General features: G+C 49.2%; 4 non-coding genes across 4 annotated transcripts; 3 read left to right on the forward strand and 1 right to left on the reverse strand.

The window, feature by feature from the left end:
• Positions 1-36,588: 36,588 nt before the first annotated feature.
• On the forward strand, positions 36,589-36,659 carry TRNAG-GCC (transfer RNA glycine (anticodon GCC)). Its single transcript has one exon. It is a non-coding gene; the product is annotated as a tRNA-Gly (tRNA).
• A 3,361-nt stretch (positions 36,660-40,020) lies between these two features.
• Positions 40,021-40,094, forward strand: TRNAN-GUU (transfer RNA asparagine (anticodon GUU)). Its single transcript has one exon. It is a non-coding gene; the product is annotated as a tRNA-Asn (tRNA).
• A 6,150-nt stretch (positions 40,095-46,244) lies between these two features.
• On the reverse strand, positions 46,245-46,326 carry TRNAS-GCU (transfer RNA serine (anticodon GCU)). Its single transcript has one exon. It is a non-coding gene; the product is annotated as a tRNA-Ser (tRNA).
• A 638-nt stretch (positions 46,327-46,964) lies between these two features.
• On the forward strand, positions 46,965-47,036 carry TRNAP-CGG (transfer RNA proline (anticodon CGG)). The gene has a single exon. It is a non-coding gene; the product is annotated as a tRNA-Pro (tRNA).
• The last annotated feature ends 25,053 nt before the right edge of the window (positions 47,037-72,089 follow it).

The raw sequence follows: 72,089 nt of genomic DNA on the forward strand, positions 1-72,089 counted from the left end.
TTCCAAATCCTGAAAGAGCTGAGTAAGAAGGAAGGAAAGGCTGATATTCTGATTGAGTGTGAGACCTTTCAGGGTTATTTCCTGGAAAAAGTAGCAACCATCCTGTCCGATATCAAGAAGGACAACCCAGTCTCCTATACCGAACTTCCTCCACACCCTCCATCCCCTGTCCTCACTAGTTTCCCTGAAATCGACTCCACCACTCTGAGACAACTTGTATTATCCACCAAATCAGGCTCCCCCGCCGATCCCTGCCCACCTGACATCCTTCGGCTGGCAATACCGCTCCTAGAAGATCAAATTTTAGACCTTCTAAATACCTCATTAGCCACTGGAACTTTACCATCTTCCTTCAAAGAGGCACGCGTCAGACCCCTGTTAAAGAAGCCCGGAGCAGATCCTACTAACCTGAAGAACTACAGGCCAATCTCCCAGCTGCCATTTCTGTCAAAGGTACTAGAACAGCATGTATTAAAATCGCTGTCATCCCTCCTGGAATCTCACCATCTTCTCCAGGAGCGGCAAGCTGGCTTTCGTGCCCACCATAGCACAGAACTAGTAATGCTGTCGGTACTAGATGAGCTAAGATGCATGGCTGACGGTAAAAAGCCAAGCGCCCTGATTTTATTAGATCTCTCAGCGGCGTTTGATACCGTCAGCCATGCATTGCTCCTGGACAGACTGGCTAGGTGTGGGATAGGAGAGCAAGCCCTTAAATGGTTAACAGCTTTTTTGACAGGAAGGACGCAGAAGATCCAGTTGGCAGACCAGGTCTCAGATGTGGGCATGCTGGCCCGTGGAGTCCCGCAGGGATCGTCACTCTCTCCGCTTTTATTTAACATGTACTTACAACCATTGATTGAATCCCTGGCAAATATGAATTGTAAAGTATTTAACTACGCCGACGATACTCAGCTGTTGCTGAGTATCGATAATACTCCATCGGCTCAGTCCCTGGCCCAAGACATTCTACGATTTACAGTGAATTGGATGTCGTCCAATTTGCTGAAAATCAATCCAGATAAGACGGAAGTGCTTGTAGTTTCCACCTCAACTTCCCCCTGGAATGATTTGTTTTGGCCACAAGAGTTAGGGCCTACCCCAAAGCCTTGCCCCAGTGTTAAGAGCCTCGGCATGAAAATCGACCAGGAACTCTCGATGGTCAACCAAGTATCCACCGTAGTTGGCTCCTGTACCAACCTGATCAGACAACTACGTAAACTCGCCCCCTTGCTCTCGAGAAATATGCTGCAAACCATCGTATCAGCCACCATAGTGTCTAGAATAGACTATGGCAACGCGCTGTACCTCGGCCTCCCAAAGAGTTCCATCAATCGTCTTCAGGTTATCCTGAATGATGCAGCACGCTTGATCTTTGGATTGCCGAGGAGGTCTCATGCCTCCCCTCTGCTCTATAGGCTACACTGGCTGCCTATAGCGCAGAGAGTCGAATTCAAGAGTATGTGTATCTGTCACAAAGCAGTCCACGGACAGGCGCCAGCTTATGTAAAAGAAAGGCTCAAGCTATACGAACCAAAGCGCGCCCTGCGATCGTCCGGATCTTTTCTGTTATCCTGCCCACGCTTCAAGCTAACAACTAAAGGAGGCAGATCTTTTTCAGTTCAGGCCCCCACCACCTGGAATAAGTTACCAGAGGCGCTTCGCAGAGAACCTAACCTCCTCCTCTTCAGGAAGTCCCTGAAAACCTTACTCTTCAAGGACGCTTTTCCATCTCAACAATCGGCTATTTAGATCAGACACCCACGTACTTTCATTCCATCTTTGTTGCTGTACTTGGTCAGTAGCGCTTTGAGACCTGTCGGTGATTTGGCGCGATACAAAACACAGTTACAATTACAATTACAATTACAATTACTATTTAGTGAAATGCGGTAGACGTAGGTACGACTTTGGGCAGGGTGGTCTCACAGGAGGAAAAATCCCTGCAGTGGCAGGCGCAGTTCCCCCACCCCCCCCTAGTCTACCTGGGGGATGTTGGTGATTCGTGGCAACTCACCTGCTGGAAATGAAACCAGTCCGAGTGTGTTAGTCGGGGTGATTTAAGTGTGGTTAAGATTGCTGATCCTCGAGAAGAACATTATGTCACTGAGCCCATGTGAGGTTGGTAACTGATTCGTAAAAGTCAGTGGCGGATGCACCACTGGCCGGTCACTACAGGCAGCAGGGGCGGTGGGTGAGATTTTAAAGTGGTGGGGCGCAAAGTGATTTGCATACAGCACCGTAGCGAGTGAGTGCAGCGAGCGAGCCCGAACCCCAACAGCGGGGTTTGGGGGGTTACCCCCCCCAAGAAAATTTTGGAAAAAAAGAAGAAAAATCGTGCATTTTCAAGCAAATTTGAGAAAGCAGGAAGGTTAATAAAGCAATTGTGAAAGTGCAGTTATGCTTATTCAGTATAATCACAGAATGACCATGCAAGGTTCTACAGCATATTCTAAAGCAGAACAAAACAAAACGCCCACTCTCCGACTTTTCCCACTTTCACTGAGCTATGATGGACTCTCTGCCCTCTTGCACTCTATGGCACCCATGCCCTGTGCACCGTCTACCACTGCGTCACACTCCCCCATGCGCATACCACTCGGTTTGTACTTGTAACCCCATCTTAGAGCCTTCATCCGCTTTTTTTGTTGTTGCAGTTTTTATATAGCGCGAACTCGACCAGAAGGTATTGCAGCGCTTTACATGAACACCAATAACAATACACATCATTTTCGATAAACACGGGGAGATTAAGTAATTTGCCCAGAATCACAGGTTGTTGAGCCGAAGCCGAGACCCAAACCTGATTCCCCAGCTCCAAGGTCGGTAGGACATCCTGTCCCGTCACTCCCTCTGTGCCCTCGCTCATTCTATATCTGCCAGGTGCAATATCACACAATCTATGACCTTAAGTTAACCCCTTCTGTCCCAGCACCTTGTCTGCCCCCACCAAAGCTGTGCCCGTCTCCCCCATGCTTTAATGACCCCGGTCCGCACGCTAGGAACTTTGAAAAATCCGAGTGTCTAGCACTTGGGCTTGATGTCAATACCCTCCTCTTGAACTTCATGGTCTGGTGCAGCTCATACTTCTCACTGATGACACCACCCCTGCCAGCTCTCCACAAGCTTTAGATTTAAAGCTACAAAAAATATTAGGTGTAATCCATTGACACAGTATTGCCGTATTCCTTACCAATCCACTTCATCACATAACTGTTACCACAAAACATTTCTGCACACCTCTAGTCTCCAATCTGCTAACGTTATAACAACCATTCAGTGGCACTGAGTGACCCTTTGCTCTTTTATGCGGAGCACCTCAAAGTGAAACTCATACGTGCTGCCTGGTATTGATTCACTTATCAGGCTGTCTGCGCCCATCCTATTCCAGGTGACATTGGCACACACTCCACATCGGCGCGGAGAGGCGGATCGGGGGGGAGGTGGATTGATGGGTGAAATAGCGAGTAAATGCATTTCAGTGGATGGGTGATTATATTGGTTTTGTGAATGGGTTTATGCGTAGATGGATGAGTGGGTACATGAGTGAGTGATTCGATAGGCGAATAAGCAGATAGGTGGATTAGTGGATCGAAGGATGGGTGAATGGGCTGATGGGTGGCTTAGTAGATGCCAGAGTGGATAAATGGAAGGGTTTATACATGGGTTGATAAATCAGTAACTGGGTGGATGAATGAGGTGAGTGGATGATTGAAATGGTGAGTGACTGTGCAGATTAACACCTGCATCAGACTTCTCACAAAGCTTTATCACAAGATCTTATACTTGTGTTCCGCAGCAGGAGAGCAGCAGGGTCAGTGGAGCCAAATCATATGGTGAACCCCCAAATCACAGCAGCCTAAATTTGTAAATGTTATGCCGGGTCACTCCTGGTAAGGAACTTTACTCTGCCTGTTGTTGCTTTGCAGAAGCAGTGCTGCACATTGTGGCTGAAGTAGCAGGGGCCAGTGATCTTTAAGCTAAGCACAACTGTGGTTGAAAGATAACACCAGTAAATCGCCAAAAGTTGTGGATTTCCTGTACTATTACCAATACTTTAAATTATACATGTAGACAATCCCTAGAGTACGTTTATATATTACAGTTTCTATACAAAATGCAACAGTTTTCCTCTTTGTAAAATCCATTAGCCAAAGACTTGGTAGATATGTGGCTCTCAGTGAATCACTTCAATGCCTAATGCATGGAAAGATGTACTGCTAGATAACAGGTTGCATGTGAGCTGAACAAACCGATTGAGAAGGTATGTAAATACTACAAGTTACACTTTTGGGGTTGTCCTTAATGGGCAATTGGCCACCTTTTTACCCCTGTCCTGAAAACATCCACATTCCTTGTAAATGCATTCCAGTAGTACAGCTGCCATACTAGGACATTTCCTGGAACTAAGGTCCTTCTGTTGGTGTATAAGTCTGCAGATTCAGATTTTATCATTATAAGGATCCATCTAATATTGTCAGGCAAATAGATTTTTTCGGTGCACAAAATAGCCGTTAGTCTCAGCCAGAATCGAAGATCAATGTATGCTTCCCCAGGCAATAATATGTGAATGCTCCAATACTCCATCCGATTCACTGGAATTCTCATAGAGCACATAAGAAATATGTTCGTTTATCAGATGGTTCTAAATTTGGGCTAACTACCTCGACTCTGTGCTAGGTTGTTAGATCCGCAGAGAAGCTTTTAATTATTCAATTTTTGTCAGTACTTGGAAGTACATGATCCTCCTTGCATCGTCCAGTGTGTACTCTTTTTTTTATATGATCAACGCTTGGCCTTCAGCCGCCGCCCAATTGGAGATGTCCCTTCTCCAGGCCTCAAACTGTCTCCCTGTACTAGATTTCAATGTCATTGACACCTGTCTCTTCACTAGCGCCATGACTAAATCTATGAATTTGTTCCCTACTTTTCATCTTGGGAGGTATGGGAACAGGCCCAACAAGCACACTTCGATGGAATTGTCCACTACTCTCTCCAAGGTGGTGCCTATCTGTGTTGTCACTACACCCCAAAACAGACGCAAGAACTCACAGTCCCAGACCATGTGTATACAGTCTGCGTCTCGGAAGGTACACCTCGGGCAATTACGCATCTCTGCTCCATGAATAGTCTGAAGCCTGTGCAGGGTCATGTAGGTCATATTGACAAAATTAAGCTGGGTATACTTCAGTTGCTGTACCGACTTAGGCCATGCCAGCACTTTTCCACAGTCTTGATCAGTGAATTCTTTGTTTAAGGCCTGTTCCCACTTAGATCTAATCTTGGTTAAGGGCATCAAAGTGGTCTCTATCAGTGCCTTAAAAAACCAATTTACTTGGAGTCCAGCTGTGCCTAAGGTGAGCAAGGCATGTAGGAGTCGGAGTATGTGTCACCAGTTCTTCACGACCTCTGCCCCATAACATTCCAAAGGTGCATATCCGAGTTTCATATTGTATGAACTGGCCCACGGAGAGGCCATTTGTTTCTACTAAGTCCTCAAAGGGGATCAGGGCGTTCTCACTATAGCAGTCTCCTACTGTCTCTATCCCCACCTCCGTCCAAGCAAGCAGATGCTCCGGCCCAAATATCAAGCATGGAACTTTATGAGGCAGGCTCACCAGTGGGAGGATCAGCGTGTATCTGGGGGTTTCCATCATTTTGGACATGCATCGTCGTTTCCATCATCTCAGGGCTGCAGTCTGCAACAGAGGCAGGAAGGGGTCACCGTTGTGTAGTCCAGTATCTTTGCTAACAAAAATGTGTGATGTAAGCCGGGCACAGACAGAAACGCCCCCTCCGTATTCACTCCCTCCAATCATTGCGCTAGCCATTGCAGTTGGGAGGCTAATTGATACAATTCTAAATTCGGGACTTCCAGGCCCCCTTCCCTCACGGACGCTGCGCTGCAGTGTTTTCAGGGAAACCCTCTTCTTTCCTACTCCCGACATGAAATCTCTCACAAGTGAGTTTAGATGAGTAAACCATCTGTTTCCACACATCAAGGGGCATGATTGTTGCCCTCTGACCTTCCCCCCCCTGTTTGACCCTCAAGCCCCAGCCGTGAATAGAATGTATATGTTATAGACGTCATTAAAAATCATAGTGTGTCGCCGAGAATGCAAAATGGCATATTTTTCACAAACTGCCAGCCTCAATTTAGCACAGAAGATCCACTCAAAAGTATACACATATACCTGTTATAATAACATTTTCAAAAATCCACAATATTAAATAAACGTGAACTGGTATGTAAACAGCCAGAGAACATTTTCATAAAATCAATGTTTTTATTCAAAGCCAAAACACACAAAAATGCAGGCCAATAACAGTCTCGTTAATTCTCTCCTAAATTTCAAAATTCTGGGCTAGCTAGCACAAAAAGTTAATCGTTCTCCGCTTCATACTCTCAAAACTGGAAGAGCAACGAGAAATTACGGAGGCATATTTACTGTCAATTTCTTACATTACCTCAGACTTTTCTCGCATCTTCCATCCATGTGACCAGCATCCTGGAAGCCAGCCGCCTTCTGCTGTTTGCGTTCAGTTTAAGGCCAAGTTGAAGTCAACAGTAGTACACGGTGTCTTCCAAAGGTGAAAAAGAACAGCTTCTGAAATAAAGGGTGTATGGAGCGAGACTTTCCACGTCAATTCCATTTTTAATCACATCATCTCCGAAGAAGATACTGGACTAGTTATATAAAGTGTGTAAGAGGCAGAGCTTTCCCCAGTAGAAAATCGACGCAGTAGCACAGGTTTCTGCTAGTTACTTTGGGGCCCTCCGACCACGCGATTATCTTCCTTGTCAGACAGGATCAGGATGTCCCACCCCCACCACGCGCGGCATCCACTGATGGATGCTGCGTGGTGGACCAGCCAATCCTGGCGCTGCATGCAGCGCCAGGATTGGCTAGGGGGTCACATTTGCTGCTCGCCCTGTCGCCCTTTGGAAACACGGGCTGTGGCAGCAAACAAGCACCCCTGGGTCCCGCTGGGGAACTTACAGTGCGCATGCTTGAGAAAGTTTCCAACTTTCCCAAGCATCCGCACTGTAAGTTCCCCAGCGGGACTGTCACTGCGCACTACGGTCTGCTGCAGCCTGAGTGTGGACTGTCACTCAAGCTGCAGCAGGCCACCCCCCCTGCGCAATTCCCGCCGGCGGCTTTTATTTAGAAGACTGAAGACATACTAGGATAGATAATAGGATTGCGGCCGCGATGCGGGTCCATGGTGGCTGGTGGGGCTACGCCCCTATGCCCCAATGGACGCACCGCTGCTGACAGGCAGTGAGAACACCGACAGGAAGTGGATTAACTGATCTTAGCAGTGAGTTTGCAGTCAGGTCACTGCCAGTGGAAAACACTCGTCACTAAACCTATCGACAAGCGGCCACCTTGCAGTGTAATAAAAATATATTTTTGTGAATCTGTCCCTGAGTGGAAGTGATGTCCCTGAGCTCCAATGTTCTCATTGGTCGTGTGACCTAAAAGCCAGTGTGTGACCTGTCATTGAGAGGCAGTTATGCAAATGTCCCTGTCGCCCAGAGCCATCGATCACACTCGCCCTGTGGCTGAGGGGCAACAGTGATACTGCAGGAGGCCCACGGTCCCTGCAGGGGACCCCATAGGAGGGCAAACCCCGTAGTAGGGCGCAGGTAACCGCGGGCCTGCCAGGGGGAGGGACAGGGGGCGGGGTGGGACAAGGGTAGGCCACCCCCCCCCTTTTCAAGCTGATAAGGGGAGCACTTCCGCCCGGGCGCCCTCTTTGTTCTGCCCTCCTTCACCGACGGTCGTCTCAGGCTGTCCTCGCCAGCCCCAGACACAGGCCCTAGCCCCCCTGCCCCCTCACTTCCCCCCCACGACGCGGACGCGAGGCCCGCAATTTCACTCTCCAGCAGAGGTAAGGGATCATTTACGCCTCCCCCCTGAGCCCCGTCCTCGGTATATCCGAGTCGACAGGGCTCCGTGGTTTTACCACGGGGGAGTCCTCTGATCCAAGTTTGTTGTTGTGGGGTCTCGAGGCGTCTTCGTGCGTGGGTAAAGGCGGCGAGAATGGCGCCATTGGGAGGGGATTGTTTGTGTAACAGGGGCGACAAGTTGAAAGGCGAGGCAGTGGCGGGGACCGTCGTGTGGGTCCGCCGCCACTGGCCACTTTAAATTATATTTAGCAAACAAGGTGTGCGTCTTTGGACGACACGCGCCTAGTCGTAGTTGACTGTAGGGCGATGTTTTAGTTGCCGGGATCGGCGGGTGGGCCGCAATGTGCTCACCGTGTGGGCACTCCGCCGCCACCTAATAGATATGGTGGTGTTGAGGCGCGCGATCAGTCACAATGTTTTATCCGCTGTGTGGGGCCCGCCGCCGCCATCAACTTCAAATATGGTGGTTTGAGGCGCGCGACCAGTCACAATGGTTATCCGCCGTCTAAGTCCCGCCGCCGCCCTCAAGCCATCAACGTTAATATAGTGGTGTTGATGCGCGCGACCACAATGGTTTGAGTGGCCTCGATCAATTATACGCGATTTTCAATGCATGAGTCAACGTGTGGGTCCGACGCCACTGGCTGCAAATACATGGTTGCTGCAGCCGCAAAATTTAAACATGGCGGTGTTAATGCGCGCGACCAGTCGGAAGGATAGGGCGATTTTCAATGACTGATCACCGTGTGGGTTCGCCGCCACTGGGTGAAAATAAAATGTTTTTGCTACCGCCGCCAAATTTGTCGACTTGATCAACCGGGGCGATTTACATATGCGCTGATCTCCGTGTGGGGTCCGCCGCCACCGGCTGCAATTGAGGGGCCAGCATCGTCGGGCAGTCACGGGCGGCGAGGCAACCCCCCCCTGGGCGTGCCGTCCGAGAAGGGGCAACCCCCCCCCTCCCTTTAGCAGCGTGGTCGGGGCAAGCAGTAGCGCTGCAGTGCGCTTTGCCAAGCGGGGGTTGTGTGCATGGGCTGGTACAGGTCCTGCTACTGCTGCCGGAGGACGGAGATGTCGACTCGAGACATCAGGGTTTAAAGGCAGCTTCGTCGGTGGGCGGGCTGCTTCGTCGGTTGGGGGATGCAGGGCTAGGGTGTGCGCCACCAAGTATTTCTAGCCCTCGATGGTCACACATCCGGCACAGGCACTAGCAATTTTATAGTGCACGAGAGGTATGTGTGCAATGAGTATAGTTATGTGGGTTAAATGATTGAAGGGAGCAGTAGCGAATACGTTAGGTTCAAAGGTCAAGAGGACAGTGGAGGTTACTGTCTGTGACTGCCCCCCCCATGCAGCAGAAATGCCGGTTGTAAGTCGCTGCGCTGGGGAAACAAGCCATGCCACGAAAGATGATGTGCTCTGAGGGATGGGATGTAATGTTTTAAAAAAGGTGTATTTGATGTTACATGTCAATTTTGCGTGTCTCCCTATTTCAGGCAACTAAAGATAGCGACGTAATTCGACGGGAGCACGCCCCCCCCCCCCATCTCAAGCGGAAGGTAAGAGCTGCAGGTGGGGTTGGCCATTGAAGGGGTAGGGATAACACATCCGAAGGGGCCGGTGTTCATTGTCTGGTCCTTTTGGTTAGGGGTGACGGGGTCCGGGCCGGGGACTGGTGCGTTAGGCCTGGTCCCACAGGGGCCAGCTACCGTAAAAACGGGGTAGGGCTAATGCAATCGTGTTTATTCAACATATACAGGGCTGTGGTACCCGACAGGCATCGCGGCGTCGTATCAAGGAACAGCGTGGCCCCCCCCCCTCTCTCGGTTTCAACAGTCCAGAAACGTAGTAAGTATTAACAGGATGATGAGAATGCAATTGGAGTGAGCTGGAGGATACATGTGGGGGATAGGTCCAAGTAGTCACGACATTTTTCTTGCAGGAAGTGGCCTGACAATGGCAGAAATAAGAGCAGATGGTGTAGGACCAGGCACGGCCGTGACAGAAGCTCAAGCGGCGCACGCGGCGATCTTCCTGCAGCTAGTCGAGACAAACGGTGTGGCATGGGCTACCAATTTATTGAAGGGCAGCACGGCGAACTCATGTGTGAACAATGACATTATTGCAGTCGAAGATGAGGACACTAGTAGTGCTGGACACGTTAGAGCGTCCAAAAGAGTTAAGGTGCCCACAAACAAAGACTTTCCGCCACCTCCAAAAAAGAAGGGCACCGTTACTACCGCAGCCGCAGTGGTGCATGACGTCCCACGCACTTCGGACTTGCCGGACAGGGTCCAGGAGTTTCCTGGCCCATCAATGGTACCTGCTAACAGGCACCCGGCTGTGGAATACGCTACCAGAAGCGATCTGGGTAAGATGATGTCCACATTGGAAATATTCATGAAAGAGATGAGGGAAAGTGTGATGCCGGGTCCCAGCGGGGGGGCACGACTATCCAATGTGTGGGGAGCCGGTGCCGGTGACAATGGCACATTGGGAGATACTGGGAGAGGGCAGGAGGGTACAGACTTGACAAGCATTCCACCCGCACCTCCGGGGACCGGTTCAGCACCCCCTGTTGTCCCCCCGGCACCACAGCCACCAAGCCCGCTAGCCCCATCTCCAGTGGCGCCAGCACCCTCGTCCAACATAGCGCAGCCGGTGCCCACGCCACCAGCACCTTCCCCAGCCTTACCAGGCGAGGAAGACATGCAATTCGACGCCCCCTTACTATCAGGCCGCTCTTGCTTATCTTGGGAGGTCCCGCAGGCAGCAAAGGAATTAATTTGGAGGCGAGAATTTATAGACATTTTCTCTTTACTGATGCTGGGTCAGCAAGGGGCAGATGCACGCAAGGCGGGTGTGAAGGATGATGAAAAGAAAGTGAGATTCCAGCCATGGCCAGAGAAGAGCATCGATAACTGGTTGCAGGCCTTCGCTATACTGTCCTCGGTCATTATGGAGAGGTTTAGCGACCAAGGCCCAGGGCTGGTATTGTATGGGAGGCTCATCCACAACGAAGCAAAAAAGTGGGGAGGTGTAGGCTGGTTAGAATACGATAGAGAGTTCAGGAAGAAAATGTCCAGATCGCCCAAGATGCGTTGGGACCATAAAGAGGTGCAGCTATGGATGGACCATATGGGGTCCAGGGCGCTCCAAGGGGTCATGACAAACAGCAAGGTGCAGGATAGCGTAACAGTGCATAGTAACAAAAGCAGCCCCGCGGCACAGCCGGACCAGAGGACGCCGCCCTTTCGAGGGGGCTATAAGGGGAGAGGTCAAAAAAGGGGAAGCGGGAAGCAGTCTCAAGGGGCATCTCCAGGTTCATGCAGGTTATTCAACGGTGGACACTGCCACTGGGGGAGTTCCTGCAGATTCACGCATACGTGCAGTAATTGCGGAGGGCAGCACCAGGCGGGAGCATGTAGGTCTAACAAAGCACAAAGGCAAGGTAGCTATCACGGTGGTAGGGGCGGGTCGTGGCAGAACAAGTAACCCACTAGCAGCCCTATCGAGCTCAAACTCCACCCCCCTGACCACCCCCCCCCCCCAGCATCCTGAGAATTAACAAATTATCCCCTGCCTGTACTTCCCCTGAGTTGCTGCCAGATCTGCCAGAGTTGGGCACAGTGAAGGGGCCCTCACCGATTAAGCTGGAACGATTGGTGCCATTGCTGAACAAATACCCCAACAAAATTGATGGGAGATTGCTCCTTGGGGGTTTTGCGGAGGGCTTCATCATCCCATACATAGGAGCTCCTGCCGCTAGAGATGCAGATAATTTGAAATCGGCTAGGGACAATCCAGAAGTAGTGAGAGCCAAAGTGGGTAAGGAACTCGAGCTGGGGAGGGTTGCTGGTCCATTCCCACTACCGCCATTAGACAACTTTGTGGTATCTCCGCTGGGGATAGTACCTAAGAAAGAGCCTGGATCATTTAGGCTGATCCACCACTTGTCATACCCGGAGGGAGAGTCAGTGAATCACAATCTGGAAGAAGGGGTCTGCTCTGTCTCGTATTGTTCATTTGATGTGGCCATTGACCTCGTGCGCAGAGCCGGGAAAGGGGCATGGTTAGCAAAAGCGAATATTGAGTCTGCTTTCCGACTCCTGCCAGTGCACCCCAGCAGCCAGAACCTACTGGGTTTCAGGCTGGGCAACGAGTACTATTACGACAGATGTATGCCCATGGGGTGCTCCATTTCCTGCGCTTTCTTTGAAGCCTTCAGCACATTTTTACAATGGGTTCTACAAGGCGTGGAGGGTGTCCTAGGCGTCACCCATTACCTGGATGACTTCCTGTTTGTAGGCAAGGCAGAGTCAGACGAGTGTGCAGAGGCATTGAAAAAATTTCAAGTTATGACTAAGTATCTGGGAGTTCCACTGGCTCCCGGGAAGACCGTGGGTCCAGCGCAGGCTTTAGTCTTCTTAGGGATAGAAATTGACACATTAACAGGTGAGGCCAGGCTCCCAGCGGACAAGGTCATTGAATTAGCGGCCCAGATCAAACAGGTGCTAGGGCAAGACAAGGTGTCATTGGACGACATCCAAAGCCTACATGGGAGATTAAGCTTCGCTACAAAAGTGATACCAGCGGGCAGGGCTTTCGCGCGCAGGTTGGCCAGGGCAGCAGCGAAGATCAGGCGCAAACACCACCAAGTGAGGTTGAGCTTTGGGGTTAAGGAAGACCTAAAGGTGTGGGGCGACTTCCTCGAGCATTTCAATGGATCAGTGATATGGAGGGATCCCTGGACCAGCAGCCAGGAACTGACGTTGTTTACTGACGCGTCAGGCAGGGACGGCTTTGGGGCAATTCTAGACAGAGATTGGTGCGCGGCAGGATGGCCCAATGCTTGGAGGAAGAAAAAGATTACCTCTAACATAACAGTTCTGGAACTATTCCCGATTGTGGTGGCTTTCCACCTTTGGCCTGCCTTACTGTCTGCGAAAAGAGTGGTCCTATGGTCTGACAACATGGCGGTAGTCCAAGCCATCAATACCCAGTCGGCCTCTTGTGCACTTGTGTTATGTTTACTAAGGGAATTGGTAAAGGTGTGTTTATACAACAATGTGGAATGCAAAGCTAAGCACATCCCGGGAGTTCTAAACACGGCTGCTGATGCACTTTCCCGTTTCCATTGGCAGCGGTTTCGAGAGGCGTGGCCAAGGACGAGGGAAGAGATGACGCCTTTCCCGGCTCGGCTATGGCACCTGCTGCGGTGGCGTTGCGCATCAGAGAACTAGGCGAGATGTCAGTGGCACCTAGAACGATGAGGAGATACCAAACTTGTGTGAAGACATTCTGCGAGGTCATGGGCCCTTGGGAGCGGGAGGAGTCTAGACAGGTTGGGAAAGTGCAGGCATTCATGGTCTGGGCGAGGGATGAAGGGAAGAGTCACTCCTGGATAGCGGGGCATTTGTCTGCCATCGGGCACCATGCTCGTTTGGAGGGTCAGAAGGACCCCACGACAGCATGCACAACCAGGGCGGCACTCAAAGGTTGGGCGAGAGTGATGCCCCGAGTGGCTGACCAGAGGGCCCCCATTGATTATGACACACTGAAGAACATGATAGATGCCTTACCTACAGTCACACACTCCGCTTACGAGTCAGCACTCTTTGCTGCAACCTTCAGCTTAGCATTCTTTGGAGCCTTTAGGATTGGGGAACTAGTGGCCAGGTCCAAAAAAGAGCATAACACCAGGGCCATATCGGCTAAGGATGTCCGCACAACTGCGGAGTCAGTTGAGATCTTTCTTCATTCATCAAAGACAGACCAGTCGGGGAAGGGTAGGAACATCACATTACAGCGATTGGGCAATGACAGTTACTGCCCGATGGCCCTTCTGGCCACCTTCCTGCCCCTTCGCCCACAGACAGACGGCCTGCTACTTATCCACTCTGATGGTTCCCCGGTCACCAAGTACCAGGTGGAGCATGTGATGCAGGGGTGCCTATTCTTGGCAGGATACACCATAGAAGGGGCCAAGTTTAGCACACACTCCTTTAGGATAGGCGCAGCCACAACGGCTTTCAGGGCAGGCCTCCCTGCAGAAACTATAAAAAAAAGTGGGTCTTTGGGAATCCAACTGCTACAGGAGGTATGTCAGACCTCTGAACATTGTACTCCCGGTGAGCACACAGTTGGTTAACGACGTGTAAATAATATATATAGCAACTAGTCATGACATGAGTAATATGGTGGTTCGTTTCAGTAAGCCACGAGGTGTGTGTTGTTTGCAGTGCTTTTAATGTGTCAATAAAAAACATTTGTCAACATACTGTGTTTTATTACAGGGTCAGAGGTATGGGTGATGGGGCACTCCTACGTCACGAGACTGGCGAGATGGGTGAATGCCAACACATGGAAGCACGGGCTTAACAACACCAACATATCATGGTTCGGCTTCCCTGGGATGCACTGGGCCGCACTGATAGGGACGCTGCGTAGATTACTGAAGGAACACAGGCAGAAGCCAAGCATCCTGGTGGTGCACCTGGGGGGGAACGACCTGGTGTCATTAGGCAAAAGGTGTTTGTTAGATATAATGCGGAAGGATTTAAGCATCCTGAGCAGTGAATTGGGGCAGTGCAACATATACTGGTCAGAAATTTCCCCAAGACCGCTTTGGCACGGCGCAATATCGCAGGAGGCATTAGAAGTCACCCGCAGGCGCGTCAACGCAGCGATGCGCAAATTCAGCGAACAGAGAGGCATAGGTTTCATCAGGCATGGCCTGCTGCATGCCAAATCCATTGGATGCTGGGAATCTGATGGGGTGCACTTGTCCAAAGTTGGGATGGCAATTTTCCTACTGGACTTGGGGGAGGCGCTAGAAATAGCCGGATGCAGACAAAAACCTAACTAAGAGGCTAGGTGGTGGGGGCTCTGGGCGCAGCGGGTGCCACGCCCAGGGCTGTGGAAAAAGTACTAGGCGACCCCCATGCAGGACAGGCGCAGGAACAGGACCTGAAGCCACAGTGCGAGAGGCACAATAATGAGTCATACATAAGCCGAGGGGCCCTTCTTGGGGACTTGGTTCTACGGCACCCCGTTAGTCCTTAGGGCGGTTGTAAGCCTGAGCAACCGGGGGTTTGCTAATAACGCCCCTCCTGACTGGGCAAGGTGTGAGTTAACTCTCCCTGGTCCAGAGGGGGTGGGGCAGGTGGACGATAGGTCCGTCGGGGGGAGGCTTGCCTCCCAGGTTCGACACATGGCCAGGGCCACTAGTGTCTGCTTCATTGGCTCCACTTCAGGCGCCCTGCAACAAGGGGTTGCGGGGTGGGGGGTCGCCTGTCAGTTAACCCGCTCTGTTATTTGTACTACAAATAAACCTGCAACTTTTTATTCCCAACATACTTGTCTGTGTATCATTTGGGCGGTGAGGGTTGTGGGACAAGGGTACCGATGCCACTACTATGCGGGAGGCCCGCGGTCCCTGCAGGGGACCCCATAGGAGGGCAAACCCCGTAGTAGGGCACAGGTAACCGCGGGCCTGCCAGGGGGAGGGACAGAGGGCGGGGTGGGACAAGGGTAGGCCACCCCCCCCCCTTTTCAAGCTGATAAGGGGAGCACTTCTGCCCGGGCGCCCTCTTTGTTCTGCCCTCCTTCACCGACGGTCATCTCAGGCTGTCCTCGCCAGCCCCAGACACAGGCCCTAGCCCCCCTGCCCCCTCACTTCCCCCCCACGACGCGGACGCGAGGCCCGCAATTTCACTCCCCTCCCTACCACTCACCCGCTGAAAGGGGGGAAGTGAGGAGGGGGGATTACTAATGATGTTGTTGTTTTTCAGGTTGCAGGAGGAGTTACAAGACGACCCCCATGCAGGACAGGCGCAGGAACAGGACCTGAAGCCCCAGTGCGAGAGGCACAATAATGAGTCATACATAAGCCGAGGGGCCCTTCTTGGGGGCTTGGTTCTACGGCACCCCGTTAGTCCTTAGGGCGGTTGTAAGCCTGAGCAACCGGGGGTTTGCTAATAACGCCCCTCCTGACTGGGCAAGGTGTGAGTTAACTCTCCCTGGTCCAGAGGGGGTGGGGCAGGTGGACGATAGGTCCATCGGGGGGAGGCTTGCCTCCCAGGTTCGACACATGGCCAGGGCCACTAGTGTCTGCTTCATTGGCTCCACTTCAGGCGCCCTGCAACAAGGGGTTGCGGGGTGGGGGGTCGCCTGTCAGTTAACCTGCTCTGTTATTTGTACTAAAAATAAACCTGCAACTTTTTATTCCCAACATACTTGTCTGTGTATCATTTGGGCGGTGAGGGTTGTGGGACAAGGGTACCGATGCCACTACTATGATCTTGTTGCTAAAAGACAGCAACGGTGCTCACCCTCTCGGAGACACAGAAATTAAGCAGATTGTACATAAGTGTGAGCAAAATCATAACCCAGAATAACTTTTGCACAGCACGTCTCGTACACATCTGTGAAAATTAGACATTAACGTTCACTTCTATCGGCTCGTTGGTCTAGGGGTATGATTCTCGCTTCGGGTGCGAGAGGTCCCGGGTTCCAATCCCAGATGAGCCCTTTTTAATTGATTACCCTTTTCTTTTTGATTATTTTTATATTGATTTCAGTCCTTTATATTATTTTTTATATTGATTTGAACCCTTTCCGATCACATTTGTAAACAACCCTCACTCCTACTCTGCATAAAAACGCGTTTTACATTCTACAGCGGAGTTCATTTTCTTATGAATTACACAGTTATAAATAAGACGGTGGGTAAAGTGCATGGTTTCCGTGAGTTGTGAAATTATGTTAAGGAATATATTTACTTTTTTTGTGTATTAGCCATTATTTATCTGTTTAATTACTGGGCAACGACAGTAATAAGCACTTCCTACCCAAGCGGTAAACTGGTTTGTGACTTGCTTCTTTCTTTAGTTCAAAGCACTGAAAACATTAGTTTGAGTCCATAATATTGATTATTTTGTACTATCCGAAAGGAGAGGCATCCACGGATTTGTGCAGTTAATGAAAACAGGTCATGGTCTTTAAAATTACTACTTAACTTTTCAGGATAACATGAGCTCAATGCAGAGGAACCACCGTGAATGGCAGAGCTGTGTAAACAAGGATTGTTTATTTTCGAAAGAGGCAGAGTGAAGCACTTCTGTAAATACAAGTTTGAAAACTACCCAATGGAGTCAGACTGTACTCGCCATAACGCAGAATTTCCTAGTTAAGAACGCCTGACTTGGTTAAGGCATGGGGGTGAATATTACAAACAGGTGCTCCTGAGAAGGGGTGTACATGCAATTGATGCAGCAGGTGCAGTGATACCAGGGCCCATTCACCCCTGATTATTGCTGTATTTTATAATTCCAAAAACATCTAAGGGGTCCTTTTCCATCCTTGCGCTCGGGTCCATGATACATTGGCTACACTAGTGCTTGAGAGGAGACGTCCGCAGGCTGGCATAGAAAGCAGCGAAAGTGAGGTGCCCTCCAACCCCCGAGTACCATGAACTAGTAGCTCACCCAGTCTGGGCTATTTGTCTGTATTCTGGGATTTGTAGTCTGTAGTGTAGCGGTCTAGTCCTTGGCGGGCGCGTGATGACGCGACACGCAAGGACGTGACCGCGGGAAGTTGTGCGCATGCGCGAGCAGCATAATGCGCATGTGCGGAGCGGATCGGAGCACGATCCATGTAAGACGCCCGGCGCTCTTTCTGCCTAACGAGTTAAATAAAGAATTAAGTTTCACCAAGCAATTACTGAGTCTGCCTCATGCTTCAGGTGATGTAAACGACATCACAGTGGCGACGAGGGCGGGATTTCCCACAAGAAGCACAAGCTCCTTCACAGAAGAATGAAAAGGCATACAGAGGAGCAGCAGACATTGGAAGAAGACTGTATTGCACCAGTCAAAGAAAAAGGGTGAAGAAGCACAGTGGCAGAGAGTTGCAGGAAGAGCGTGGCAGATGCGCAAGGAAGTGAGACGCCCCCCACCACGTGCATCAGGGCCAGGAACTGAGGCGAACAAGGAAAGGAAGCAGGGTAAGAGAGTAGATACACCCCACTGAGGCCCTGGCGGAACGGGGAGAGAGAAGAGAAGGGGGAGAAGGAGAACCCTGAACCAACACGGCACAAGGCGGGAACACAAGCGCGCCAGGGAGCCCTAGAAATCAAGGAGGGGAACCGGAGGAACAGGCCAGGATGAGCACACAAGCATCTTTCCTTACGGCGCCGATTCCGTTTCTGCCCAAACGAGGTGAACCCCAGATGAAATGGGAAGACTGGAGGGAATACTTCAAGAACTATCTAGAACCTTTAGAAGATGAAAATGGGGAACACTTTCCCAGCGTGAGGAGAAGAAGGATACTCTTAAATAATCTGGGTCCAGAAGGGATAAGAGATTTCACAAACCTACTGCCCACGCCTAGACCAGCGGCCGATGATGACGTTTTCAGGCATGCCCTAGAAGATCTAGATAATCACTACCGGCCTGCGGTGTGCGTCTCCATTGATCGTTTTAACTTCCAGCAGAGGAAGCAAGAAGCGGGAGAATCCATTGACGACTACGTCGCTGCGTTGAGAAGGTTGGCGATTACATGCGAGTATGGGACACTACAAGACGACTTCATAAAGGAACAAATCGTGATGCACACCACCAATAAGACGGTACAGGATAAGTTATGGGCGCATGGAGAGGCGACGCTAAAGGAGGTAATAGCGATGGTAAAAAAAGCGGAACTGTCGAAGCGATGCGCCGACGCAGCAAAAAGGGAGAACACCCAGAGAATCATGGTGAACAAAGTGGATGATGCAGAGCATTCAGGACGAAACAGATTGACGCCTGGGGACAATAAAGGAACCAACAGATGGTCGGGAAAGTCAGATCAAACATGAAAACAGTCCACGGATAGCAGAGCCAAGTGTTACAGGTGTGGAAGTGCGAACCATGCGGCTCAAGATAAACATTGCCCAGCATTGTGGGCGAGATGCATGTTCTGTGGCCTAATAGGTCACTATGAGAAGGTATGTCGCAGGAAGGGGAAGAAGATGGTCGTGAAGTACGTGACACAGGACCGGCCAGAAGGAGAAGAGGAGGAACCTGAAGAAGAAGACCTGGTGTTGTGCATTGAGGAGCAAGTGCTGGGAATAGAAAACAAGCGCTCGAGTAAACCACGGGCCGACATGACGATAGGAGGAGTGAAGCTCAGGTTTGCGATAGACTCAGGATCCCCATACACCATAGTTCAAAGATCTGTATGGGAGGAAGAGTTCAGACCCAGCCTAGGCCCGACTTGGAACCGCCAGATATTCGGCCGGTATCGTACACAGAAACCCCAATCCCCATGGTGGGCTACAGGATCCTGAAATTCGAATTCAGGGGAAGAACGGCAAACTGCCAACTGTACGTGGCAGAGAAGGGCCCATCAGTGTTGGGATGGAGAGATCAAGGAGATCTAGGGATCAAACTAGACCCGGGAGGCAGCGAGCAAGTGTTGCTGACGGATTGTGAATGCTGGCCAAATCCGGAGAAAGTGAAAAGAGAATTCCCAAAGGTATTTGGAGGAAAAGTCGGCAAGCTTGAGAAATTCACGCACAAAATCTTGCTCAAAGAAAACTCACGCCCAGTGGCCCACAATGTTCGGAACGTGCCCATAGCGGCGAGGGAAGCTTTGCAGCAAGAACTACGCAGACTGGAAGAACAAGGGATAATTGAGCCAATTGATAGTTTGGAATGGTTATCGCCCTTAGTCGTGATACGAAAACCCAAAGGCAAGGTGCGCTCGTGTGTGGACCTGCGGGAGCTAAATAAATGCCTGATAGTGGAGAATTTTCCGTTACCCAGGATTGAAGAGATGCTGGCTAGAACGAGGGGAGTGAAGTGGTTCTCCACCATCGACCTCGCATCCGCCTATCATCAAATAGACTTGCACCCATCTAGCCGAAAATTCACGTCCTTCATAACACCGTTTGGATGTTATCAATTTCGCAGAATGCCCTTCGGGCTGGCATCGGCTGCAGCGGTATTCCAAAAGCTGATGCACCGTCTGTTCAAGGATGTAGATGGCATGCAATATTTCCAGGACGACATCTTGGTGATGGGAATGGACCGAGAAGACCACGACAAGAAACTGAACAAAGTACTGGGCGTGCTGCAGGAGAAGGGCCTGACAGCTGAATGGAATAAATGTCGACTGGGAATGACATCAATCACCTACCTGGGTCATGAAATCGGAGGACATGGGATCACCCTTAAGATAGAGAACGTGAAGGCAATCTGTGATGCCAGAGCCTCTGTTAGCAAGGAGGAGGTGAGATCCTTCCTAGGGATGGCTGAATACTATAGTAAATTCGTTCAGCACTTTGCAACAAAAAAACATCAATTGAGACAGCTCATAAGAAACAAGACGGTGTTCCATTGGGATGAAGAAGCACAGAGAGAATTCGAAGTGTTAAAGAAGAACATAAGCCAGGCGATGCCTTTGCATGGATATGATCCTCTTGGACAGACCACACTGACCACTGATGCCAGCGAAAAAGGGCTAGGGGCAGTTCTTGCACAAGAGAGAGAAGATGGCACTGTGGAGACTCTTAGCTTCGCATCCAGAGCGTTATCCCCTACAGAACAAAAGTTTAGTGTGATTGAGAAAAAGATGCTGGCGGTGGAATGGGCCATGGGGAAGTTTAGGCAGTTCCTGTGGGGCACGAGATTTCATCTGCAAAGGGACCACAAACCGCTGGTCAAGGTACTCACCTCGAGCGGGCATGCAACTGCCACCCCAAGCATAGCCAAAATGACGCTGAAGCTGCTGGAATATAGTGGAGTGACGTGGAGTACATACCGGGGACACGCAACAAGGTGGCTGACTACCTTAGTCGAGCCTCGGCTATGGAGGAGGCGCCAAATTTGGCATTGGAGAATGAAGAGATGATAGCCGTGATGGAAGATTCTGAAAGAGTAATCAGCAAGCAAGAATGGGCGCAGGCGTATGAGGAGGATGAAGACATGAAGGAGGTCAAAGAATGCGTGCTCGGTGGTTGGCCAGAGAAGAGGAGGATGAAGGAAGTTCTCCGGAAATTCTACGAAGTAAGGGATGAACTGTCGATGAGCGACTCCGGAATCTTCGTATACCGAGGTGACAAAGTGGTGCCTCCTACGAACTGATCCCGCTCCTGCTGCGCCAGCTACATGAAGGACATCTTGGCATCGTAAAAACCAAAATGCGATGGAAGCAAACGTATTGGTGGCCGGGACTTGACAGTCAAGAGGAAAGGCACGTGAGGGACTGTGACCAGTGCCAAGGAGCAGACAAGATATTGAAGCCATTGAGACCTGCATTGGGATGATTCGACCAACCGTGCAACCCATGGGAGGATGTATCGGTTGACATTCTGGGACCCGTGTTGGATAACCAAGGTATGCCGAAATACTTGTGTGTTTTGGTGGACAAGTATTCTAAGTGGCCAGAAATACACGTGCAGGAAGAGATGGACACTGACACAATCATCAAGTTTCTCACCTCAGTGTTCCTGAGAGAAGGAATTCCGAGGACGATCCTCAGTGACAATGGTCCGCAGTTCACATCGGAGAAGTGGAACAAGTACGCAGAAAGGAATGGAATCAAAGTGAAACAGACATCAGTGTACCACCCGTCGAGCAATGGACAGGTGGAGAGATTTAATAGAGTCCTCATGGGGTCCATACAAGCTGCCATCATGAAGGGAAAGGATTGGGAGAAGGAAGTCCAAAGCATGTTGTGGGCATATAGGATTACCCCCACCTCTACAGGGTACAGCCCCTTCCAGATCCTAAGGGGCAGGCACTAAGCATGGGCGGATTTTGCGGATCCACGATTCACGGATTTGCGTATTCACGGATCGTGGATCCGCAAAATCCGCGTATTTGCGGATTAACGGATTTGCGGATTTGGGGCGGGGCTTCTATGCGAGTGCACATGCCTCTTGTGTGTATAAAAGGTCAGAGACCGATCAGAGCAGCGGATGAAGATACAGAAGCTCCTGGCCACAGGAACAGCACGAGGATTGCGCTCGTGAAAGTCAAGGATGCAAAGGCCTCTGTCCAGCATCACAGCTGATTAGCGATGGTATATTTGGGAAGAGGGCACAGCTGCCCAGCCTTGACAACGCTCACAATTGTTTTTTGGGCCGATGAATGAGTCACTGAATTTAAGCTTCAACTAGGGCACATGCTTAAATGATATCTGTAAGTGCTTCCGGTTGAGGTTTAATTTTTGTGCCAGGACCATCGTGCCAGAATGAACCCTGCCCTTCATATTTATTCAAGAAGACGCCACCGTTTTGTGCCATACCTCGTTGGGTAAATGTATAGTGCTTTCACTACACTACAGCTGCCTTAAGTGCCAGAGAGTTGTCTACAGCGAGCAGGTGTGTGTTACTATGCAATCGCGCCGAAGGGCGCAGTGGTCCCTTGAGTGAGCTATAAAAGCTCCTGGCCACAGGAACAGCACGAGGATTGCGCTCGTGAAAGTCAAGGATGCAAAGGCCTCTGTCCAGCATCACAGCCGATTTTCGATGGTATATTTGGGAAGAGGGCACAGCTGCCTGGCCTGTTAACTATTTTACGATGGCGCCGGCAAGCTGCCAGCGCCATCCTAAAATAGTTACTAAATTAGCTTCAACAGGAAGCTCGAATAGATAAAAGAAAGCAGATGCACGAGCGCCTGCTTTCTTTTATCTATTAGTGCTTCCTGTTGAAGCTAATTTAGTAACTATTTTAGGATGGCGCTGGCAGCTTGCCGGCGCCATCGTAAAATTGTTACAACAACAGGCCAGCAAGGCTTGAACTTTTGCCCTCGGAATCCGCCGCTCGCGGATTTGCGAATTCGCGGTAAATTCACGAGAGTTCGCGGATCGCGGATTTACCGAAAATTCGCAAAATCCACGAGCATAACGGATTTTGCGCTCATGCTTAGCAGGCACCCATTCACGAAGGACAATGTGGTCTGGAGAGAGAAGACCGTCACCAGCAAGTGGTCACCTGCTGTAGTCCAGCACAATCTCGAAAGAGCCCAAGCAATTAGTGAGTCTGCCTCATGCTTCAGGTGATGTAAACGACATCACATAGTCCTCTTTCATCTCATTATAACATCAGAACTACAAGCTCCAAAATGCACAGAAAAAAACTAGTACTGTTCAGGCACGACTTGAGGCCTGCACTACTGACTCTGGGCTGGATAAACTGCAATCTGCATGTACATGCCAGGGTGTGCCCTTGCGTCTATGCTGGAGTGTCTGTCTATGCGTGACTGCACGTCTGAGCTTGTGATAGTATGTGTGTATGTGTAAATGTGTGTGAATATCTTCGTAGTTGCATCTTAGAGTGAATATGTGTATGAATTAGGGTGGGCAGGGCTGGTTCTAGCACTGGTGGTGCCCAGTGCAACATCTTTTTGGTGCCCCCACCCCCTCCACCATGGTTTCCTTCACTACCTCCCAGCAGCAGTGCCCCATGTCTTTCCATAGCCCCTCCCTGATATACATTTCATTTTAGTTATAGTTCAACTCATCGTTCCCTCACACTCAGTTCTGTGCGCTGCATGGTATGTGCACATTCTTTGCAGCACCCACATTAACCCTCTGTGCTACTTTATGTCGAGTCTCACTGCCACTAGACACAACTCGGATCTCTCTCCAGCAGGAACATTAATCACCAGAGTTATCCTGACATTTTTATGGTTACCTGAAAACTTTTTGACACAGAAGGAACTCTACAGTATGTGCCATAAGATTTTTAAGTTTTTTTTAACACGGCCCCCCCCTCCACCCACAACACAGATCAGAGCCTGGTGTGGTTGCACCTGTCACAACGCCCTAAAGCCGCCCCTGAGGGTAGGCAACTTTAATGCATTTCATTGCCAGACACTTTGCGTGCACGGAGACACCAGACGATATTTATTGGGTAGTGGAGAGGGAGGTGGCAAGGTTGGCTTGATAAAGGATGGCCTTCAAAATCGACATTATCAGTAAACCTACTATTCCAAGCAGCCAACCTATCGGTTAAACACTGACCTTCCGGAGACGTGGATACCCCCACACTGTGGAGGAGAATTCTGAAATAGGGGCTGGTGCGCCTAGAGACCACAGTCTTGTGGAAGAAGAAATTCAAGGCGCTAAATTGCCTACAGGTAAGAGATTGATTAGATCCCAAAGTCTTGCCCTTGCTTCCAATTGTTAATGGCAAACTGCCCATGACTTGAGTCTAGATTTGTTCCCAAAATGTTTCCGCACGAAATGCCTTATGGATGAGCCCAACGGGGCAATGTCTTATACTAACGGACAGAGCTGAATATCTGATTAGGATTTCCAAGGCATCTCAGAGAAAGGGGTATCCTGAGACCCTTGGTCTGCATCTTTCACCTGGTTAGTCCTTTTTTTGGGGGGGGGGGACTTAGAATTCTGGTAGCCCTGTGTTACTCTTTTCACCTGACCAATTCATTTTCCTATGCAGTTTCCTCCTTACTCCAGTCCGTTCCTCACAATGCCACACATTCAGTTAATTTCCAATGGCTCTACTCACCACTTCCTGACTGTTGGTGCTGTCTTTTCTCTCTAGTGAACTTCCTCGAAGACCACTTCCTCCTGATCAACCAGACAATTTGCTGCCCACGGAAGTCCAGAATAACATGTTGGGCTCCAGTATCCTTAGTGTCCATAATAGTCACCCACTCGTCTACCCATCTTCTCACCCATCCATTTATCTTTCCACCCTCCCTTCCATTTATTCCTTCATTCTCCCATCCTTTCACACACATCCATCTATTCTTTCATCTACCCATTCTTTCACTCACTTATCCATGCATCCTTTCACTCACCCATTCTTTCACCCACCCAACCATCCGTTGACCCACTCGTCCATTAATCCTTTTTACCCACCCAGCCATGCATGTATTATTTCTCCCACTCTACCATCCTTTCACCCACCAAGCTTTCACCCCACTCAGCAATCCTACCTTTTTACCCACCCATCCTTTCAACTAACTCATCCATCCACGTATGCATCTATCCTTTTTTCACTTTTTATATCAGGCCCTTGTTTTCTTCTTTTTAGTGTTAATGTTGAGCTTTTAGATTAAGTTGCAGATAGAGGAGCCCATAAAGAACCCCACGCTTGTGCTAGCTGCTGTTAGCTTGCAGGGGAGAGGGGCAGGAGGACCTTCATGATTGATGCCCCTGGATTCAGATTTGTAGCCTTTGAAGAAACTGACTTGTTTATCTGTTGTGGTTCCCCAAATTCATTCCTGATCACTTTACAAACGCTGTATCCCACTTCTAGTACACTAGCTTGATGTAATCTGATGTATAGACTGTAACTCCAAGCGTTGGTGGCATAGTGGTGTGTGGAATTTTAGTCTATGAACTAAACATCATCTGCGCCATCTTGTCCATTTCTCAGACTCACGTATGACAGACTCACGTATGAACATACACGACAGCCATTTTAGGTACCATGATCTCCCTGTTCACAATCGATCGTCAGCACACTTCCCTGACCCTGCAAGCCTCCCCCATGCACTCTGGCTGACCCCGCATCCACATGCGTAAGTCATGAACCCTCCTCTTCCAACATGACTCTGTCTCTAGGAATTACACCCCGCGCCTGACCAACACCTCCTTCCGATTATCCACGCTGATCACACTGATCCTTTCCTTCCATGAATACCTCTCCTTTGATGACCCCTTCCTCTGAGCCCGATTGTCTGTACGAACCGCTGGTCATCCCTTGGCCTGAGGGTACAGTTTATTGCCCACTACTGCATGCACTCAACCCTTTTCAAAGGAGCTACTATTGATCATGACCTCCCCATCCCTTGAGATTCGATCAGGCGCACACATTCCAAAGGAATTGGCGAAACACTCAGCTGCGTGATAGCCCCCTCCTGTTGTATGGGGGGTGAGGACCTCTACTGTTGTCATGTGTTGGAGTGGGCCGGAACTGGGGGGGTGCCGGGGATGTCATCCTCATACTTCACAATGTCTTTGTTGTAATAAAGAATGGTCACATGTCATAAACCAGTGTATAAAAGACCAGGTCGCAGAGAGGCTATCAGAGAGCACCTCGAGACGATACCTTGTTGTCCGATCTGATGTGTTCTGCTCCGTCGGAATAAAACGTGTTTCCTGTCTTCCTGTCTCCAGCGCCTGCCTCTGTGTTTGATAATCTTTGTGAGGTATTAGAGGCGTTTAACGCCGGGCAAAATTACTGAAGAGACATCGATTAAATCGCCTGACCATTTTTGCTGATCTTCTTCAATTGGCGTCCCAACGTGTGGGGCCCATCAGTGACACGTGGATCCGGTGGGAGAGGTCCCAACGACAGAGTGAACGACTGCAACGATCGGAAGAGCTCCTGTCCGATAGACCCTCGTCTGACAGCCGATCATCTGAACTTCACTGGTTCCGAGCAGACCTCTCCCCGAGTGATCTTCGGTCCTGACTGGGAACCATCAGGAGTGCCACGGTAGCAGCAGAGAGTAGAGGACGATCGGGCGCTGGAATCGGAAGACGAGAAACTGTCCATACGGTCCGGGTAAGGTCGTGTAACACGACAAACTAAGAAATATTTGATTGTTTGATTGAAAATACTAGTATTACTCTTCGAATTGTTGGTTCTCTTGGAGATTCTCTGTCTGCAAACTGAGAGGGATAAAAGTATTCTCTCTTCCTTTGCATGCAGCGAAGGGTAGGTAACGCAGGCTTTTGCCCCCGTTGTAATCCGTCGTGCCTATCTTTTCTCCCCCACTGATTGATTGTTTGCCCGAACATTGTTTGTTCGAGGATTGTTTTTCTCAAGAATTCTCTGTCTACAAACAGGGAAGGGTAAAAAGTATTCTGTCCTCCTTTGCGGATAGTGAAGAATAGGTAGTGCAGGCTTTTGCCCCCGTTGTAACCCGTCGCGCCTATTTCTTTCTCGCCACTGATTGTTTGATTGAACGAACATTAATTGTTCGATATTGGTTCTCTCTTTGGGTATTCCCTATTTGCGAATACTGTAGAATAGAAATATTCTGTCTAGTCTTCGCGAAGTAGTGAAGGATAGGTAGTGCAGGCTTTTGTCCCCGTTGTAACCCGTCATGCCTATCTTCTCCCCATTGGTCAGTAGTTGGATCAACCCGGACCGTTTATTAGAGATGAACCATCCAGCTCCATTGGAAGGCACCCCTAATAAGGACATGTTCACTAAACAAGGACTAGTCGCCATAGCTTATAGTAAGCTATGGCATAAATATACGAAAAGGGACCCCAAAAATCAGTGGCCACTGATAGGTTCCTTTGATGATCATAAAATAAAAGCACTAGAAGCAGCTGTCAGAATAAATAAGGCAACACCGACTATGCTCGATAGTATCGGCATGTGGCGCAAAGAAGCAGAGCAACGAAGAAAAAGAGAAGAAACAAAAATAGGGAAAGAATTACGAAAGGCAGCCCACCTGGCAGCGAAGGAACTAGATGAAGAGATAAAAAGGAGAGAGGAAGTTAGACAAACGCAAGAATCAGGGTCGACAGGCCAATGCCCTGTTAGGACCCCCTCTACGCTCTACCCAGAGACGCCCTCCAAACAACGGGCAAACGACGAGTTACTGCTAGGTCCTCCGATCATCTACATGCCCCCTCCTTATGCCCCCTGCCAGCCACTGGCACAGCACCTACCAGTCCTGAGCACGGGCGAGGGTGACTCTAGCGCTAGTGCCCCGGCCCTTACGGCCTTCGCACCGGCCACATTGGTAACAACATCAGATGAACTTGAGACTGGCAAGCAGCTAACGGCAAGACCGAATAGGTTGAGCAAAGATGAGCGGGATGGGATTGATAAGATAGCAAAGACACTGGTAGAACGGAAAGAGAGCGAAGAATATGCAATGGATATGTACAATTCACATGCTGGTAGCCACAAACGGCATTTCATTTTACGGTTCAGCTTCCACACTCTGAACGCATATGAGGATAGGTATCAAACTAAGGGTCCTGCTAAGCTGACGACTCTATATAGAAGGATCGATGTTGGAGATGGGACCGAGCATGACGTGACGGACCTCTTCATGCAAACGCTTGAGGTCTTCCGCCACATCACTGAACAGAAACCAGAGGTTAAACTCACTGTCTCAGTCCCGGATGAGCCCCCATTAGAAGTAGCCAACACTATGATGCCTATCAGAGAAGCCGCCCCCTACTGGGTTCCCCCAAGAGGTCAGGGAACAAACGACGATATTAACCACGCAGATGCAAAAGGGAGGGTTGTGTACAACTGGGTTTATCAACCATGGGATCGACAAGATATTTTAACCTTTAGGCAAACCCTGCCCGATTTAAGAAAGAACCCGACAGCCTTTTATACCGAACTAAGTACAGCCTTGGGCTCAACCATAATGACTCTAGCGGACATTGATTTGTTTTTTGGGTTATGTCTGCCGGCTGACGTGTGGAAGCAAATCCGGAAGGCCAACCACACAGATCTGTTTGGACATACCTGGAATCAACTCGGTGAACTAGATAGGCAGCGAGAGCCCGGTAAGAAACCTGTAAAAGACATACTGGAACTCCCGGACAAAATAGTGCAGAGGCTAAAGACATTGATCCCAGAGAGAAAGGTAGACTGGTCGATAGTCACGGCTTGCCGTCAGAAACCCCAGGAAGACGTATCAGAATATTTCTCCCGATTTGAGACAGTGTTCTCCGACTACAGTGGCCAAGACATGACCACCGCAACCAGACAACACCTATTCGTGCAAAACTATGTAAAGGGGCTATTACAAGAGGTCTCCCAGAAGTTACAGACAAGCGAGAGTAGTTGGGGGGCCTCCAAACCTGCAGCTATCCTTCAGATGGCTCAGTATTACGAACACCAAAAGAACGAGAACGAGAGGGCAACTGAGAGAAAGAAAAAGGATTTAAAAGAACGAGTGATGATTGCTCAATTACAGGGAGTGACTCGAGGAAGGGAGCAGTATAGGAGAAATTACCGGTCAAATGCCCCTAGAAATCCACCCCCTAGAGACCGCATGCCCACACCTGACGCTCCACGAACAGACCTCGATGAGAACCAGTGTGCGTTTTGCAAAGGATTTGGCCACTGGAAATCTCAATGCCCGGCCCTCCGAGAAGCGATTAAGAATAACGAGACAAGGGACATGGCAAATGGCCCCAGGACAAGAGGGCAGGGACGAGGGCACACCCACGACACCAACAGTAACCAACCTGACAGACCGAACACATTTGACCGCCCCCGACAGAATCAGTGCCAACAGTCCGGCTGCGACAATACTCACGACTTTGCATAGGACTGCCAAGGGCGAGGGAGGGATCCAGTCGAGCTCTGTGTTGACCAGCAAGGTCCTTACGTCACCGCTAAGGTCTTGGGTACAAAGTCTCCATTTTTGGTAGACACTGGAGCGACACGTAGTGTATTATCAAAACGACTGATTCCAAGGGCACCCTTGTCTGGCTCACACATTACATCGATAGGTTTCGATGGAACGCCCTCCACTAATCCCCTGTCTGTACCTATCTCTTTTGACCTAGGAAACAACCCCACGGACACAACATTTCTGCTCTCCTCCAACTCCCCTGACGCCATTATGGGTATTGATCTACTAAAACATTTCCGAGCTACTATTAGGTGTTCCCCAGATGGAGTCCGAGTCATCCTGTACGACAACCCGAGCATGACTAGGTCCTGCCCCGCACAACATATGTACTCTATAACTGATGCTAACCAATCCTTGCTCGACACCCTACCCCTGTACCTGTGGGCCAGAAACGACTCGGATGTAGGACGAATGATGATCGATCCTGTGCACATAACTGTTCGACCAGACGCCATACTCCCGAAACTCCCACAGTACCGGGTATTGCCCGAAGGCGAGAAGGCATTGGTAGCAATTATTCAGTCCCTGGTAGATGCAGGAGTGGTAGAGGAAGTGGTTAGTAATGTCTGCAACAGCCCTATCCTACCCATTGTTAAGAAGCAAGGTGAGGGAGATGAGAAAGCGTACCGCTTCATCATCGACCTGCGAGAAGTCAACAAAGTGGTAGTGCCACAGTACCCCGTAGTCTCAGACATGACCAACATTCTGACCCTCATCCCGTCCACTGCCACCACCTTCACCGTTATCGATCTCAAGAATGCATTTTTCTCTATCCCCATCCATCCAGACAGCCGTTATCTCTTCGGCTTCACCTTACAAAACCGTTCGTATCGATTTTGTAGAGCTCCTCAGGGCTACACAGAAAGTCCCAGCATTTACAGCCAGGCCCTCAAAAGACAGCTGGACGCCGTCCAGCTACCAGATGGAGTGGTGTTGATCCAATATGTCGATGATGTCCTTTTGGCGGCCGACACCACTCCTCTTGCAATCACAGCCACAATCCAACTCTTGCACTTCCTTGCGGAGAATGGCCACAAAGTCTCCAAAAAGAAACTGCAGTTCTGTCAACCTCAAGTGACCTACCTAGGCCATCTCCTGTCCAAAGAAGGGAGGAAACTTACACCCGACCGAATCCAAACCATCCTAGACACCCCCATCCCAAAAACACAGAAGCAAGTCCGTTCATTGGTGGGCCTTACCTCTTTTTGCCGACAATGGTTACCAAATTTCAGTCTCATCATAAAACCCCTACTTTCCCTGTTGGCCAAAGATGTTCCTTTCCCACTCCCTTGGACCCCCGAATGCCAAGCGTCCTTTAAGGAGTTGCGAGATGCCCTTTGCTCGGCACCCGTCCTAGGAACACCAGATTACTCCAAGCCCTTCTCTCTCTTCACTCACGAAAGGGAGGGATGCGCGTTGTCTGTTCTAGCTCAGCCCATCGGCTCCAAACAACGCCCTTGTGCCTACTTCTCTGCCACTCTTGACCCAGTCGCCAGAGCTTTACCTGCTTGCCTTCGAGCAGTAGCCGCCGCTGCTGTCTCTATCCGTCAGAGTGAGGGAATCGTACTTTCGAACTCTCTCACGGTGTTAGTACCCCACGCAGTTGACACCCTTTTGAACCAGACCAAGACTCAACACCTGACTAGTGCACGACTGACGGGATACGAACTGACTCTACTTGCACCCCACATCACTCTTAAGAGTTGCACGACTTTGAATCCTGCTACACTGTTACCCTTGCCTGAAAATGACCCCGATGTGCCCCCTATACACGACTGTGTGACACTCACGGACGAACAGACCAGAAGTAGAATTGACCTTAGAGACACTGTTTTCACAGACCCTGATGGAGAACTATGGGTAGACGGTTCTTGTATCAAACTCCCAGACAGCACCACCTCAGCTGCCTATGCGGTGACGACAGCCCGAACAGTAGTTGAAACAGCTCGCATCGCACAACGATCCGCACAGCGGGCAGAGCTAATCGCCCTCACACGAGCATGTATCATAGCGGCAGGAACCACGGCAAACATTTACACGGACAGTCAGTATGCCTTCGGGGTGGTTCATCATTTTGGGCTCTTGTGGAGGGAAAGGGGATTCCTGACGTCACATGGCACACCCATTCTCCATGGAGATCTAGTCTCCGCCCTGATTGAAGCAGTTCTCCTCCCCAAGCGATTAGCAGTGATCAAATGTCAGGCACACAAGAAGGTGACAGACTTAGTTGGACAAGGAAATGCACTAGCCGACATCACTGCCCGAACCACAGCTGAGAATAGGACGACGACACGCATGTACGTGACCAGGTCACAAGCAGAAAAATGGACTGACGCTAGGGAAACGATTAGGGACATCCAGTCGGCCAGCACACCTGACGAACTGACTGAGTGGGCACGGGTGGGTTTGAAGGACGACGAAGGCTGCTGGCGGACAAAAGACACAAACAAATGGTTGCTGCCTGACTCATACTTGATCCCCATACTGACTATGGCACACTCCCCTGCACACATAGGTTCTGCCCCCATGATTGAACTCATTTCCAAAGTCTGGCACAACAACAAAATCCCAGACTCAGCCAAACGCCTGGTCCAGCAGTGCCTTATCTGCCTACAACACAACCCCGGGAAAGGAACTGTGGTACCCCTGGGAGGGTTTGGGACCCCCGACCACCCCTTTGAAGTCCTTCAGATGGATTACATCCAACTGGAGAGATGCCAAGGCTTGAAGTATGTACTAGTCATTGTATGCGCCTTCAGCAAATGGGTGGAAGCCTATCCAACCCGTGATAACACTGCCATGACTACTGCCAAAGTACTACTGAAAGAGTTTTTCCCTCGCTACAGCCTTTGCCGAATTTTATGGAGCGACAATGGCCCCCACTTCATAGCTGAAGTTATCCAACTAATCCTGAAGGGGCTGGGAGTAAAACAAAGGTTCCATGCGGTCTTCCATCCCCAATCTGCTGGCCTAGTTGAGCGACACAATGCTACACTGAAGCTGAAACTGTCAAAAATAGTGCCCACCACAGGGCTTAAGTGGCCAGATGCCCTCCCACTGGCATTGCTATCGATGCGCTCCACTCCCACTAAGCACCACTTGACCCCCTACGAGGTGGTGTTTGGACGACCAATGAACCTCTGGACTGCCCCCAAGCCAACCTCCATTCACGACGTCCCCGACGTCCTGTTGTCAGATTATTTGTGCAAATTAACTAAAACGTTGACTGTCATTCATCAACAGGTGCAGCAGGCTATCCCCGATGCTTCCAGGGGCCCCGGTCACGATATCCAACCAGGAGACTACGTCCTAGTCCGGAACTTTCAACGAGCGAAGAGTCTGGAACCCCGGTGGACGGGCCCCTGGCAAGTACTGATCACCACTCGGACGGCTCTTCGAGTGGAGGGAAAGAAGCACTGGCTGCACGGCCATCACTGTAAGAAGGTCTCCTCGACCCTGGCTACGACAGGAAACGTCAACACCCAAGAAGAGCTCCTGAACAAAGACCGACCATCACTGAACTGCTATCCTGATACAGAGGCACTTGAACTTGCAAAATTCTCTGATCCCACTGTGCCATCCCGGGAAGGGTATTTCCTGCGTCGAAAGGAGGGAGCTTCGGCTAAGTAGACCACGGACTAAGTTAAAATCTCAGAACGGTGGCCTAAAACAACCAAGGGTCACCCGGAGAGAAGCTAAACAAAGTCTGTGGTTCTGCCCACTACCGAGCACCTTGAAGATGAAGATGATGGAAGCGCCAGATCAGAAGATGATGGAAGCGCCAGATAAGAAGATAATGAAAGCAACAGGAAATACCCACTACATGAACCCAAAGACTGACAATTTGCACAAATCAAAGACAATCGCCTTCTTCATTGTCTTCCTCTTTTGCCTCCTCCTCATGACTTCCTTCTGGATCTTGGAGGACAGCACACCCGCTCACCAGACATTGCTGGCCACTGTACAGCCAATCACCATGAAAGAGCATCATTTGATCCCCCTTTCGCCTCAGCTCCGAGAGAGGCGTAGGGAGTTCTGGAACAATTCCTTTGTGCAACTGCTGCACCAGCACAACCTTGCTACAAATGCCACGAACTGCTGGATCTGCGGGTTGCTCCCGCATGCCACTGAACGCTCCATACCTTTCATCCCTTCTCCTTTCTCAGTTCACGGCTCCTGCCTCGCCTGGTTGATCCTCTTGCAGGAGAGCAACAAGGACAACGCCGCTTCTGGTCAGACAGTGTCACACTTCTACTATGGGTTCTGGCTGAGCAAAACGGGAAGAACGTCTGCCCCCATTTGTCCTGCGGTCTCAGGTTCCGCCTTCCTTATGAACATCCCTGCCAAAGAAAGAGTCGAAGTGCAAGTACTCCACAATCCAGCCAGACCCACCTTCTCCCACCTGCGGAAGCAAACAGCTGCCACCCTGACCGTGGCCCTGTCTGTCATCAATGTCACAGGACTTGTGTGTCTCGAAGGCCAGGGAACGCAGCTGGTGGGACACAGTTCCTGCCGCATCACCAGAACATTGGTCTCAGTTGATCCTCCTTCCTTTGTTGCTTCTCCGAATATGTACTTTGTTTGTGGCACCAAAGGTTACACCTGGCTCCCGAAAGGTTGGAGGGGTACGTGCTACATCGCCTTCATTCTTCCTCCCACGTATGTGGCCTCAGCCTACCACCACCGGCAAAAGCGCGCCGGAGCTGTTGAACAAGCCGACTCCACCGGAGCACAGTTCCTGGATGCAGCAAAGGGACTTGTTCCTCTGTGGGGACCCATGGCAAACAGCCGCGCTATCCGACACCTAACTCAGGCAGTAGAAACAACCATTAACATCACGGCTGGCATCCTTGCTAACAACACGGCTGAGCTTCAGGCAGTCCGCCTGGTGGCTCTCCAAAACCGCCTTGTTCTAGATGTGATTCTGGCCGACCGTGGAGGAGCATGCCGCATCATCGGCTCCAGCTATTGCACCTACGTGCCAGATAACTCGCCTTCAGTCTACAAAGCAATTGAACACCTCCACAGACTATCCTCAGAGGTTCACCAAGAGCAAGAAGGATGGTCGCTTGGAGGCTGGTTTTGGGACACTTTGAAGGACTGGGGATGGAGATTGTTTACATTTATACTGATACCAGTTGTGGTACTGTGTGGGTGCTGCTTAGGTATTCAATGTTTGCCACCTTTGTGTTCACTCATTTCTAACTGTATGTGCCCTAAGACTTTGGACTGTCGAACTGAACACATGAGCCCCCTCTATGAGGTAGAAATACGTGGTCTTATGGGGATAGATCCGAATTGACAAGTTGGCGAGACATGTTAAAAGGGAGGACTGTGGAATTTTAGTCTATGAACTAAACATCATCTGCGCCATCTTGTCCATTTCTCAGACTCACGTATGACAGACTCACGTATGAACATACACGACAGCCATTTTAGGTACCATGATCTCCCTGTTCACGATCGATCGTCAGCACACTTCCCTGACCCTGCAAGCCTCCCCCATGCACTCTGGCTGACCCCGCATCCACATGCGTAAGTCATGAACCCTCCTCTTCCAACATGACTCTGTCTCTAGGAATTACACCCCGCGCCTGACCAACACCTCCTTCCGATTATCCACGCTGATCACACTGATCCTTTTCTTCCATGAATACCTCTCCTTTGATGACCCCTTCCTCTGATCCCGATTGTCTGTACGAACCGCTGGTCATCCCTTGGCCTGAGGGTACAGTTTATTGCCCACTACTGCATGCACTCGACCCTTTTCAAAGGAGCTACTATTGATCATGACCTCCCCATCCCTTGAGATTCGATCAGGCGCACACATTCCAAAGGAATTGGCGAAACACTCAGCTGCGTGATAGCCCCCTCCTGTTGTATGGGGGGTGAGGACCTCTACTGTTGTCATGTGTTGGAGTGGGCCGGAACTGGGGGGGTGCCGGGGATGTCAACCTCATACTTCACAATGTCTTTGTTGTAATAAAGAAAGGTCACATGTCATAAACCAGTGTATAAAAGACCAGGTCTCAGAGAGGCTGTCAGAGAGCACCTCGAGACGATACCTTGTTGTCCGATCTGATGTGTTCTGCTCCGTCGGAATAAAACGTGTTTCCTGTCTTCCTGTCTCCAGCGCCTGCCTCTGTGTTTGATAATCTTTGTAAGGTATTAGAGGCGTTTAACGCCGGGCAAAATTACTGAAGAGACATCGATTAAATCGCCTGACCATTTTTGCTGATCTTCTTCAGGTGAGCATAGCTTCCTTCCAAGCAGTTGACCCGGGTTCGATTCCCGGCCAACGCAGACTTCAAATTTGTTTTTAAATATACCATTTTTTTCATTTAAAACTTTGCTATTAAATATGCAAGCTGCTTTCTTTAATTCTGAATCTTTTTTGCCCTTAAGCATGCAAACTTGTATTCAAGCTTTGCTGTTAAACATACAAAGTGGTGCACTAAAAATGCGAGGTATCAGCCGTGAGAGTCAAGGGCCGTTTTGTAGACAGCGGGTTTCTTTTGGCTAAAATGAAGCAACTTTGGAACCCGGATCTTTCCTTTGTAATCTGTCCCTTTTGTTTTGCTAAAGTGTCCCTTTTCGACGCGTTGATGTTGGTGGCCGGCTCTGTCCTTATCCGGTGGATGCGCAATCCATATTTTTGTGGTGTTATGTACAAATGAGGTTTAAAAACAATCAGACTAGCGTGTATGTGATAATTCATTATGTAGAGCCCAATGTTCCCTAAACATGGAATACTTAAATGTGGATTGTTTGCATAGTGTTGGCATGTCTCCCCAGAAGCGGACACAAGCAGGAACCGTAAGTACTGCTGACGTGACGTGTACTGAAGACATTCTGTGTAGTTGTCTCGGGATGGGGCGACCTACCAGCAGAGCGGAGGAGAGACGTGTTCTCAAAGTCGTGCAGATCCTGTGGGCTGAGACTGGAAAGGTTTGGGCTGAGGGGGAAACCTCGCACAGCTGCAATATGATCCATCGAGATAATCCGCCTCCAACTGTCCTGTTTTTCCCAACAAAAAAATGTATTCTGGAAATTGTAGTTTCCCTTTTAACATTTTATGCGTGTTAAAAAAACTCTCTCTGTCAAATGCATTTGTATAGAAAGTCGAGTTCGACTAAAGGAGCCAGGTTGGTAAGGAGCCCTTTGACTCAATATGTGTTATGTGACAGCTTCTTCCTTCAAATCATGTACAATAATGTTGCAACAAATATAAATTAAGAAATCATACTACGGGGATCGCACCGGTTTCTTCAATAATTAAATGTCTTACAGACAATCTCTGATATGAAGCATTGGTGGTTCAGTGGTAGAATTCTCGCCTGCCACGCGGGAGGCCCGGGTTCGATTCCCGGCCAATGCAACACATTGTTTTTGGAAAATGTTCCTGGAAACTCTTGAAATATTTTACAAATTGTAAATAAACCCAAAGATATGTTTATGCCAACAGAGCGCGTTGCATCATGTGTGACCAAGAACAGCTCACTTAAATCATTCATTCAAAGCAGCAGCAGGGTCTCCTGCCACCGCCCCCTGGTGTTTCATATGGAAATGTTCAACCCATTATGCCACGTCTATAGCTCAGTCAGTTTGTGCAAACATATGATTGACTCGTTTACAAAGATGTGTTCCTGTTTATGATGGGCTTTATATCTATAATTCAGTGGTCGAAGTGCATTTAAAAAACGTATGGGAATGAACTGTGAGGCTGTGCACAGTGGGAGCAGGGTGAGTAAGGGTAGGGGTGTGGCCAAAGGCGTAGTTAAAAAAATAAAATATTCTGTGCATTTTTGGTCTTTCACCTTCAGGTAACTACTTATAAAATAATGTACAGTTCAAATGGGAAACTGATGCAAGGTAGGATAATCAGTGGGAAGTGCGGTATTGTGCATTATGACACCTGAAATAACTGCACCAGCGAGCCACAGAATTGAATCCTGGTTGGTGCCATGGAGAATAGTGACTTGCGTATATTTAATTCTACAAGGTCCCAGTCTGGGACATAAAGCACTGTGTACATATACCTTATTATTTTAAACTTGTATTACACAGAGCATAATATAAGTTTCTTCAAAATGTGCGAACAAGTTAAAGATAATAAAGTGGTTCCAAAATATAGATCTTATTAATACCAGAACTATATGTAGTGCATTTTTTTTTATAACTGTCTTTTGAAAAGCACATATAACACAACTAGGCTGGTAGCTCACTCACAATACCTCTCAAAAAGAATAAATGTGTGGCATCAAGAAGCAGCTTTTTCATTACTGTCTCTTAAAAACACACACTTCATAATTTAGCTGACAGCTCCCTTAAAATACCTATCACAAAGAATAATTCTGTGTCAATAGGAAGATTCAAGTAGTTCCATCAATTAAAGTCAATACAGGCTTCCACTCTCCCTTTACATTTGCAGATTGACAGTCATTACCTTACTGTTTAGTAGGATTTTAAAGTGAGTTATGTTGTATGTATTTACAGCCCTGAAGAAGTCCTCATGAAGGGTGAAACGCATTAGCTGTATCCAAAAGGATTTAAAGGCTTGTTTCAAATAAAGGACTTGCATCAGAAACCAACAACATCTGCAAACGAACTCTTCTTTCTGAGTCTTAACCCATTGTTATTCTTTTGTGTTGCCTCTCATCAGCTTGTTGTTTTCTTGAATAATTAATGGAGACACTTCATTGAATCAACAAAGAAGTGTGTGAACTTTGTTCTTATCAAGTGTTTTTTTTTAAAATAACTAGTGTGTGCTTTGGTGTTATTTTTAACTTTAGCTGAAGCATTTCAACTGCCGGAATTAACCATCCCCAGGCGGTCGTATTTTCACAAAAAGTTGGGAACTGTCTTTCTAAAATTAAGAAAGTATGGACACTTCATGACCCTCAGATCCCTCCCACTTCGACCCCTGGAATAATTACAGTAAAACGGCCATCAATACAGCAAACAAGAAAGCATTAATGACAATTGTTTTTTGGGAACTTAATAATTGATTATTACAACTTCCTAAATCAATGAAACCACATTATTAACAATAGAATGAAAGATTGGGTTAAAATCTGATAGGACTGACATATATGTTCTTTAGGTCACATGCAAAATTTTTGGAGAGGACAAAAGCCTCTGAATTTTATTTATCATGATTTGATTTGTGAACAAGTTCACCTGCAAAAAATGGGTAATGTTGTTGAGCTATTTGATATGGAATACAAACCTGCGACAAGCTGGTTGCAGGCAATGCAATAAATAAGACAAGTTAACCCTTCACGCTGTTTTATCATTCAAACCTACTACCTGAGATCTATTAACCATATTATTGATCAGTTGCCTTAACCCATTGAGCTATCTGAAACCGCAGTTTGTGGTGATCAATAAAGCAAGCCGGTGCAACTCACAATCATGCTTTTCCTTGTCCATTTCGTTAGAGATATAGGGCCTCATTTATGAAAAGTGACGCATCCCTGTGAGAAAACAGTGTTGCGTCCCTTTTCATTGCGCCCTCCTTGTGACACCAATGAGGCGTCATATTTACAGTATGACGCATCTTGTCGCAAGGAGTTACAGATACCTCAGTATTTCTGATGTATCTGTAGGCACATAAAATACGCATTGCTGGAGTGTGTCACAAAAGTGACCCAACGCTAGCAAAGGATCATTACACATGGGCAAATCCAATGTAAAATGTGCCTGCGTCAGTCTTACACCTGCCATGGGCCAGGCGTAAGATATTGACGCATTTGCATCCTAGAAGAGGCACAGTGAAATCTAGATTTCACTACATCACTTCTATGACCTTTACTTGCGTTGGAACACCCCCCTGCATACATTATACAAGGCGCAGGCATAATGTGACGCAGGGTTTTACAAAGTGACATATCTACCTACATGCGTCACTTTGTAAATATGGTGCAACAAGGCACATTTTTTACGCTGCTGGTGCGTCACAAAAAGTGACGCACCGGCGGCACAAAAGTGACGCAAGGGCTCATAAATAAGCCCCACACTGTGTAACAACAAATTAATATGTATTAGTAGTCAGCTGGTGGATCCTAGGCAAATTGTCATTGATTCTGCTCCTCTGGCCACAGTTACCATGAGGGCAGAATTTGCTCATTGGGCCACAGAACTTAGCCCTTTCCATGCTGATGACGGAACCGCTCCGTCATCAGCTGCGGTTGGGCTGTGCTGATGACGGAGCGGTTCCATCATGGCCCGGCCGCCGCGCCTGCGCGGTGCGTTCTATTGAGCGGGCGGGGCAATGACGGAACCGCTCCGTCATGAGCACAGCCCAACCGCGGCTGATGACGGAGCAGTACCGTCATCAGCATGTGGCCGCCGCATTGCCGCCCTGCCCCTTAAGCGCTGGGGCGGAATAGACGCCGCAGCGATGCGGTTAAACTGCTCCTCACAGGTGTGGTCCAAGCTGTAACTGGTCCAGTTTATCCAGATGCAGGTCCTGTCGTTGCTGTGCCATATCACAACCATAGCTTCTATACAACTATATATTCTAGACACAACTAATAAATTGGCTTGTGGTCGAGTTCAGTGCAGATGTGGCCTGTTGGTTTGAGCTGGACTGTTCTTATTTTAGCATGACCAAGGCTATTTGCATCAGGTTGGCCCAAAATTGGAGTCATGCAGCGAACAATGTACATACACACTCTATGATACTGTACCACACACGTTCCACCATTCTTTAATGAGAGCAATTTTAGCAACATGCAGTCTCTGTGGCGCAATTGGTTAGCGCGTTTGGCTGTTTACCGAAAGGTTGGTGGTTCAAGCCCACCCAGGGACGTGTTCTTTTATTCATTTATTTTACCTGTACCTTAGCTTCAGAAACAAACATGATTTCTTTACATTTCCATGGTATATTTAAAACTACCCTTCTCGTGAAAGTAAAGATGAGTGCGAAAGTAAACTCTCACGTGATCCGTTGGAATTTGCGTGAGGAGCAAATTGTCCATAAAATATAGCAGCTGGGTGACAGCTCCTGGCTGCATTATGAGACATATAATGACAGTATGAACAGTTACCTCCAAACGTTAAATTGTAAATAAACCTGTGTGTGTCTGTTTCCTAGGTGATTTCACAGGCTGGTCTCTATTCTGTGCACTTCACCTGCCGCAGCAGGGCGTGAGCTTTCGAGTCATTATTTACTGGGTGTAGCACAGCGACATCTCGAGGCCATTTATGGAATTGGTCACGGGCTAGAAACATAGCTACTTAAGTTCAAAAATAGAAAGCACTGTAAAGGAAAGATTGACAAGTGCAAAACAAGTTTAAAATAGACTAATAAAGCCTCAGTAGAGAAGGAATTGAGGCCAGAGTGAAAACGAGAAGATTAAATTTGTCTGCAGATTATGCGAAAAGTTAAGACGTCCGTGAGGGATTGCCCCGGTTACTTACCGGTAATCTTCATTACTCCGAGTCCATGTCTTCCTCGCCACAGTAATCACATATGAGCCTCCGGCTCCACACAGAACTCCAAGTAAAATAAAAGAGCAGCGCTCTAGTCTCCCCTCCCTCCTCCAATATGGCCCCAGAGGCTTCATCCAATCCTATAAAAGGATACATATCAACCAGCACGACCTGAAAAACCAAGCCGCAGACATGAAGCCACCACCAGGGCCGGGAGGGAAGGGAAACTATACTGTGGCGAGGAAGACATGGACTCGGAGTAATGAAGATTACCGGTAAGTAACCGGGGCATTACCTCCTCGTCCTGTCTTCCTCGCCACAGTAATCACATATGAGCCGATACCAAAGCAATCAGCTTCATGTAAGGAAAACAGACCACACCAACAGTGCAGCGAAAACATATTTTAATATACAGAGGCACAACAACCCAAAAGGGACAACCTCTCAAGGTACCCCAGCAGATAAAACAGAAGAGGCAAACGAAACAGAACCCCCACCCCCAAGTTGGAGGCGGTAATGGGACATGAAGGTATGCGGAGAAGACCACGTAGCAGCCCTGCAAACATCCTCCATAGACACCCCTTTGAAAGAAGCCCAGGACACAGCCACAGATTTGGTGGAACGACCTTGAACAGGAAGGGAGGGGACCTCAGAGACCGAAGCATATGCCAACAGAATGGCCTCCTTAATCCAACGACTGATCATGGAGAAGAAGGGTTTCAAACCCAGACGTGACAAACCAAAATTCACAAACAAGTTGTCAACTGTACAAAGGGAAGACGTGCGAGACAAATAAATCAGCAAGGCACGCCGAACATCCAAGAGGTGCAAAAGAGACACCTCAGACGAGGAAGGAGTAGGACAAAGAACCGGAAGAACCACCTCAGCAGACCGGTGAAAATAAGAATCAACCTCAGGAACAAAAGTAGGATGAGGGCGCAAGACCACACGGTCCGCCAAAACCAACAAAAACGGGGCAGAACGAAGGAAAGCACCCAACTCACCCATACGCCTGGCAGAGGCAATCGCCACAAGAAACACCACCTTGAGAGCCAAAAACTTCAAGTCCACAGACTCCAAAGGGTCGAAAGGAGCCAACTGCAAGGAACGCAAAACCAAAGGAAGGTCCCAAGGAGGAGGACACATGATAGGACGGGGGCGTTGGAAAGAAAGAGATTTAAAAAGTCTAGCAACCAATGGAGAAATAGAAACCAAAGGCAGGACATGAAACGCCCGAATGGCGGCCCATTGAGCCCCAAGAGTCGAAATGGCCAAGCCCAGCACAAATCCATCATTCAGAAAATCCAGAATGCGAGCAGGATCCAAAGAATCCAACGAAAGCTCACGACCAACACACCAAGAAGCAAAATTATCCCAGTGCTTGGCGTAGGACTTAAGCGTAGAAGGCCGCCGGGACCGCTGAATGACCCCAGCCACAGTCACAGAACAACCCTCTCGCATCAGAGAAACCCTCTCAAGAGCCAGGCCCGCAGACCCAGGGAACGGAACACAGGCAGAGGAAGAAGAGGACCCATCAGAGGGTAAGGCACGAATGGCAAGGCCCACCCTGGAGACACAGCCAATTCCAACAGCAGTGGATACCAAGGGCGACGCTTCCAACAAGGAGCAATTAGAAGCACCAACGACCCCTCCCGCTTGATCTTCTGCAACACAGCCGGAATCAGGGGAACAGGGGGGAATGCATAAAACAGACCCTCCGGCCCAATGAACGAAAGGGCGTCCACCCTCCAGGCATCCTGGCAAGGCATAATCATGCAAAAACAACGGATCTGGGCATTGTCCCGGGAGGCAAACAGGTCCACAATCGGACAGCCAAACATCACCTGCAACCACCTGAACATCCATCGCTTGAGGGACAAGGACCCCATGGAAGGAAACACCCGGCTCAGACAATCCGCCACAGCGTTCTCCGCACCTGGCAGGTAGATGGCAGACAGGGACTCCAGATGCACCTCCGCCCAAGAACCAATCCGACGGGCCAGTCAACTGAGGGAGCGAACCCTGCACCCCCCTTGGTGGTTCACATAAGACATCACCACCGGATTGGCCGTCCGGATCAGCACGTGGTGACCCTGAACAAGATCCGAGAAGTCCAACAGACCCAGAAGGACGGCCTCCAGCTCCTTGTAGTTGGAGGAACATGACAATACAGACTGAGGCCAAACCCCCTGAGTCGTCGAATCCCCCAGATTAGCACCCCACCCCAGCAGGCTGGCATCGGTAGTGACCATGCGGGTGGGAACAATCAGAAAAGGGCGGCCCTTGGACAGATGACCTCCGTCCAACCACCAACACAGGACCACCCGAACATCCTCCGACAAAGGAACCAAAATACCCATATCGAGGGAACAGGGGTCCCAATGCGACAAAACGCGGGACCCCACCGGGTACATGTGGAGGCGAGCCCACGGCACCGTCAAAAACGACGCCGACATCAGAACCTGAACCTTCAACCAAAGGCTCACAGGATGAGAACGCCCCAACAACAGGTCACGAACTGCAGACATCAGGGACAGAATCCCGGGAGGGGGCAGGAACACCATCCCCAACAGAGTCCTGCACAGAGCCCCAATGAAAGCCAATACCTGCGCAGGAACCAGGGAGGACATCGGCACAATCACTAGGAACCCATGATGCTCCAGGACATGGCACACCCACTGGACATGCAACTCCGCCTCAGGAAGAGAAGAAGCATAAACAAATGTCGTCCAGATAAGGAAAAACACTGACGCCCTCCCCATGCAAATGTCCAATAAGAGGAGCCAGAACCTTAGTAAAGATCCTAGGAGCAGAGCAGAGCCCAAGGGGCAGTACCTGGAAAAGGAAATGACGACCCAGCACGCAAAACTGGAGAAATCTCAGAGAGGCTGGATGAACAGGGATATGCATATAAGCATCACACAAGTCCATTGAAGCAAGGAAGACGCCCTGAGACAACAGAGGAAGGATCAACCGAAGCGAAACCATATTGAACTTCATGTGAGGGATGCAAGCATACAACCACGTTAGGTCCATCACTGACCGAAGAACCCCAGTGCGCACGGACATCAGGAACAGGATGGAATACACACCCAACCCCAATTGATCGCGGGGAACAGGAATCACCGCCCTCTTGACCACCAGGGAATCGATGCCGTCCCAAAAGCGCCAATCTCCTTACAGGGTCTCCGGGACAAGGCGTGGCCCTGAAACAGTCTGGGGGAGTCTGGGAAAACCCAAGACGAACACCCTTCGAAACCACTCGAAGAACCCGTATGTCCGACACAGTCTCGCGTCAATAGTCTATGAATCAAGGGAGACGACCCCCAACCGGGCCGACACCAGGAGCGAGCCCTACATGAATAGGAAGTGGGAGCGGAGGAGGCAGAAGCACCAGAGAACCGGGACTTGTCAAAGAAAGGAGTACCCCGGCCACGCCCCCTTCCATGAAAGGGCCAACCATCCAGGAATGAACAAAAGCACTCAGGGAACCAAAGGCATGGAAGCGATCAGTACGCCCAGGAGCAAGGATCATACGGTCCTCCGCAGGCAACACCACCATGACATCCAAAGGAGGATCAAACAACTAAACACCCGAAAAAGGGATCATCATCCGGAGAATATACAGCGCAGCACCATCTATCCAGGAGCGAAGAACAAAGGAAAACACCAGAAAGCAGGCGCACCCGCTGCTCCAACAACGCCAGAGTAGAAGATGATAGAAAAACAATGCAGCTGCAAAAGTGCGCTCCACCGCACCCACCATTACGCACAGCAAAATCCCGCAGCGGGTATCGTGTACACAAAAATGTGAAAACGAACCCCTGACCACATACTTCCATACATGTATCCATATCAAAACAGAAGAATGTATAGGCAAAGAATCAGTCCCAGGGCGCTGATACCGCGAAAACAGAACGTCCACTAGATCCACCAAAAATGCAGGAAACACCAAGTTCACACGAATGTAACCCAGCACCACCATTAGGCAGCACAAAGCGACCCCGGACATCAACGTCCACAACATCGACAGAACCAGCAGCAGTAGCGTCATCCACCTACGCCTCATCATCAGGAGGAACAGGCACCTGACCCTGCAATGCCGTAGCCATAGCAGAAGGAATCAAAGCTGCAACAAATCAAAAGAATGAATTGCCACCTCTGACCCAGAAGTCCATTGCAAGGACCCAGGAGCAGGAAAGGCTAGAGAACCACGCCCCATCACATCCACACACGAGTGGACGAGTGGAGTCAACACAAGCAATGAACAGGACAACATGCCTGGCCGAAAAAGGCCCCGAGGTTGCTAGGCAACCACATAAATCAACCCAAGCATGACTCCAAACACATAAATGCATTGAAGAAGAGCCGCGCGCATGCGCAAAAAGACAGCCATATACCGCCTTGCGTGGTCGGAGAAATCCGAAAGCTGATCGCAGCTAAAGAATATGCCCAGAACTGCAGCAGGCAAGGAATGCGGCCGGGAGCCTCCGGCCCCCACAACAAGCGCACCCGGCCCCGGCAGCAGGTAGGGAAATGCGACCGGGAGCCTCCGGCCCCCACAGCAAGAGCACCCGGCCTCGGCAGCAGGTAGGGAAATGCGACCGGGAGCCTCCGGCCCCCACAGCAAGTGCACCCCGCCTCGGCAGCAGGTAGGGAAGTGCAACGGGAGCCTCCGGCCCCCAGAGCAAAGGCACCCGGCCGCGCAACGCCCGCTCAGCAGGACGCGCGGTCGGAAACAAAAGAAAAACGGCTTCCAGGAACCCATGCGTCCCGCAAAACAAGCCGAAAGAACAAGCCCAGAAGTCCGCTAAAGCAGGACGAGAGGCAATAATGGCAAAAGAAGGGGGCAAGAAAATTTAAAAGTACGAGACAAAATGAAAAACACAATCCACAAAGTGCATAGAAAAACAACACTAGCACAACACTACTACCCCCAAACTCAATACCAAAAGGGCAGAAGGGGACAGCTCAAGCAGGATCCCAGCCCCACTCACCTGACCAGCAGGGAAAAACACAGCACTCGGAGAAGTGCAGAAAAAAAGAACAGGTCGTGCTGGTTGATATGTATCCTTTTATAGGATTGGATGAAGCCTCTGGGGCCATATTGGAGGAGGGAGGGGAGACTAGAGCGCTGCTCTTTTATTTTACTTGGAGTTCTGTGTGGAGCCGGAGGCTCATATGTGATTACTGTGGCGAGGAAGACAGGACGAGGAGGTAATGCATAGTTGAATGCACTGAACCCTCTTCCCCACTTACTGATACTGAAGTTAAAGGTGGATTTAAATGATGGATGCAGCTTTCTATAGCGGGAGCTCGGCCCAAAGGCATTGGAGTGCTTTACATGAGCACTAGCTGACACTGCCAGTCAGGTGATGTGTATGTTTCAGGTGGAGAAATGAGGCGATTTCCCCAGTTACAGGATGTTGCAAGGTGTTTGTACCTCTTTAAAGGGGCGTGTCAAGTGAGGCAGATACGGTTGGAAATTAGTTTTATTTTCTATATATAGCTATTATCAAAAGTACATCGACGAGGGTGGGATTCGAACCCACGCGTGCAGAGCACAATGGATTAGCAGTCCATCGCCTTAACCACTCGGCCACCTCGTCCTGATGAGAGATAATCTCTATCAAACTTTTTTATTCGTGGACGCTCCACAGGGGACAGAGTTTTCCATATAACTATTTTGTGAAATGCGGTCGAGGTACAACTTTGGGCAGGGTGGTCTCACAGGAGAAAAAATCCCTGCAGTGGCGGGCGCAGTTCCCCCCACTAGTCTACCTGGGGGATGTTGGTGATTCGTGGCAGTTCACCTGCTGGAAATGAAACCAGTCCGAGTGTGTTAGTCGGGGTGATTTAAGTGTGGTTAAGATGGCTGATCCTCGAGAAGAACATTATGTCACTGAGCCCAGGTGAGGTTGGTAACTGATTCTTAAAAGTCAGTGGCGGATGCACCACTGGCCGGTCACTACAGGCAATGAGAACACCGACAGGAAATGGAATAACTGATCTTGAGAGGCAGTTATGCAAATGGTCCAGTCACCCAGAGCCATCGATCACACTCGCCCTGTGGCTGAGGGGCAACAGTGATACTGATCTTGGTGCTAAAAGACAGCAACGGTGCTCACCCTCTCGGAGTCACTTACAGAAAATAAGCAGACTGTACATACGTGTGATCAAAATCATACCTGTTGCACAGCATATCTTTTGCACATCTGTAAAAATCACAGAAAATGGAGTATGTGCCGGCTCGTTGGTCTAGGGGTATGATTCTCGCTTCGGGTGCGAGAGGTCCCGGGTTCAAATCCCGGACGAGCCCTATCTTATTACCCTTTTCTTTTTGATTATTTTTATATTGATTTCAATCCTTTATATTATTTTTTATATTGATTTGAACCCTTTCCGATCACATTTGTAAACAACCCTCACTCCTACTCTGCATAAAAACGCGTTTTACATTCTACAGCGGAGTTCATTTTCTTATGAATTACACAGTTATAAATAAGACGGTGGGTAAAGTGCATGGTTTGCGTGAGTTGTGAAATTATGTTAAGGAATATATTTACTTTTTTTTGTGTATTAGCCGTCATTTATCTGTTTAATTACTGGGCAACGACAGTAATAAGCACTTCCTACCCAAGCGGTAAACTGGTTTGTGACTTGCTTCTTTCTTTAGTTCAAAGCACTGAAAACATTAGTTTGAGTCCATAATATTGATTATTTTGTACTATCCGAAAGGAGAGGCATCCACGGATTTGTGCAGTTAATGAAAACAGGTCATGGTCTTTGAGAATACTACTTAACTTTTCAGGATAACATGAGCTCAATGCAGAGGAACCACCGTGAATGTCAGAGCTGTGTAAACAAGGATTGTTTATTTTCGAAAGAGGCAGAGTGAAGCACTTCTGTAAATACAAGTTTGAAAACTACCCAATGGAGTCAGACTGTACTCGCCATAACGCAGAATTTCCTAGTTAAGAACGCCTGACTTGGTTAAGGCATGGGGGTGAATATTACAAACAGGTGCTCCTGAGAAGGGGTGTACATGCAATTGATGCAGCAGGTGCAGTGATACCAGGGCCCATTCACCCCTGATTATTGCTGTATTTTATAATTCCAAAAACATCTAAGGGGTCCTTTTCCATCCTTGCGCTTGGGTCCATGATACATTGGCGACACTAGTGCTTGAGAGGAGACGTCCGCAGGCTGGCATAGAAAGCAGCGAAAGTGAGGTGCAATCCAACCCCCGAGTACCATGAACTAGTATCTCACCCAGTCTGGGCTATTTGTCTGTATTCTGGGATTTGTAGTCCTCTTTTATCTCATTATAACATCAGAACTACACGCCCCAAAATGCACTGAAAGAAACTAGTACTGTTCACGCACAGACCTGCACAACCTGAGGCCTGCACTACTGACTCTGGGCTGGATAAACTGCAATCTGCATGTACATGCCAGGGTGTGCCCTTGCGTCTATGCTGGAGTGTCTGTCTATGCATGACTGCAAGTCCGAGCTTGTGATAGTATGTGTGTGTGTGTAAATGTGTGTGAATATCTTCGTAGTTGCATCTTAGAGTGAATGAGTGTGTGAATTAGGGTGGGCAGGGCTGGTTCTAGCACTGGTGGCACCAAGTGCAACATCTTTTTGGCGCCCCCACCCCCTCCACCATGGATTCCCTCACTCCCGCCCAGCAGCAGTGCCCCTCATCTCTCCATAGCCCCTCCCTGATATACATTTAATTTTAGTTATAGTTCAACTCATCGTTCCCTCACACTCAGTTCTGTGCGCTGCATGGTATGTGCACATTCTTTGCAGCACCCACATTAACCTTCTGTGCTACTTTATGTCGAGTCTCACTGCCACTAGACACAACTCGGATCTCTCTCCAGCAGGAAAATTAATCACCAGAGTTATCCTGACATTTTTATGGTTACCTGAAACTTTTTGACACAGAAGGAACGATATTTATTGAGTAGTGGAGAGGGAGGGGGCAAGATTGGCTTGATAAAGGATGGCCTTCAAAAAAGACATTATCAGTAAACCTACTATTCCAAGTAACCAACTTATCTGTTAAACACTGACCTTCCGGAGACATGGATACCCCCGACACTGTGGAGGAGAATTCTGAAATAGGGGCTGGTGCGCCTAGAGACCACAGTCTTGTGGAAGAAGAAATTCAAGGCGCTAAATTGCCTACAGGTAAGAGATTGATTAGATCCCAAAGTCTTGCCCTTGCTTCCAATTGTTAATGGCAAACTGCCCAATGATCTGAGTCTAGATTTGTTCCCAAAATGTTTCCGCACGAAATGCCTTATGCATGAGCCCAACGGGGCAATGTCTTATACTAACGGACAGAGCTGAATATGATATATCCGATTAGGATTTCCAAGGCATCTCAGAGAAAGAGGTATCCTGAGACCCCTGGTCTGAATCTTTCACCTGGTTAGTCCTTTTTTTGGGGGGGGGGACTTAGAATTCTGGTAGCCCTGTGTTACTCTTTTCACCTGACCAATTCATTTTCCTATGCAGTTTCCTCCTTACTCCAAGCCTTTCCTCACAATGCACACAAATTCAGTTAATTTCCAATGGCTCTACTCGACACTTCCTGACTGTTGGTGCTGTCTTTTCTCTCTAGTGAACTTCCTCAAAGACTACTTCCTCCTGAGCAACCAGACAATATGCTGCGCACCTGCACAAATTAAGCACTGCTGCCCATGGAAGTCCAGAGTAACGTTCTAGGCTCCAGTTTCCTTAGTGTCCATAACAGTCACTCACTAGTCTACCCTTCTTCTCACCCACCCATCCATCTTTCCACCCTCCCCTCTATTTATTCCTTCAATCTCCCATCCTTTCACACACATCCATCTATTCTTTCATCTACCCATTCTTTCACCCACTTATCCATGCATCCTTTCACCCGCCCATTCTTTCACCCACCCAACCATCCTTTCACCATCCCATCCATTGACCCACTCGTCCATTAAAATCTTTTACCCACCCATGCATGTATTCTTTCTCCCACCATACCATCCTTTCACCCACCAAGCTTTCACCCACACAGCAACCCTTCATTTTACTCGCACATCCTTTCAACCAACTTCTCCAGCCACTTAGGCATCTATTCTTTTTTCCATTTTATATCAGCCCCTTCTTTTAGTGTTAAAGTTGAGCTTTTAAATTAAGTTGAAGACGGAGGAGCCCATGAAGAACCACACCTCTTGTGCTAGCTGCTGTTAGCTTGTAGGGGAGAGGGGTGGGAGAAGCTTCATGATGTGGGTGTACTTGTAAAGCGCACTGCGACTCCATGGAGTATCCTGGTTTTCCCTGTGAGATGATCCCTTTCTGGGTATATCCAAGGTGAAACCAGGCATCCCAGGCGTCTGTGGGGGGCCGTTGTAGAGATGAGGCAAGCTTAGTGCCCAGAGTTGCCGAGTGTGTTCCCTGGTTAGAGTAGGCACCGAGGCGAGAATTATCGAGTCCGTTTTGACCCTGGTCGTTTTGACCCTGGGGAATTGAACCCTGGTCCCGGGCCGTTCTCTGCTTACGAGTCTGCCACCTCTAACCAGTGAGCCACACCACTGCCCCTAGATTAAGATTTGTAGCATTTGAAGAAACTGACTCGTTTATGTGTTGTGTTTCCCCAAATTCATTCCTGATCATTTTACAAATTCTCTGTCCTACTATTGGTACAGTAACTTGATGTAATCTGATATACACTTGATCAGCACAGGTGTTGGTGGTATAGTGGTGAGCATAGCTGCCTTCCAAGCAGTTGACTGGGGTTCGCTTCCCGGCCAATGCATACTTGAGTTTTGTTTTTAAATAAACCATTTTTTCCATTGAAAACGTTGCTATTAAATATGCAAGCTAGTTTCTTTAATTCGGAATCTTATTTGCCCTTACGCATGCAAACTTGTATTCAAGCTTTGCTGTTAAACATACAAAGTGGTGACCTTAAAATGCGAGGTATCATCTGTGAGAGACAAGGGCCATTTTGTAGACAGCGAGTTTTTTTCGGCTAAAATGAAGCAACTTTGGAACCCGGATCTTTGCTGTGTAATCTGTCCGTCTGTTGTGTTTTGCTAAGGTGTCTTTTGGGAGGGAGGGGTGGGGGGGGGGTAAGCAGACCACCAGACGTGAACTGTGTGAAAAAGGCCGCTTTATTGAAACAAGTGCACATTAACAATCATAAACCTCGGCAAACGCCTTACAAAACTATACCTCGCTAAATAAACTTTTCCTCAACCTCCAGTCCCCGCCCCCACCCCTAAAACGTCATTGGCCCCGCCCCCCCACCCATACATTACAACATTATACAATACCAACAATGGAAATTCCAGCATAATCAATTAAACTTAACACATCCCCCATACTAATATCCAAAATCCCTGGCTTGCCCCTCAAGCAACGTTGTTCCCCCAACCACAGGAACCACCCCCTCAAAATATCCTGCCCAACTCACCCTGACAACGACCGAACCAAACAAACGAACCACCACAATCCTGCCAATCCTGGCAAAAACACCATTGACCCCCGCCACCCAGAAAGCGGGAGGGGAGGAATTCTGCCCTCCCTCTTTCTGCCCCCCAAAAAACAGCCAACAAGGGAGAACTACAAGTGATGACATCTTAACCAGCAAACTGCTGAACTTGAAGACAACGAGACAAAACTTCCCTAAGCTCCAACAAGTACAAATCCATCCCCATCCTGGACAGATGGACACCATCGCTCCTGAAAAATTTGACTGTATCAAAACGAATGTCTATATGAAGAACCCTGCCAAAACCTAAGTCTCTACAAAATCTAGAAACCTCCAGGTTAATCTTCTTGTGTGCCCTATCTACTGCTTTAGGCTTCAAAGCACCCCTCCAAACTCTATGGGGAACCAAATCTGTCCATAGTGTTGCAGGGTTTCTGTACTCACACAGAACTGTGCACAGAGGAGTGGAACCTCGGCAAATTAGGATGTCCCAAAACTTACCTTAGCAACCAACTCACCCCTTACCGAGCTAGCTACAGTGTCTCATTGGACATATCAAACACCCAATGTTTAGACAAACCAGAACATGAACTTACAGTACCTCAGGGTACGTGGGACTCATGAACACTCTTTCGTTATATTTATCATTACAAACCAGAACATGGAGTAAAGAAGACACATGTGCATTTGAAATGTTTATTTACTAATGCCGTCTTCTCAGGCGCAGTATCTTTGATAATACAAGTATACTTATTATCAGTAGCAAAATTATCAGCATAGTTACTAAGACATAAAAAGCGAATGGTGACAGCATGTTAACATGCTGTAATGAATAAGAGTTAACAACACTTATATCTCACCCTCCCTGACACATATATTATATTATTAGCTAAGAAGGTCTCTTTGGGTTGTTTTAGGGCGGGCCCATACCTTAGTGTCCTAGCATGAAGGAATCACATCAGCATACACCAGCTCTCTCTGCATGTGCACCGCATCAAGTGTGTTAACAATTCTCGTGCAAAGCAATATCAATCCCGCCTCAAGCCCAAGTTGGCAAAGGCTGCACTTGTGTTATGACTATGAAAGCGTGGAGATCAGACCTCATAACAATTCCATATCGTGTTGCTCCTGAAACTTCAGCACTCTCCGTGCAGACATGGTTTATTAAACAAGACTGATATCAGAGCAATAACATATTATTCTCACATACACCACGGCAAACCACTAGGTTGAAAGCTAAGTCAACAATTAAGGGTTGTGTGCAGAAGTTGCAAGAAAGGAAAAATGGCGTTTAAATCTCAAATGTACCTATGCTAACTTAACACGATATAAGGATATATAGGAGCTATACAACAATAGCACGTGGCAACCTGACCATTGCTTCTTCAAAAGCGTCAAATCTCTTTTCATGGCCCTCAACAACACCACACCCTTAACGCCACACAAATCATTTTCCCCCAAGTGAATTAACAAGACATCCGGGCACCGACCCCCAACCATCCAGGAATTCAGAGTAGGAATCAACTCCCTCCACAACATCCCACCTTTACCCTGCCAAACCACCTTAAACAAACGTTCGTTAAAACCTAACAATGAACCAAAGTAACTCTGGCAAGCTTGAACATGAGCCCATTTTACAAAGGAGTGCCCCACAATCCATATGGTCATTTCTGCTGCGCCGGGGCCAGCCACAGAACCTGAAAAAGAAAAACAGCATCAGACTTATGACAAAGCAGATGACGCAAGCGCCCCCCCCCCCACAGACCTCACATATCGCTGAAAGCAATTAGATGACCAACGCCCTACGCGCATGATATCCTGCCTGGACCATCCCCGTTGATAGGCCTCGGTTGCAGCCCTAATCCGAAATGAATGAGTACCATACTGATACTCATCCAAACCTACACTCCGCAAAGCTTTCCGAAGCACCATCCGAAGTTGATATTCAGAGGTCTGAGACCCATCACGGTGTTGAAAAACACTGGCTTCAACATCCCCACCAGACAACACCCACCAACGCCGCGCCCACTGTAAAGGGCAAGCCCCCGGGGGGGAGGACGCTAATAACCATACACCTATGCCCTTACTTCTCTGATCTGTTTTAGACTTATGCAGCCAAATATGTACACCTCTATTAGACAAATGAACCTCCTGCCATGTAAGACCCTGAATTAACTTGGAACCCAACAACTCCGAAACCCGAAAAGCCCTAAAAAACATCCACACCATAAGTGTAGAAAAAAGGCACGCTTCAAAAGAATCCCTGCACACCAAAGGCAATGCGTCAACCACCCTGGCTAAAGTCTGCCACGACAAAGGAGATCGAACAAGATGTCCAGACCCCTGCTCCCGTGCCCAACCTTCCAACATCCTCTTCCCCACTTCACCTGCAGACAGAGTGTATCCCCAAAGAAGTTTACCCATTAAGGCAATGCCAGCTAACTTCCCAGCTATCGTCACTCTAGACCAGAGGTCTTCAAACTTTTGGATGCCGGGACCCCCCTGTCAACATTTTCAGGCGTAAGGACTCCCTCCTGACCTAAAAACTTGTAAACCTCTAGGCAGGGCTACTGGAATTATGAGGCAGGTGAGGACCAAATTGTGAGAAGTTGGCCTGGTATATGATGCTCACTAGTTCTAGTGATCACCTTGTACCCTGCCAAGCAACCCTTATGGTGCAGGTTGTAAAGTCAACCTTATAGACAAGCTATCCTAGGGGTAGCATGGACTAAGCAGTCTTAGGCTAAACTCTGTAAAGGCATGTGAAGCAAGCTGTTTTACCATACACAATCCCTTGAATACCAAATGAAAGGACACCACACAGATATATATTGAAAATATATATGGATTTATTACTGCAAGTAACCCTGATACTCTTTATGAGCACAGAAGCAAATGCGTTAAAACAAAAACACAGTTAGAATATACAAAAGTTGCACAATTATGGATGAGCCCTAGGGGCCACCTAAACCATATACTAAGAAAGTGGTATAAGAGATGCCACTTGGACAGGAAATAGGCCTAGGGCCTGGGGAATCGCTGGAGCTGTTCAGGACTAACAGTGAAGAAGTCGGGAAAGGCCCGCGGGACTCGGGTGCAGTGTTTAAAGTGCACGCACTCACCAATGCAAAGTCTATGGTGCGTAAAAAGTACAAAGTTAGTTAGAAAGGAACCTTCCGAGTGACCTAGAAGGATGAAACTTCAGACACAGACACTAGAGGTGTGTACCAGTGTGGGAACACCGGCGGAGCTGAGTTACCTCACCCACAGGAAGCGGGTGCATAGGGTCGAAATAGTGTCGGGTTTCGTCACGCAGGTCGATGGTGCTTTGAGCTGAAGATGCTGCAGGCGGCTCGATGTGAAGAGTTCTGGTGGATCCAAGGGTGGATCTGAAGAGGTGAAGACCTGAAAGCAGAGGGGACAATGTTCAAAGTCACTAGCCAGTGACTACCGTGGAACCAGATTGGAACCAGGCGATGTCGGGTGCAAACAGGCGTCGAGGTGTAGCTTCTCTCTGCAGCCACGTGAACACGAGGGGTCGAAGACGTCCAGGAGTTGGTCACGAGCTGTCCCACGCAGGCTTCTCGCTGTTGGCGGTGTCGTCAACTTGATTGAAGAAAACAGGCCTTGGCTAATGCAAGCCACGCAGGAATAAAAAAAGGCTTGTTACTCGGACCAGCAAGGTCAGAGTAGGTGCTCCTTTTTACAGGAGCGAGGGCAAATCTCGAGCAACCAGACCTGCAGTGAAAGTTGAAGGTTTCGTCGCCAAGATGGCCACTAGCCGCGTGGCAAGTGGACGGGAAGGCGCATCGAGTGGCACAATGCAAAAGGGCCCCACGCAGATTGTGGCGATGCTGGGGGGCTGATCTTCGGTGCAAGGGCTGCTCGAGGTTGGGGCTTCTCAAACCCCAAAGCACAGCATCGAGGGTACCTCTGATGCTGAGCAGTCAGCGTTTCGGGGGTCTTCCAAGAGGTCCGGTCCCACGTCTCTCGGTGCCTCCACGGGTCCCTTCTTTGCAGGGACTGTGGATCGGGCTGTGAGAAGTCTGAGAGTCTGGGTCTTGTCAGGCTCTGGGCTCGGGCTCCGGCGGGAGGCGGCGACAAAGCAGACATCGAGTTGCTGGATGGTGCCTGTGTGAACAGGGTGGTCACTCCTTGGCCACAAGGGAGATTCTCTTCTGTCTTCTGAGCAGCAGAATGTCGAAGTCCAGTCTTCTTCTGTATTTCAAGTTGATTCAGGATGATCTCAAGTCTCAGGACACAGCTCCCACTCTTATTCGAATCTGGGGGGCCGGATCACCTACTAGGTCCCTCCTCTGGGTGGAACCAGGAAGGGGGGTGGTTACACCCCCTTTCCTTTGTCCAGTTTCGCGCCAGGACTGGGGCTGGAAGGCCCCAGCACCGGTTTGAACTGGCCTATGCACAGGGACACCTTGTGTGCCCCAGGCATGTCTGATTCTATTCAGCCCTGTCCTACCCAATACACAAAATCCTGTCTGGGGTGGTGCTAGCACCTCCCAAGGCAGGAAACCCTTTGTCCAAGCTGCCCTCGCTGGAAGGAGTCCCAGCAGCAGGAGGTCAGACTTGTGTCTGCGGTGGCAGCATCCATTTTGTGATGCTGAGGCTCTGCTTAACTTTAACCGGGGTTCAGGCTAGGTACATGTCGTGTCCCTCTAGAAGGGTGGAATGCTACCCCCGTCGCCAGAACTGGCGAGGGGGTAGTATTCCAATTCGTATGACACCTTACTCGACATGTTTTGATAAAGCCAAACCCAAGATAGCATTTAACCGCGAGGATTATAATGCACTTAAGAGTATATGGTATGGCAATATCATGGAACAGCTAAAGGACATGGTTCCGAAAGCTGCAGGCAGGCTCAGCTCATGCCAGAGCACCATCTCACCGATTTCCAAGCACTCTGCCTCCAGGATTGATGAGGCCTTCCATAGGAGTGACTGATAGGATCATATGTGTCCATTTTAGGTTAGGTATAGGCATACTACACCTAAGTAAGGGATGGTTACACCGACTTACCCCAGCTGAGTGATCAGCCAGTTGTGTCAAATATGGAGGCCAGGCCAGGGGTGGCACAATACATGCTGCAGCCCCTGGTAGGCCTTGGAAGCACCTATGCCCTGGGTACCTGGGTACACTGTTACAGGGGCCAATAAGGTGAACCAGTTCCAATTTCGTTATGCACTTAAAGTACATGGGTAACAATTTAGAGAGAGAACAGCAGGCTGTGGGTCTGATTAGCAGGCCCACAGCCACATTAAGTCATAAACCAGTGAAGCAAAAAGCAAAAATTTGGGGTGACCATAGGATAGCAGACCCTACTCTCCTACACAACCCCCCCCCCAAACGCAGGGACATTAGACTAACCTTGACCAGTTGTGTCTTCATGTTCTAAGTGGAAGTACCTGGAGAGACCATCTGCATTACCATGGTCAGTCCCTGGGCGGTCCATCCCCTGTAGGGAAATGGACCACCTGAGCAGTTTGGGGTTTTCACCCTTCATCTGATTAAGCCATAAGAGGGGCTTATGGTCGGTCTGAATCTTGAAGTGAGTGCCAAACAAGTATGGTCTCAACTTCTTCAGGGCCCACACCACAGCAAAGGCCTCCCTCTCAATGGCTGACCAACGTTTCTCTCTGGGGGTCAGCATTCTGCTAATGAAAGCAATGGGCTGGTCTTGACCATCTACATTAAGTTGTGAAAGCACAGCTCCCACTCCCAACTCAGAAGCATCTGTTTGGACAATAAACTCTCTTGAGTAGTCAGGACTCTTCAGGATAGGTGCAGAGCACATGGCCTTCTTCAGGTCATCAAATGCCTTTTGACAGTATTCTGTCCACTGAACCTTTTTGGGCATCTTCTTGGATGTCAGATCATTAAGAGGAGTCACAATGGACCCATAGTTCTTAACAAACTTCCTGTAGTACCCAGTCAGGCCCAAGAAAGCTCTGACCTGAGTCTGGGTAGTTGGAGGAGTCCAGTCCTTTATGGTCTGAATCTTACTCTCCAGTGGTTGAACTTGGCCTCCACCCACAAGGTGGCCCAAGTACACAACCTTACTCTGCCCTATCTGGCACTTGGTTGCCTTGATAGTGAGGCCTGCCTTTTGCAGAGCCTCTAGCACTTCCTTCAGGTGGACCAGGTGATCCTCCCAGGTGGAGCTAAAGACAGCAATATCATCCAGATATGCTGCACAAAAGTCATCCAACCCAGTAAGGACTTGATTCACCAACCTTTGGAAGGTGGCAGGTGCATTTTTCAAACCAAAGGGCATCACCACAAACTGGTAATGCCCACTGGGGGTAGAAAATGCTGTCTTGGCTTTAGACTCCTCAGCTAACCTGATTTGCCAGTAGCCAGCTGTCAAGTCAAATGTGCTCAAATACTTGGCAGAAGCCAATTTGTCTATGAGCTCATCTGCCCTTGGAACTGGGTGTGCATCTGTCCTGGTGACAGCATTGAGTCCTCTGTAATCCACACAGAACCTCATCTCTCTCTTTCCATCTTTGGTGTGAGGTTTGGGGACCAGAACCACTGGGCTAGCCATGGGGTTCTCTGAAGGCTCAATGACACCTAACTCCAGCATCTTTTGCACCTCAGCCTTGATACAGTCTCTGACATGGTCAGGCTGCCTGTAAATTTTGTTCTTTACAGGAAGACTATCACTAGTGTCCACCACATGGGTACACCAGTTAGTCTGACTGGGTGTCAGGGAGAACATATGTCGATATGACTGCAGAACCTGTCTACAGTCATGTTGCTGATGTTCAGTGAGGCTGCCATCTAAGGCCACACCATCAACTGAGCCATCCTCAGGGTTCTGAGTCAGCAGGTCTGGGAGAGGGTCACTCTCTTCCTCCTGCCCCTCATCTGTAGCCATGAGCAAGCCCATGTCTGCCCTGTCAACATATGCTTTCAGCCTGTTAACATGGAGCACCCTGTGGGGGCTCCTGGGAGTTCCAAGGTCCACCAAGTAGGTAACCTCTCCCTTTTTCTCAATGATTGTATGGGGTCCAGACCATCTGTCTTGGAGTGCTGCTGGGGCCACTGGCTCCAACACCCATACCTTCTGTCCAGGCTGGTACTCAGTTAGGACAGCCTTTTGGTCATGCCAAGCTTTCTGTAAGGCCTGGCTAGCCTCAAGGTTTTTGGATGCCTTCTCCATATACTCAGCCATCCTGGAGCGGAGACCAAGTACATAGTCCACTATGTCTTGCTTGGGCTTTTTGAGAGGTAACTCCCATCCTTCCCTCACCAGACATAGGGGTCCTCTTACAGGATGTCCAAACAACAATTCAAAGGGGCTGAAGCCAACACCTTTTTGTGGGACCTCTCTGTAAGCAAACAGAAGGCAGGGCAGAAGGATATCCCATCTTCGCCTGAGCTTCTCAGGTAATCCTTTGATCATGCCCTTTAGGGTCTTGTTGAATCTCTCAACAAGCCCATTGCATTGTGGATGATAGGGAGTGGTGAACTTATAGTTAACACCACATTCCTTCCACATAGCTGTCAAGTATCCTGACATGAAGTTGGCACCTCTATCGGATACTACCTCCTTAGGAAACCCCACTCTGGAGAAAACTCCAAGTAAGGCCCTGGCCACAACAGGAGCTGTTGTGGTCCTAAGTGGAATTGCCTCTGGGTACCTGGTGGCATGGTCCACCACCACCAGTATGAATCTGTGCCCAGATGCTGTAGGGGGATCCATTGGTCCAACAATGTCAATCCCCACTCTTTCAAAGGGCACCCCCACCACAGGTAATGGTATAAGGGGGGCCTTTGTGGAACCACCTGCTTTGCCACTTGCTTGGCAGGTTACACAGGAGCGACAAAACTCCTTTGTATCTTCTGACATGTGAGGCCAGTGAAAGTGACAGACAAGTCTGTCCCATGTTTTGTTCTGGCCTAGGTGTCCTGCTAAGGGAATACCGTGTGCCAAGGTAAGAAGGAAGCCCCTAAATTGCAGAGGTATGACCAACCTCCTGGTTGTACCAGGCTTGGGGTCTCTACCCTCTGAATAAAGGAGCCCATCATCCCAATAAACCTTATGGGTACCTTGAGCATTCCCAGCAGCCTCAGCAGCAGCCTGCTGTCTGAGGGGTTCAAGAGAAGGACAGGATAACTGAGCCTGCCCCAAGTCTGCCCTAGAAGGTCCCCCTGTCCCCAGAAACTCAACCTGATCAGGTTCAAGCTCTATAGGGACAGTTCCTTCAGGGGCCTCAGAATCATCTTCCTGTGAAGGCTGATCCTCACTTGTAGGCATTTGGGAAGGCACAGCCTTTGCCCTCCTGTTCCTTGTCTTGGAAGGTACTTGGTCCATTGTTCCAGGATCCAAGACCTGAGGTTCAGAGAGGCACTTTTTGGCCTGTGACCTGGTCACAGCAAGGACATGTGATGATATCCCTAACATCTCTGCATGAGTCCTGTACTCAACTTCTGACCATAGAGAGCTCTCCAGGTCATTGCCCAACAAACATTCTACTGGGAGATCAGCACTAACCACAACTCTTTTTAGGCCAGTTACCCCTCCCCAGGAAAAGTTAACAATTGCCACACTATGTGTAGTAGTGACATTGCTGGCATTGGTCACCAGGTAATTATCACCAGGTATGTATTGTCCAGGGTCCACAAAGCTAGGCGTCACCATAGTGACACTGGCACATGTGTCCCTGTATGCTTGAGCCACTTTTTCATTAATTAAAGGTGTCTGTCTGTACTTGCCCAAATTATTGGGACTGACAGTAGGGGAAAAATCAATCTCCCCATCACAAATCAGAACAGCCTGTGTGGGGATCCTGACTAGGTCAGAATCTCCATCAGTTCCCAAGGTGATACCCACTACCCCCTTAGTCTGTGGACCAACACTGCTAACTGTACTAGTGGGTGCAGGTGCCTTAGGGGCTGCAGTGTTGGGGGCTCCACCCTTTTTACAATCACTTGTCCAGTGAGTGGTGTTTTTGCAAAAGCTACACCAGGGTTTTCTTTGACCTTCTTTCTTCTTCTTCTTGGAAGTTTGGGACCCACCCTCAGTATTAGTTTGGGGCCCTGTTGAAGACTTCTGGTCTTTAGCTTTCTGCTCCCCACCCTTCTGGTCTGTTTTCTTTTGGTCACCACCCTGGTTCTGGTTCTGGTTCTTTTGCTTAACTCTGGTTCTAACCCATTTGTCTGCCCTCTTTCCCAATTCTTGGGGAGAGGTTAGATCTGAGTCAACCAAATGTTGATGCAACTGCTGGTTCTGACAGTTATTTAAAATCTGTTCTCTCATAAGCAAATTGTACAATCCTTCATAGTCTGTAACCTTACTTCCCAGCAACCAGCCCTCCAGAGCCTTAGTGGCACATTCAACAAATTCAGACCAGTCCTGAGTCTGTGTCTTCTGGGTATCTCTGAACATTAACCTGTACTGTTCAGTGGTTAAGCCTAACCCATCAATCAGAGCACTCTTCAAGACCAGGTAGTTTCTAGAATCCCCATCACTAACTGTGAGGAGTCTGTCTCGGCCTCTATCTTCAAAGGAGAGCCACAAGATTGCTGCCCACTGCTCCTGAGGGACCTGCTGTACTTTGCAAGCTCTCTCAAGTGCAGTCATCCACTTGTGGATATCATCCCCAACTTTGTAGGGGGGCACAATCTTACTCAGGTTTCTATTGTCATAGGACCTGTCTTTATCCTTAGGGATAGTGCTGCCACCAGTGGAATCTGATCCACTCTCTCTAGGCTGCCTTGCTCTAGCAAGTTTCTCTTTGGCCAGGGCAACTTCTAATTCCTGTCTCTGGATCCTAAGTTCAGCCTCTCTCATTTTGGCCTCATGTTCCCTTCTCTGAGGGCTAGTCAACTCCCTTCTGGAGTTGCCATGAGAACCTTTAGAAACATGGGAAGTATTGGACTCACCTGAGTGATTCCTCCTCCTCCTATGCTCCTGGTTAAGTCCATTTGGGGGTCTGAATGGGTTGGACCCACCTTCAGTCCCAAATAAGCTTAGGTTAGCCTGGTTAAGCCTGCTGACTAACACCTGGCTATCTCTATTATCATCAGACTCACTTTTGTCTACCTCCTCCCCCTCTTCTTCTTCCTCAGGCTGAGTATTCCCAGTGGTCTGGTTTTCCTCATCTAACTGGACGACAGGGGCAGGGGCATCAGGGTTATCATCTTCAGTGGGAGATCCTCCATCTCCAGTCCCTGAGGGGCCTGGTTTGGAGTTCCTTAGAGCTTCAGACTGGTCTAACAGCTCTCTGAGGTGTCCTGCTGTAGGAGAAGGACCTGTTTTGATTCCTCTCATGGAACACAGTTGCCTCAGTTCCTTAAATGGAAAGGTAGCAAATTTGGATGGTGCCCTTGGAGGGTCACTCTCAACAGAGATGGGTCCAGTGGATCCCTCTGCTCCAGACATTGCTCTAGTGTGGTGGATGTGTTGCAATCTACCTACACTGGTGTTTTCCTACAAAACCTATCTAGTAGTTGTAGTCAGGGTGTGCTACTCCCTATCCTCTACAACAACTAAGTTCAGTAGAACTTAAGTATATCTAGTCTTGTTTTAGTGTACCTATCAGGTACCTGTATGATCTTTCAAATGATATTTTCAAAGATTGTAATGGTAAAACAACAGCAAGCTCAAATCCCAATCCGCTGCTCACCAATGTGAGAAGTTGGCCTGGTATATGATGCTCACTAGTTCTAGTGATCACCTTGTACCCTGCCAAGCAACCCTTATGGTGCAGGTTGTAAAGTCAACCTTATAGACAAGCTATCCTAGGGGTAGCATGGACTAAGCAGTTTTAGGCTAAACTCTGTAAAGGCATGTGAAGCAAGCTGTTTTACCATACACAATCCCTTGAATACCAAATGAAAGGACACCACACAGATATATATTGAAAATATATATGGATTTATTACTGCAAGTAACCCTGATACTCTTTATGAGCACAGAAGCAAATGCGTTAAAACAAAACACAGTTAGAATATACAAAAGTTGCACAATTATGGATGAGCCCTAGGGGCCACCTAAACCATATACTAAGAAAGTGGTATAAGAGATGCCACTTGGACAGGAAATAGGCCTAGGGCCTGGGGAATCGCTGGAGCTGTTCAGGACTAACAGTGAAGAAGTCGGGAAAGGCCCGCGGGACTCGGGTGCAGTGTTTAAAGTGCACGCACTCACCAATGCAAAGTCTATGGTGCGTAAAAAGTACAAAGTTAGTTAGAAAGGAACCTTCCGAGTGACCTAGAAGGATGAAACTTCAGACACAGACACTAGAGGTGTGTACCAGTGTGGGAACACCGGCGGAGCTGAGTTACCTCACCCACAGGAAGCGGGTGCATAGGGTCGAAGTAGTGTTGGGTTTCGTCACGTAGGTCGATGGTGCTTGGAGCTGAAGATGCTGCAGGCGGCTCGATGTGAAGAGTTCCGGTGGATCCAAGGGTGGATCTGAAGAGGTGAAGACCTGAAAGCAGAGGGGACAATGTTCAAAGTCACTAGCCAGTGACTACCGTGGAACCAGATTGGAACCAGGCGATGTCGGGTGCAAACAGGTATCGAGGTGTAGCTTCTCTCTGCAGCCACGTAGACACGAGGGGTCAAAGACGTCCAGAAGTCGGTCACGAGCTGTCCCACGCAGGCTTCTCGCTGTTGGCGGTGTCGGCAACTTGATTGAAGCAAACAGGCCTTGGCTAATGCAAGCCACGCAGGAATCAAAAAAGGCTTGTTACTCGGACCAGCAAGGTCAGAGTAGGTGCTCCTTTTTACAGGAGTGAGGGCAAGTCTGGAGCAACCAGACCTGCAGTGAAAGTTGAAGGTTTCATCGCCAAGATGGCCACTAGCAGCGTGGCAAGTGGACGGGAAGGCGCGTCAAGTGGCACGATGCAAAAGGGCCCCACGCAGATCGTGGCAATGCTGGGGGGCTGATCTTCGGTGCAAGGGCTGCTCAAGGTTGGGGCTTCTCAAACCCCAAAGCACAGCATCGAGGGTACCTCTGATGCTGAGCAGTCAGCGTTTTGGGGGTCTTCCAAGAGGTCCGGTTCCACGTCTCTCGGTGCCTCCACGGGTCCCTTCTTTGCAGGGACTGTGGATCGGGCTGTGAGAAATCTGAGAGTCTGGGTCTTGTCAGGCTCTGGGCTCGGGCTCCGGCGGGAGGCGGCGGCAAAGCAGACGTCGAGTTGCTGGATGGTGCCTGTGTGAACAGGGTGGTCACTCCTTGGCCAAAAGGGAGATTCTCTTCCGTCTTCTGAGCAGCAGAATGTCGAAGTCCAGTCTTCTTCTGTATTTCAAGTTGATTCAGGATGATCTGAAGTCTCAGGACACAGCTCCCACTCTTATTCGAATCTGGGGGGCCGGATCACCTACTAGGTCCCTCCTCTGGGTGGAACCAGGAAGGGGGGTGGTTACACCCCCTTTCCTTTGTCCAGTTTCACGCCAGGACTGGGGCTGGAAGGCCCCAGCACCGGTTTGAACTGGCCTATGCACAGGGACACCTTGTGTGCCCCAGGCATGTCTGATTCTATTCAGCCCTGTCCTACCCAATACACAAAATCCTGTCTGGGGTGGTGCTAGCACCTCCCAAGGCAGGAAACCCTTTGTCCAAGCTGCCCTCGCTGGAAGGACTCCCAGCAGCAGGAGGTCAGACTTGTGTCTGCGGTGGCAGCATCCATTTTGTGATGCTGAGGCTCTGCTTAACTTTAACCGGGGTTCAGGCTAGGTACATGTCGTGTCCCTCTAGAAGGGTGGAATGCTACCCCCGTCGCCAGAACTGGCGAGGGGGTAGTATTCCAATTCGTATGACACCTTACTCGACATGTTTTGATAAAGCCAAACCCAAGATAGCATTTAACCGCGAGGATTATAATGCACTTAAGAGTATATGGTATGGCAATATCATGGAACAGCTAAAGGACATGGTTCCGAAAGCTGCAGGCAGGCTCAGCTCATGCCAGAGCACCATCTCACATATTTCCAAGCACTCTGCCTCCAGGATTGATGAGGCCTTCCATAGGAGTGACTGATAGGAACATATGTGTCCATTTTAGGTTAGGTATAGGCATACTACACCTAAGTAAGGGGTGGTTACACCGACTTACCCCAGCTGAGTGATCAGCCAGTTGTGTCAAATATGGAGGCCAGGCCAGGGGGGCACAATACATGCTGCAGCCCCTGGTAGGCCTTGGAAGCACCTATGCCCTGGGTACCTGGGTACACTGTTACAGGGGCCAATAAGGTGAACCAGTTCCAATTTTGTTATGCACCTAAAGTACATGGGTAACAATTTAGAGAGAGAACAGCAGGCTGTGGGTCTGATTAGCAGGCCCACAGCCACATTAAGTCATAAACCAGTGAAGCAAAAAGCAAAAATTTGGGGTGACCATAGGATAGCAGACCCTACTCTCCTACACAAATTATGCGACAGGCTTGACTAAATTGTGTGAATAGAAAATGTAAATAATGTTCTGTGATGTGTATTTTGGGATAGCATTGCTTTATTATTTTGAAATGTTTTAAACACAGTAACACTGAGGAAAGATGTCACCCCATCAGTACCAGTTTATAACCAAAATATAGCAATTAACATCAGAAAGATGTCTAATCAACCTTTGTGAAGGGCCTCCCACTCCACAGGAATACGCGCTGCCACATTGGAAGCTCACCTGGCCATGGCCGGGAGCAGCAAGGATCCCTTCAAACCCTGGCGTTCTTGTGCAGAGTTAAGCAGTTTACCCATGCACCTTTCCTCTCACCCCCTTCCTTCCATCCCTCTCTTCTCTCCTCTCCCAACCCCGGATCCCTCTCTCACATTGCAGGCAGATGGTTATTAGCCATAGGACACCTTTTGGTAACAGTAGCACACTACAATTGTAAATAATAATAGGCAGAAGCAGGGGCTCCACTAGACCCGAACTTCGGGGGTGGGGGGGGTTAACACTCCCAGCCAGGGCTGGCCCTAGCACTGGTCGCACACGGTGCAACAGTATCTCCACCTTCTCCATGAATTCCCTCACTACCACTCACCAACAATACACCTCATCTCTCTATAGCACCTGTCTGACAAACATTTAATTTTTTTATAGCGCTACTCATAGTTTACTCACACTCAGTTCTGTGGTGTGCATGGTAGATCTTCTTTGTACCAGGCACTTTAACCTTCTGCACTGTGTGGGTGACAAGAGTGCCCATGTTACTGCACGGTGAGCTATGCAACAGTAGGGTAAAAGGAGTGACTGCAGGGTGAGTGAGGTGAACATATGAATTTGGGTTCGGATGTAAGTGCAGAGTGGGACAAATTAGTGCATGGTTAGTTATGGCCTTGTTTGAGTGAGCTTCAGATTGAGCAGTGAGGGGGGACAGGTGAGTGAAGTGTCACATGAGTGCAGGGTGAGAAGTGTGCTCATGTGACTGCAGGGTGAGGTACAGAGTGAACAATGCAAGCGTATTTTTAGTGCAGAGTGATCACTGTGAGAGCAGGGTGAGCGGGTGAATGTTGTGAGTGCATGGTGATCACTGTAAGTGCATTGTGATCACTGTGAGTACATTATGATCACTGTGATTGCAGGGTGAGTGGGTGAATGTTGTGAGTGCATGGTGATCAGTGTGAGTGCATTGTGATTGCTGTGAGTGCATGGTGACCAGTGTGAGTGCATTTTGATCAGTGTGAGTGCAGGGTGATCGCTGTGAGTGCATGGCGATCGCTGTGAGTGCATGGCGATCAGTGTGAGTGCATTGTGATCGCTATGAGTGCATGGTGATCAGTGTGAGTGCATTGTGATCACTGGGAGTGCAGGGCGAGCGTGAAAGTGAAGGCTAGAATGAGAAGTGAGTTGTCTGAAAGCAGGGTGCATTCCCAAAAACTTGAAGCGTAGGGTTTCAGATATAAGTTAAACTATTGCTATAATGGCATTAATCAGGGTTCGAGGGTGGAGGAAATAAATAATGTGCTGATCCTGCAACAAATTTCCAGTCTTATGATTAGGGTTACCAGCTCATTATTTTGAAATAAGCAGTCACCTAAAGCTGTATTGTTAGCACTTATCTGTGAATACTTAGAACAGCAAATATAAATAGAAAGCAATTTTTAATTGTGTTCTAGGGATGCCTCAATGATCCATGACTGATAATTAAAGAGAACAAAGACAGAAAAGTCACATATCTAATTAATACATACTTTTTTATTTATAACTTTATTTAGTGTCAAGAGCAGGTCTCTGCATGCTCTTTAAACAACACACAGCAGGCATGTTTCTTTTGGCAATCAAACTTTATATTCCTTTTCATTAAATGCATTCTCACACTACAGCAGTAAGTGTAAAAATACACATGTAAGGAATAGGCAGAGTGGGGGCCCAGGGGGTACTGGAACCATAAAAAACATTAAGCCTCTGTAACCAGTTTACAAAGGCATGTAAATATGCTAATGGTATTTAAAGACCTGTGAAAACTCGGGCGTGCTGGAGATAAGACTCCAGACACTGCCCAGTTGAGCCCCCAGCAGCTCGAGTTTCACAGCAGCAGCCTGGACTGAGACACAGGACGGGGAGGAGGGAAGCTGAAGCCCTGGAGGCCAGGGCAGAAGTGTGACTGTGAATGCGCGACCCCCTTCACATCACTCCATGGCCCCCCTGGGGGTCGCGCCCCACAGTTTGAAGATCCCTGCTCTAGACAGACTTTGTCCAATAAATCCAGAATAAACTGAACAACATCTTCGGATCTCTGCCAACCAGACTCCCGTCTACATGCGCCTGATGCTAAAAATTCATTCCAGGCCAGTGAATAAGCCGCCTGAGTAGAAACAGCTAAAGAACCTACCACCAGCTGTATGACCCTATGTTGCCTACATGCCACAGATGTTCTGGCATGGGGGTCGAGGTCCTGTCCGCGTCCGTGGCAAGCCCATGGAATCTCTCCCACTGCGAACGAGACAAAGCATCCGCAATGTCATTGTTCACTCCCGGGATGTGTAAAGCCCTAAAACTGATGTCAAATTTCAGGCAGCCCAACACAAAGACACGAAGCAATTTCAGAATCGGTTCATCTCTAGCCGACTGTCTGTTAATGATGTCCACCACAGCCATGTTGTCAATTCGAAAAAAACTTTTTTATGAGCCAAATCTGGACCCCACAGCGTTAAAGCCACCAACACCGGGAAAAGTTCCAAAAACGCAATGGACCTTCCGCCACTCTTCCACTCTTCAGGCCACTGTTCTGCACACCATTTGCCCTGCCAGTACAAACCAAAACCATCACTGCCTGCCGCGTCTGAAAATATTTGCACATCCCACAACCAGTCTTCCTTCCGGGCCAAAGGAACTCCATTAAAGGATTGTAGAAAAACAGACCACATCCGAAGATCTTCCTTAACACCTGCTGACAGCCGGACATGGTGATGGGGTAAGTGTTGACCAGACAAAGCCCGACCCAAGCGTCTACAAAAAGTTCTCCCCGCCCTGACCACCCGTCATGCAAAATTCAAATGGCCCAGCAAAACCTGCACTTCCTTCACTGACACCTTTTGCCTCTGCAGCATGGTTGCCAAGCTCCAACATTGTCACCTTCTTTTCAACGGGCAAGCGAGCCTCATAGACATTGAATCAATTTCAATACCCAAAAAGGACATGGTCGTGCAAGGACCCATTGTCTCTTCGAGCGCCAATGGCACACCAATGAAATCCATGAGTTCCTGAAATGTGTCCAGAGCTGTTTGACACTCTGTCGAACCAGGGGAACCTACAAAGAAGAAATCATCCAAGTAGTGTGTAACGAGCTCATAGTGAAAAACCATAGCAAAAAAGTACTGAAAGCTTCAAAAAGGGAACAGGAGATAGAATAACCCATTGGCAATGCTTTGTCCACGTACCATTTACCAGCAAAATGGATCCCCAGAAGATTCCAATCGTCTGGATGGACTGGAAGCAGTCGAAATGCAGATTTAATATCGCCTTTTGCCATTTCTGCAGTTGCGCCCGAGTCACGACCAGTGACATTGCAACGTCAACCGAGGAATATGACACAGGCTGCCTCCTCATCAATAAAATCATTGACTGAAGACCCCTCCGGCCATGATAGATGTTGAATCAACCTATACTGACCAGCCTCTTTTTTGGGAACTACCCTAATCGGAGACACAATCAAGTCCTGTAAAGGCCAATTATCAAAGGGACCCGCCATCCTACCTTCTCGTACCTCTTTGTCCAGTTTTCCTTGCGCTACATCTTTGTGTTCCTCAGCGGATTTCAAATGTTTGACCAACGCCGCTGACGAGGCCCGTTGTAACCAAGGCGAAACCCTTCACCAAAACCCTCCAGTAGCAACTTGGTAACTCTCACATCCTCATATCCCTGCAGTGCCTTTGCCAACTGACCTATTCTAACCGGAGTATGAGCCTTTGGGCCCAGACCCCTGAGGACCCTTTCCCCCTCTAGAAGACCGGGGCTGCTGAGACGTGCTGGGAGCACTGGCCGCTGGCCGCGACCACTGTTGCCTGCCTGAGTTCCCTGCGCCCCAACACTTGACCAGAGGATGTTTCCTACCACACTGGGAACATTCAAGCCTGAATCTACAATATTCTCTGGTGCACATGCCCTTATTGAAGTCCCAGCATGTACCGACTCCTGCCTGTGACGTTGTCGTACTTCCCACCCCACCCCGGGTGGGCTTCCCCTGAAAGGGCCGATACACTAAAGGCAGACCACTAGCAGTAAAGATTGTCTTACCTCCTGCCGGTGCCCCCATTGTGTGCTGCCATAAATCAGTATCTAATTCACCCCACTTAGCCTCTGGATCCCAAGCCAAGCGAGCCCGAAACTCCTCGTCGTATTGTGCCCAAGCATAACCACTGCCAGTAATTTGAGCTTTCCGTATCACATCCATGTATTTAAAGATAGCAACGCTGCGCTCTGGGAATTTTTCATAATAAACGCAAGCATAAATCAAAAACGCTTCCGTCCAATTCTCAATGGTTAAAGGCACTTTTGGGCGCTTAGCCAGCTCATAATCTTCTTCTTTAGATCCTTCTTTGGAGCGAACCTCTCTATGTAACAGTTTCAAAAGTTCAACATATTCACCCTTCCAAATCCTTTCTTTAGTGGCCAGCATCAAGTGTGCACCCAAAGGTTTGTCACTCCCATGTAAGGCAGCATCCTGATTTTTAATTCTTTGCTGTGCAACGTATCTTTGCTTACGGCAACCTCCTCAGTATTCACACCACTCTCCACCTTATTGCCTAAACCTCCCTCATCCTCCTGTGTACTAACCCCTTGATCTTTAACATAACGACCTTTGTATAATTTTCCCTCACTTGCACCCTCAGCCTCTTCACCCCCTGTCCCCACAGACACCATTTTTGGTCTGGCCCGTCGTTCAGAACTCTCACCTGGCTCTAACAAGGGGGCCTGACCAGGCACAGATCGCCATGACACATGTTCAACGTTATCCATCAGTTGAGGAACCCGCACCGAGGGGCCGCGCTCTCTTCTGGGTCCAGACGCTGTAGCCCACTTGGGCGGTATCACTGGCGGTGCTGCAAAAAACTACGAGAAGCATGAGAAAGCCCCCCCCCAACTTCCACTTCACACATCTCCCCTTCCTCTAGGTTCTCTTCATCGTAGTCCAAAACTAATGGCTCCTCCATCTGTGATGGGCCAGCAGTTGACACCGAACCACGGGCCTTCCGGGCCCTTCATAACCAACACGAGCCTTACCGGACCCGTCATAACCAACACGGGCCTGACCAGACCCTTTCAGAACACCAGAAGGAGGAGCCGACTGTACCCGCCGGTACTCCCCAATACGTTGACTAACACTTAAAGGATTTCCTGCCGTCTGCTCTGTCCGACGTGAAGGTATAGAAGTTGGGGCCAGTGAGGTCGCGCCAGACCTGCGTTTACTGACCGCGCCGGGATCCCCCACCGGTACGGGACGTGCCGCGCAAGGCTCCACCCTCCCTTCTCCTCGGCGCCACTGGGCCGCACTTTGCCCTACCGAGTCTGCTGCTCCTTGAAACTCTCTAACCTGTGGAGAAAAAATTCTGACTGATGTGCCGGGACCCTGCAAAGTACCTACACCAAAATCCCTAATACCACCAGAAAATCCCCTACCAGGCCCTACACTCCTAAGTGGCTCCACTTGTCTAAACTGCGGAACCCCGGCCCCTAGTGCAGCCGCTGCCGGGGGAGGGGAATCACCCACCTCATCGCCACTACTCCAATCTAGCATGGCCTGAACCATAGAAGTCGCATGGGCCACCAACTGACCTCCCTGAGCTTCATCACCTATCTCCACAGACTCTTGTATCCCAACAGACCTACCCATAACCCTCAAAGATCGACTAGGAGAGACCCTCACACCCTACACAGACTGCTGACCCCTATCCCAGCATCCCCATTCCCAGCGTCTCTCAGCCCCTCCGACCAAGCTGGAAATATGTCCAAACCCTCCCAAGACCTAGACTCTCCACTCTGACCCCTATTCTCATCGAGCCCTACCCTCACCTGCTTGGGACCCAGAGAGCCCCCAAAAGCCTGACCACCAAAGGCCCAATTATGGAAAGGGAGGGCATAAGACCTGAATCAGACACCAACTCTGGACGTGGAGATATGTCCCACCGACCCACCTGTGCCCATTCCCCTTCCCCCACTGAACCACTGTGCACCAAAACCACTTCCCCTCTTGGGGAATCCTGGGGGGAAAAAAGGAGGGGGCTAAAGGGGGGCCTCAACTGAAACCCCTGCCCGAAATACAGCATTACCATAATCATGCTCACCCCCCGCATTGGGAGAACCCAAAACAGGAGGGGGGTGAACAACAGAAGAATGCCCAGCCCCTTGTGTCTCATTCCCACACACTTGCTTTGCGGCCACTACAGATGAAAGAGGTGAAACGAGCCCCTGAACATTCCCTCACGACGCGCCGCTGAACAAAACGGCTAGCGCGTGAAAACGGACCTCCTGCGCGCCTACGCTCTCCCCCCTCTGCGCTGTCTCACAGACAGGAATTATGGCCACGGAAGCAGAGCGCTTCTTCGACCCACCCCGCCCTCCGTGCCGCCCATGCTGCGCAGGGGCAGACACAGCCCGTGGTTTAGCCATCAGAGCTCGGGGAAGCTCCGCTGGCGCAGTCAGTGCCTCCGATTGCTCAACATACCCTCCCATAACCTCCGGCTGCGGTGGGGCCTCAGGACCTGCCTCCCGCACCGCAGCCGGACACACCTTCAAACTCGGGGCCGCCTTGCGAAAGCGCGGGCAGCCCCTTTCACTTACCCCATCCAACTTAGGCCGTTTGGGTGTCATGCAGGCAGCGACAACAGCTGCGACACTAGCGGAAGCCTGACGAGTCGGCCGAGAAGGCCCTGCCACTTCCCCCAAAACCAAGTCGAGACGGCCCGCTTCGCTGAGAAGCCGAATGGCCTCGAGAACACGGTAGTCTTCAGCTGCCATAATAACTACTAAAGCCAACACTAAAATACCTCAATTCAAATCACTATAAACCCCGGCCACCAGGTCACCGAAATCTAAAATGGTGGCCGGGGGAGGAGTCAGGTAGACTTTATAACAAAAATTGGGCGCTACTAAAAAGCAGCCCAATATACAAAAAATCCGCCCAATGGCTGCAAACACCCCCCCCCCCTCCCCACCCTCCCAAACTGCGGGGGGGGAGGGACCTCCCTGCGGTTGGCAACCCCCCCAAGCCCCCTTTCGACACGTTGATGTTGGTGGCCGGCTCTGTGTTTATCCGTTGGATGCGTTATGTTACAAATGAGGTTTAAAAGCAATCAGACTAGCGTGTATGTAATGATTCATTAAGTAGAGCACAATGTTCCCTAAACATGGAACGTTTGCATAGTTTTGGCAAGTCTCCCCAGAAGGAGCATAAGGGGTAACGGTAAGTACTGCTGACGTG

This window comes from Lissotriton helveticus, chromosome 12 (genome assembly GCF_964261635.1).
Source record: "Lissotriton helveticus chromosome 12, aLisHel1.1, whole genome shotgun sequence".
Lineage (NCBI taxonomy): Eukaryota > Metazoa > Chordata > Amphibia > Caudata > Salamandridae > Lissotriton > Lissotriton helveticus.